Source organism: Aulonocara sp. 'chitande type north' Nkhata Bay, linkage group LG15 (genome assembly GCF_057382095.1).
Source record: "Aulonocara sp. 'chitande type north' Nkhata Bay isolate Kocher_YH1m ecotype deep benthic linkage group LG15, A_spYH_male_GT1.1, whole genome shotgun sequence".
Taxonomy (NCBI): domain Eukaryota; kingdom Metazoa; phylum Chordata; class Actinopteri; order Cichliformes; family Cichlidae; genus Aulonocara; species Aulonocara sp. 'chitande type north' Nkhata Bay.
The window spans coordinates 39,377,322-39,433,856 of record NC_141358.1 but is presented as its reverse complement, the minus strand read 5'-3'; the positions used below and the strand labels follow the sequence as shown (position 1 = coordinate 39,433,856).

The following is a 56,535-nucleotide window of genomic DNA, read 5'->3' as shown; positions in this document are numbered from 1 at the left end:
ACCATTTTGTGGTCTGAGAGTGGTGTAGGATAAATATCCGTTTTAACTTTTTCTAAATCTTTTGAGATAAGCCAAAAATCGATACGTGAGTGTCTGGTTTGAGTCTTATTACACCATGTATAAGCTATCTGAGACGAATGAGAATCCCTCCAAGAATCGACTAAGTTGAATCTTTGTGCAAACAGTCTTATGAATGAGTTAGAGTCTGAACTTCTAGAAGGCCATCTGTCCAAATAGCTGTTAAACACTGTATTAAAGTCTCCACCAAAAATAATAAAAGAATTGGGATATTTCGATAACCAGCGCAGTAGGCGCTCCTCCAACCTATCAAAATATAGTTTATTCTCCCTCTGACAGTTAAAACCATACACATTGACTAAAATATAGATAGAGTGTGCAGCCTCAACTATTAGAAAAATGTAATGACCATCTTTATCTATGTCAGAATTCAAGATTTGACCATTAAATCTTCCTTTAAGTATGCAGACACCAGCAGCATGCTCTGTACCATGGGACATCCACAGATCATCTCCCCATTGCGATCTCCAAAATGTTTTTTCTTGTTCTGTTGAGTGAGACTCTTGTATAAAACAGAAATCTGAATTGAACTGCTTGCAAAACAAAAAAATAGCCTGACGTTTAACATTGTTTCTTAAACCTCTTGCATTTAAAGAAATAACAGACAGAGACATAATGATAGTAACAAAAATTAAAAGTGACAAATAAGAAAAAGCTTAGACCAAGTAAATGAAGAACAGTTGAATTGGGAACCTGGTCACTTAAGAGAGTCCTATATAAGATGAGAACTGCAACCCCTGAGTAAGGAAATTGTGAACTTGAATAATAATAGGAATACAATAGCCTAAAACAATAAAACCAATGTGGTAAAAATAAATAAATAAATAAATAAATAAAATAAATAAACGCTTCACATATGAGCATTGAAAGGGAGCTTAATAGAAATTTTCTTGCTCCATTTAAATAACTAATTATTCAAAAAAAGAATAAAAATAAAAAAAATAAAAAGAAGCTTATCCAGCTTGCTCATAACATTTTCAGTAAAAATATTGCAGCCAAACTGAAGACCAATAAACTTATAACAAATAAACTGCATCAGTTTAACTCTGATCGTTTTATGAGTCCAACAACAAAAACAAACAAACAAAAAAAGAACGGCAGTGAAACCAAGTTAATCTTAAGATACTTCAGTTTTCACCTCAAAATACCTTGGATCAAATTATAGGGCTGGAAAAATCTCTTTTCCCTCCACGAACGCACGACCTCCTACGAAGAACGCCAGCTTGTTTTCTTTGCGCGCAGCTTCCACAGACGGCCAGAGTCTGTTTCTTCGGGCGCGGTCGTCAGGGGACAGATCCTCAGCCAGCTTTAGGTTGTTACGTTTCAGGTAGGTGGACTTCTTAGCAGCGCGCCAGACAGCATCGCGGTAGATCCTGGATGTAAACTGAATGATGATTCCCCTGGGTTGGTTGTTGTTGGACCTCTTGGGACCGATGCGGTGGACGGTGTCGACGACGTCGGGGAATTTATCTTGCATCTCCGGTATGACTGATCTACAGACTTTGATTACCTCCTGCCGCACGTCCTGCTTGTCCCTCTCGGTCAGACCGTAGAGCTTCAGATTCCAACGCCGTGAATAGCTCTCCAGGTGAGAGATGCGCTTTTCCTGTGCTTCAGCGATTGCTTTATATTTTTCGAGCTGTGCCTCAACACTGACAACTCTGCTCTTCATATCATTTAACTCAGCACAGACAGCATCAAATGACTCCTTAACAGCTGTGATATGTTCAGTGTTCTCTTGGACAGCTTTTTTCATCTCGGAGATGGCTATGGAGTTGTCACTCACCATTTTTTCAAGTGTCTGACCTCGAGTTAATCAACATGGTAAGTGATGAGAGCTGGGAGAGAACCGTAGATGTCTCCGTATCCGCAACTTTTCTTAGCTTACCAGCGGGAGAGGCACATGGAGTGATAGGGAGAGGGGGAAACTCTTCTTCCATCCGTGAATACTGAAGCGGTTCGGAAACTGCCTCCAAATAGTCGTGCATGGAGTCGATGAGAGTATTTTTAGTGTCGGCGGGCATCTCAGTAGCGAGAGAAGACTGAGCAGCTTGGCTAACATTAGCAAGCTTGCTAACGGAGCCGCTGTTAGCATGCAACTTCTTAGATTCGGTCTTTCTCTTCTCGGGTTTGCTCATTTTGGTTCACAAATAGATACCAAAATGAGAAGTAAAAGATGACTATTGCGTAGGCGTAAATAAAGTCTCTGTTCACTGTGTGTAATATATATTTTAAAAAAGGCCAGGTTCGCAGAGCTCAGCGATATGTGACTGCTCAGAGCGCCATCTTGGGCTTCCCCCCCCCCCTCGAAGAGTCACGATTGCGTTGACTATCAAAAGTCGACGCGTCGTTTGAAGCTTTGTAAGATCCCAAAAGACGCAGGAATAAGTAGCAGGATTTAAGAGTGTAATAACGGACTGAAACAGAAGATGGCAGCACTGCATGTACAAGGATGCCAGCTGCCGTTAAACCCCGAAGAAGAAGAAGTAGCTGTGTCCCAGAATTCATAGCGCAGCCCAGCTCAGTTTCCAACAATGGCGGCAGCTAGTTAGTTTTAGTATTACTCTTATTATTCTTTATAGGTCACAAAATAAACGTTTCACATATTTTCAGGCGAGACTGTAGCTGTGTAAACCTCAAATATCTGCTCAGTTTATCAAGACCACATATTTTCAAAAGCGCTCCGACGTTTTCAGAGACGTCTGTTACCCACTAGCTCGATAGCGAGCCGGGGGCTAGGCTAACTAGAGCTGTGAGAACACCGGACTCCTGGCAAATCGTTTTCAAACCCACCGCAGTCTTTCGCTACTCAGGTTAAACATATATAGGTCACTTAGATAACTTAAAAATGTTATCGTTTGGCTTTTTTTTAGTATTTTATTTGTTCCTGAGTAAATCGGTTTGGCTGAGATTAAAGTTATAGTTTCTGTAAGCAAAGCAAAACTGTTTATGTGAAAAACTGTAAAATATAATTTCAGTGTTCTTTTTACATTTCATAAGAGTAAAATCCTTGTAGGAGTAAATGTATCCAAGCTTCTGACAGGGTGTGACAGATGTTTAACTTATTGTTGTTTACTTGTAGTGTACAATAAATAATCAAAAACACAGGATTATTCTGCAATGCTTCATTACTCACTAATGTTACAAATGTTGAAAGGTAAAAGTGTTCAATAAAATCCTAAATATTGCAAAATGCTGTAAGAACTCTTCTTTTGCTGCTTTAGGACACATCCCATTATATTGACTACTGTACACACACTACTTAATATTTAAGATACAAAAAATACTGGTTTCTGTGCATGCATCTGCAGTGAAGGTGTGTGTTTTGCCATGCAGCTTTTACTTACTTAGCACTCTTCTTCATTTTGACTACCATGAAGTTAAGCCAAAAAAACAAGAAAAGAAAAACGATTTTTCTGGTATCTGAAGTATAACAGTTCCCTGAACTACCTCTGATAGTGTCCTCATCATGATAATATTCCCTTTATTTATGATTAGTTATCTTTATCTTCAGAGGTCTGGGTGACAGTTTTAGTGTTTGCTTTAAAAAACAAAAAACAACAAAAACTCAAAACAAAAACTTGAAATATATATATTCTATATACATATATAGAGATGCTCACTCCTGATTGGACACTGAGCTGCACCACCTTCTCCTTCACTCCTCCACCTTGCTGTCCTCTGTGCTCTCTCTCCTCCATCTCCAGGGAACAAATCAGAGTCTGAGCACCAAACCTGTGGACTGTTAATCTGCAGATAAGAAGGAAAACACACAGAATTCTCATGTTTGCCATTTTTCATACCGTATTACTATAGTATATTAGTTTACCAGTCCAACAGATTTATTTTCCCAAATGGATCATTACAGCTTTTGCCACACTGGTCCACTTGATTGTCAAAGTGTATTAGCTCTTTATTATTTCTTTCTTTTCTTTACCTTGAAATTATTACAATCAGAACGGACAGGACTGGGGATGGGAAAGAGAAAGATGAAGAAAAGAGAAGTTGGGAAGATGCTCAACAGAAGGAGATGGAAAGCAAAAAGATAGGAGAAGAGAGACACAGAGAGAGAAGACACTAAAAATCTGTTTGATCACCTGCTGGAAAAATAAAAACAAGCAAAAAGAGAAAAACACAGTAGCGAAACCACAGCAAAAACCAACATAAGCACAAGTTATAGTAAATAATAAATATCTCCACATCCCGGAAGGGCCTGATCGAGCCACAGGGGCCATAAACTGACAGTTTATTTATAACTAGAAATAATAAAGCAGTTGACGTGTTTCAGGCTGTGACTTTTAGTATCTGTTGGTACTTCATCACTTTGAATAAGTGTAAGTCAACACCAGGCCGCACTTTCAGTCTTTCCATTAAACAAATGACCAACAATCCATTGTTTTCACCATTAAACAATAAAATATGCTTCTTGACTCCTTGATGCAGGTGCCCACCTACGACCTGGTTTATTAATACTAAGCTAAAGAGGAAAGCAACTCACTGTAGTTCTCACAGCTCAGGACAAGCAGACACCTGATGTTGAGTGACTGAATGGAACTAAAACAAGAATTCATAATTATGTTTGTCTGCCATGAACACGTGATGATAAAACTCTGCATATGCAGTCAGGAGACTGATGACCTGTGAAATGAGCTGTTAGAAATGTGCAGATATGTGTAAACATTGATCAGCATTTAACATCCAGGATGGAGCAAAACTTCTGACCTGCATGTATGAGAACCTTTAATCACATCATCTTTGTAGTGAAATAGCTGATGACTCATTAAACGTTTCCATGTAATTTATCCACAGTGAAAAATATTCACTTTGCTGGATCTGAAAATCACGTGTTCATTTCATTAGACACTAGCAATACCATTAAACTGGACCTTATCATTATCATATAGCACTAAATGTGAGACTGTGTCATATAACAATCATATATATGTAATATGTGTTTGCCTGAATCTTCCAGCACAAACAGAAAGACGAGCTGTTGTCTGAGTATCAACACAAGTACACACCAGAAATCGTTCAGTAAAGACAAATTTAATAAATGAAAGCTGGTGAGAGGGCCTTTGATGTTTCTCTTTGGATCATCCTGTTGTTTGTCTCCCAGTGTCGTTACTGCTCCTCTCCTTTCAAAGACAAACACCAAATAACACCAAATGAGAGTGAATCACTTCAGAAACACTCCTGGTTATTGTGAGCAAACGTCATAACATGATGAATGTATTTACCATTTTACTGAGGGAAAATCTTCTGTGTGGAGTTTCTTCTCATCTTGGCTCTTTTTCCTGACATTTAGAAACAAGAGGCAGAAAAGAAAGAATAAAAGTTAAAACCTCAACAATTTTTTAAATGTTTGGGATGTTTTACAAACAACCTTAAACACTATTTACTACTTACCACTTTGTTCATTCTTGCTGACGTTCACTCTCCTCATCTTCTCTCTAAAGGACAAATGACAGAAAAGAGGGAATCATTTTAGTAACTTTATCAACCAGGTGAGCAGAATTTTAGATATTTATCAATATTCTGATTAAAAGCAGAGTGAATACTTATCTTTTTACGAGAAAGGGTTCAATCCGTCCTGTCTTAGGTCTTAATGTCACCTTGGCTCCTCTGTTTTCTCTGAAAAACAAAAGACAAATGGGAAGAAAAAAATTAGTAAATGATTTCAGCAACTAGAGGAAGTGTTCACTGAGGAGGAGCTGTCATAATAATATAAAATCAATATATACTTATCTTTTTTTTAATGACAGTTTACAGAGCACGCTGGCTTCGCTCCTCCCTCCGCTCCTCTCTGAAAGTTAACTGGATAAAGGATAATAACAATTAATAACATCATCAAAACAGACAAACCTGAAAGAATTGCTGATCAGAGCTGTGACAGAGTCACAGATTAGTTGGATGTATACTTATCTTTCACAATGAGAGCGTTTGCATAGACGTCTCTTCAGGTCTTTTTATTGTTTTCTCTCTGGAGAGGAAAGTGATGAGACTGATGAGGAAATACCAAATACAAAGACTGACAAAGGGAACTGAAAAAGTCTAACCAAAACCTATACTGGGGGAAAACTGTAGGAAACAGAACTACTGAGGCAAGGAAACACGAGGGGACGGAGACTAACACTCTGACAAGGGACAAAGGGAGACTGACACAATATTTACACACAGGAGGCTGATTATGGGAACTAAGGACACATAGAAACACAGCTGAACCGAATAAGAAATGAACAACAAGTCGAAACAAACTCTAATGACAGTTCAACCAGTTTCTAAACACAACAAATAACTTTCAGGATGTTTCAACAATGTGTAAAATGAGTTCTTATCTTTTTTTGTGAGAGGGCCTTCAATGTTTCTCTTTGGATCATCCTTCCATCCATTTCTTCTGCTTAACCATTGGAGCCATCCCAGCTGTTATGGGGCCAGAGGCGGGGGTATAACCTGGACAGGTCAGTCTAACACAGAGAAACAGACAACCATTCACACTCACATTCAACCTAACTGCATCTCTCTGGACTGTGGGATGAAGCTGGAGTACCTGGAGGGAACCACAAAGGCGCCAGGACTGTCTTGCTCTCAGATGACGCCCGTTCACGCTGCTCTGAAGACCCTCAGTTGTCTTTGGATCAAATAACACCAAATGAGAGTGAATCACTTCAGAAACACTCCTGGTTATTGTGAGCAAACGTCATAACAAGATGAATATATTCACCATTTTACTGAGGGAAAATCTTCTGTGTGGTGTTTCTTTGCAGCGTGACTCTTTTGCCTGACTTTTAGAAACAAGAGGCAGAAAAGAAAGAATAAAAGTTAAAACCTCGACGATTTTCAAATATTTTAGGACATTCTTTTAGAAACAACCTTAAGCACTGTTTACTACTTACCACTTTGTTCAGGCTTGCTGACGTTCGACATGCTTCACTGTATATTATAATCTCAAGCGCTTCCTTGCTTGAGTCGGGCTCCGGATGCTGCTCTCTTCCTCCGCCTTCCTCTTAGCACGCTTTGCCGACATATTTAGAAAACGGCAGAGCACCGAAGTGAGAACTCTGCCGTCCGCGCTGTAGTCTGTTACTCTCCAGCGGTTCTTCATCTCAGTGTCCTCTGTTTGGTAAACAGTGGAGATGACTCTGGTGACGGGGAGGCCGTCGACAGTCAGGGTGCGGACACAGTTCCTCCGATCTGCCTTCAGCACAGCAAGATCTGCTTTCTCTGGAAGAACTGGAGTCAGGAAGCGTGGATGAGAGCTGGAGCCCGCAGGCGGCAGCATCATGCCAGCTGGTGAGTCCGTAGGAGGAGAAGGAGTGGTGTTCTCTCTCTGGCTCTGCCTCACATTGACAAATGGTGTCGTCACCAGGTCCCGGTGGAACCATCCTTTAAAAGGTATGCAAGGAAAGTCCTTGGACCCAGTCACCAGGTTATGGTAAAGAGTGAGGACCAGGTGAGGCATGGAGTTCAGATGCCTCCTGCTCAGTTCACGGTTCCTCAAGTTAGTGACGACCATCTGAGGTGCAGTGACTGGACTCACCAGATCAGCTACGAGAAAGCAAAGCGTGCGTCTACGTTAATCATGTGATCACACAAATTAAAGCCTGAATTTAAATTGTCCAGACATGGCTTTACATCATCATAAGCTCTTCCACACACAAACAGTAAGAAGCTCCCAGCAGAACTCATTGTTTATGAAAGCCTTCACATTTTTCACCTGGTAAAAGTTTTCATGTGTGTAAGGCTGCGTGGATTTTCACTGAGGTTTTAATACGCATTCACATTAAGGAGTAATATCTTCATATTAGTTGAGCATCGATATTTTGAGGATAAAGCAGCTACATTTAGGTGAGAAACCTCCCACCTCCTTATTGCAGGCACACACTGTTTCAATCTCAAACTCATCCTGCGACTCTGTGAACTTTTAAAACTCCAGCTTCTCCAGCTTTACACATTCACAATCTATGAAACGTTCACGTATAACTCAGCGCCAGCGGCCCAAACATGTCAACTCAAACCCTCTACATGCAAAAACGGCCGCGCGCTGACGTCAGCGTCCTCCAACGCCTTAAGTCGTTAGCAATTAAAAAAAAACATGGCGCCATCTTTATAGCGTACTGGCACATGTTAAAATTGATGTTACTCAGGTATGAAACATCTCATCCTAAATGTTAACACTCATGAAGTCCTACTTCCAAACAATAAAAGACAAAAATCGAAGTTGTATTTGTTTGCTAGCACTCTGACATATTAGCCTGCTGTACTCACCATAGCGTTGATCTAACACCTCCTCAATGAAAAGGGAGAGCAGGTGCATCTCGCGACTCAAGTTTGAAGAAGTCATTTTGCAAATCCTTCTTGAAGATTTTCAAACGTTAGCTGTAGTTTGAAAAATCCGAGTTTTCACAGCACTAGTGGGAAAAAGCTCCTGTTTGCGCTCAAACGTGAAACCCGAATTCCACTTTTTCCTCCTGCTTTTATACCTGCACTCAAACACGTCATCATCACCATGACACCCAGTGCCACCGAAAATCAATTTTATTTATTTAAAATAAAGTTCGTCTAATTATCATAGATTTTAAAAAATATATATATTTCTCATTTTATTTTACTGTTTTATTCATCCTTTTTAAAAAATATATTGCCAAACTTTGTCGTTTTAATTCTTTAAAAAATCATTAATTCACCAGTTTACAAAAATGAAGATCGATATCTGAAATTTAAATTAATAAATAAATAATTACAATTGATAATGGGTTTTTAGCATTAAAGAATAGTTTTTCAATGCGCTTTAAATGTTATCAGAGCCGATGTTGTGCCAAAAAGTGATCGCAGTCCAAAAAGTGATTTACGGTATTGAAACGTTTGTTTGTGTCATGACATTTGTAAACAGTTGATGTTTAAGGTGCAGTTCATGTGGAAGCCAGAGGAGGGTGGTGTTGTGCGCATAATACAAAGTGATGGCGAAACCTAAAAGACGGTGTCATGTCTGCTCCCTGAAGCAATCTCATAACAGTTTCAATCTATTTCAAGCCAGTTAGCACATTTCTGTTATGAAGTGCAATCATTTTTTGGCAGTAAACTTAAATCCTTTTATTATGAATATCACATTCTCAGATTTTCAAGAGAGACCAGACCAATAGGACAGCAGAAATCACAAAAATATATAAATAAATAACAATTTTATAAAGATTAAAACAGTAAAAAAAAAAAAAAGACTGGAATGATTATGATGTATAACACAGAATATGTACAATAACAGAGTTATAAACACACCTAGAACACACGTGATACTTTTATTTCATCTATAACCTCTGTGCAAATTTTGTTGACTGCAAAGTGTTTATGAATATGTTTTTAAAAGCTGGTTATCTGACTGTCAGTTAATAGCAATTAAAAAGAAAGCTGATTTTTATTTAAAAAACCCTGAAAACATCACACATGTACAAACAACACACAATTATTGTAGATTCTTCAAAGCCTCCTTATTCAGCACTTGGGTAGGTGGTGTTATACATGCCCTCACAGCACCGGCACATCAGTCCTCCTGTTTTCACCTTGTCACCTTCATTAAGCTGCTCTCTTACTACAGAAGGCCCACCGCATGCATGGGGGGGAGAGGGGGGGGGATACCGTGGGCCAGGGCTGTGGCATCTAATGTCTGGTTGTCAGTGTCCTTTGGAAAAGCAAGTGATTGTCCTCAAATCAGATGTCCCAGCAGATTGATCTAGTTTGCCATGCTGGCAAAAGACCAATACACCAAGACAAACAGCCATTTATGCTTTTTACACAGACAGCCCATTTTTTTTTCTATTTAACTAGAAGAATTGTTGTACCACACATTAAAGTTTCAAATCAGTGAAAAAGCAATCGTGCCAAAGAAATGTCATGTGTTTGTTTAAGATGACTGCAATTATGGTATTAACAGAAAACACACATCTCTGTCTCTTTTCTTTTCTGTTTAGTGTTTCACTTACCTTCTAAACTCAACAAGTACTTGCACAATCCTGAGGTTTTTAGAAAAGAACATCTCAGATTAAATAAGGAGGAGATACAGACGTTAAAACTAACCTTTATTACTATGATACAAAACAATATTAATGAAGTTGTTAAAAGTGGTACTTCTTACACACACACACACACACACACACACACACACACACACACACACACACACACACACACACACACACACACAGCTCATTACAAGTGTTTAAAAGTTTGAGTTGTCTGAAAAACTAAAGAAAGAAAAACACAAAAATGTTACAATACAAAAGTTGGAACTTTATTAACACACAGAAATACAAACTGATGGGTTGATAAATATCAAGAAGACAGTACATTTCACATAAAGACTGTGCATCATTTTAAGATGAAAAAATGCAATATGGGGTCAGCCAGAGGATTAATAATCAAAACTAAGGGATTCTGATATTAATACTGCACCGCCTCCAATCTCACTATAAGTTACATCTGTTGAACTGACTTCTTGCTAGCATTTCCAATGAAGTCAAGATGAAAAAAATAAAACCTAAAAACAGAGGGTCCAATACATTTAACAGGAATTTGTCAAAAAGAACAACAAAAGTACTGACTGTTAATTTTTTATTTTTGACCCTGTAACTCAGTTATTAGTTTGAAAATAAACGTTTGTATGTCTTCAAAAAATACTGTAAAGCTTTTGACTCTTAGGGAGTCAGGAGCTACATGACAGATGTTATTTTGAATGACTTGGATATTTGCTGTTTACCAACCGTAAGTCTGCACAACAGAAATATTGTTCTGAAACACATTAAAATACACAAGTGAAAGATGATATCTGTAATTAGAGCTGCCACGATTAGTCGAAGACTCACGATTTGTTATTTTATTTTTTTTAAACTTTATTTATCACATTTTAAACATACAGTCAAGTAAAACAGGGATCACATAAAAGATGACATTGTGGTAGTACAATGAGGAACAGAAAGAGTGACAAGGACAGTGAGACAAAAGTGAGTACAAAAAATAAAATAAATTAAGGGGAACATAAATAAACAAAAGTTTGCAAGAGCCAAAATCAAGTTAGCAGTTTCAATCGGTTATAGATGTTAACAGTCTTGAGAGCCTTAGTGTTTTTTGATGAGGAGATTGTCCTTATATATTGTGCAAGTTCCATTTTTAATACAAGAAGTTCAGGCTTTCTGCCGAGGACTTTGCTTTTGTGTATATGAAATTTTGCCAAAAATAAAACCAAATTTATAAAGAAGAAAGCATCATTGTCCTTGTCTTTAAAATTATAATAGCCAAAGATAACATCCTTATAGTATAGTTGAAGATTAGGGAGAACAGAGTCAGTAATAAACTTGTGGAAATCCTTCCAGAATTTACACGTAAATTTACATGACCAAAACAGATGAGAAACTGTTTCAGGTTGCTCTTGACAGAAGGTACAATGTACATTTATTTCAGCCATAAATTTGGACAAATATTGTTTGGTAGGGTAAAACTTATGAATCGACTTAAAGGAAATCTCTTTAATTTTGTTTGTTAAGAAAAACCTTTGTGGTCAAGTCCAAACTTTTTTCCATTCAATATCTGTTACAAAATTGGCCCAATAAAATATGGCTGATGGAACAGAGACCATTGCATCCTGAAAGAGAGATCTTATTTTGGTATTTATAGACTTATGAGAGGAAAAGCAAACATTGCCAAGAGAAGAATGTAACACATCCGGGGGAGTGACCTGTAGTGGAGCACTGTGGGAGCATCTGTGTAACATGGACAGACCAGATGGGATGGCATCGAACACTATTGAGAATTCTTTAGGCGTTATCGGTACATCTCCTGAGGAACTCAGAGTCATTATAAAAGAGTCCATCTTCTCTATATAACTGACTAACCAAGATTATTCCATTATTAAACCAGTTATTTTAAAAAAAGAGTTTTATTTTTATAAATAATATTGCAGTTATTCCAAATAAAACAGTTTTGTGGAGAGAAATTGTGTTTGTAAATCAGCGCCCATGCCAAAAGAATCTGTTGATGAAAGTGAGAAAGTTTCAGTGGTATTTTTGGAATACTGTAATTGCAGAGCAGTAGGAAGTTAAGGCCGTCTAAATGAGAGAACACATGATGTGAGATAAAGTTCCAGATAGAAGTGGGATTTCTTAAATACTTTTTAATCCAGTTTATTTTAAAGGTGTTGTTAAGAGCACCGAAATCAATAAAATTTATACCTCCTTTATCATATGAATTTAAAGCTACTGATTTACGCACGTAGTGAGTTTTATTTTTCCATAAAAAATTGTATAATAATTTGTTAATTGACTTACAGGTTGTATTATCAACATGTAGTGACTGGGCAGCATAGGTTAGACGGGAGATACCTTCAGCCTTCGATAGCAGAACTCTACCCTTCAATGACAGGTCTCGCTGTAGCCAATGATTAAAGATTTTTTGGGATTTATCTATAATAGGAATGAAGTTTGTGGAGCATCTGGATTGCTCATTTTTTATTATTTGAATTCCAAGGTATCTTACAGAGTTTCTTACAGGTATTCCATGAATTGAAGTTGCTAAACAACTTTTAACTGGTAAAAGTTCACATTTATGCAGGTTGAGTGAAAGTCCGGAGGCTTTAGAGAATGGCTGTATATTGTTAATGGCCACTGAAACTTGCGAGGCGTCTCTGAGGAAGAGAGCTGTATCGTCTGCCAGCTGACTTATGAGTATTTCTCTGTTAGCAATGACCAGGCCTTTTAAAGAACTGAGTTTAATGTGTGAATTAAGGAGTTGCACAGAAAGAAGGAATAAATATACGGATAGGGGGCAACCCTGCCTCACTCCACGCTTTAGAGAGAATCTTGGGGAAATACCAGTGGCAAGCTTTATGGAGCTGTTACTATTGGAATACAGTGTCCGAACGGCATTACAGAAGGACTGACCAAACCCAAATTTATTTAAAGCAGTAAAAATAAACTCATGCTCTAAGGAGTCGAACGCCTTGTAGAAATCTAAAAAAAGAATAAGACTATCATCCTGTACAAGTTCTGGGTAATCTATTATGTCTAAAATTAATCTTATGTTGTTTGAGATATGACGATTCTGCATGAAACCAGACTGACTCTCATCAATAACTTGATCTAATACAGGTTTCATTCTATTAGCCAGAATTTGTGCCAATATCTTATAATCATTATTCAGTAATGAGATTGGTCGCCAATTGTCTAAGAGCAAAGGATCCTTTCCTGGTTTTGGAATGAGGGTGATCAAACCTTGACATAAAGTGGGAGGGAGTGCACCTCTATCCATACTTTCCTTAAAAACTTCTAAAAGAAACGGGGCTAAACTGTCAGCGAACTGTTTGTAAAACTCGGCAGTAAGGCCGTCAGTTCCAGGTGATTTGTTAATCTTTAGATGTTTTATAGCATCTGCAACCTCAATCAAAGAAATTGATCTGTCGCAAAGCTGACTATCCTCCTCATTCAGCTGAGTAATTTTGTCTAAAGAATTTTAAAAAAAGTCAGACAAGCTTCAGGGCAATAACTAGAAGAATAAAGTTTGCAATAAAAGTTTGAACAATATTTTGCTATGTGCTATTTGCTATGCTCATCTAACCTGTGCTGCAGGTCAACCAGTTCTATCTTATCAGATTCACTGAGGGTGTCTATTGGTTTGGAAGTAAGGCATGTGATCTTTTGTATCACTTGCGTCTCATCAGATCTTCTTTTTTTTGCTAAATCACTGCTATATTTTCTAAAGAATTTTCCAATTTCATATTTCAAAAGTTCCCAGTTACTACAAAATGTATTATTTGTGAGAGCTTTACTCCAATAAAGTTTAATGAATCTCTGAACTTCACAAATCACTTCTTTATGCTCAAGAATGGTACTATTTAACTTCCAGTAAGAGGTTTTAGTGATTAGGGAGGATGACAACGGGATCGATAAGCTAACCATTTTGTGGTCTGAGAGTGGTGTAGGATAAATATCCGTTTTAACTTTTTCTAAATCTTATAAGATAAGCCAAAAATCGATACGTGAGTGTCTGGTTTGAGTCTTATTACACCATGTATAAGCTATCTGAGACGAATGAGAATCCCTCCAAGAATCGACTAAGTTGAATCTTTGTGCAAACAGTCTTATGAATGAGTTAGAGTCTGAACTTCTAGAAGGCCATCTGTCCAAATAGCTGTTAAACACTGTATTAAAGTCTCCACCAAAAACAATAAAAGAATTGGGATATTTAGATAACCAGCGCAGTAGGCGCTCCTCCAACCTATCAAAATATAGCTTATTCTCCCTCTGACAGTTAAAACCATACACACTGACTAAAATATAGATAGAGTGTGCAGCCTCAACTATTAGAAAAATGTAATGACCATCTTTATCTATGTCAGAATTCAAGATTTGACCATTAAATCTTCCTTTAAGTATGCAGACACCAGCAGCATGCTCTGTACCATGGGACATCCACAGATCATCTCCCCATTGCGATCTCCAAAATGTTTTTTCTTGTTCTGTTGAGTGAGACTCTTGTATAAAACAGAAATCTGAATTGAACTGCTTGCAAAACAAAAAAATAGCCTTACGTTTAACATTGTTTCTTAAACCTCTTGCATTTAAAGAAATAACAGACAGAGAAATAATGATAGTAACAAAAATTAAAAGTGACAAATAAGAAAAAGCTTAAACCAAGTAAATGAAGAACAGTTGAACCTGGTCACTTAAGAGAGTCCTATATAAGATGAGAACTGCAACCCCTGAGTTATGGAACGCCAGGACTGCCATAATGAATTAATTAAATACACCATTAAATAATTAATTAAATGTGGCAATAATTAATTAAAATTGGAATTAATTAATTAAATAAATAGTTATGACACATGTAATTAATTAATTATTGACACATTTAATTAATTATTTATGTATTTCACATTTTAATTAATTATTGCCACATTTAATTAATTAATTATTGCCACATTTAATTAATTATTTAATGGTGTATTTAATTAATTCATTATGGCAGTGCTGGCGTTCCATACTGAGTAAGGAAATTGTGAACTTGAATAATACTCGGCAGCTCGTGTGCTGACGAAGACCAGAGGGCGGGCTCACATTACACCGGTTTTAGAATCGCTGCACTGGCTCCCCGTGTGTTTCAGGATCGATTTTAAAGTTCTTTTATTGGTTTTTAAATGTCTTAATGGTCTTGGGCCTTCTTATCTCTCAGATCTGCTTTTACCATACGAACCCTCGCGGACCCTGAGGTCCTCTGGCACTGGCCTTTTGATTGTCCCTAAAGTCAGGACACATACTCACGGAGAGGCAGCTTTTCAGTGGTATGGTCCTCGTCTGTGGAACAGCCTGCCGGAGGAGCTCAGGGCCGCAGAGAACGTACATGTTTTTAAGAACAGGCTCAAGACCCACCTTTTTAATTTAGCTTTCACCTAACGTTTATTTATTTTATGCTTATTTATTCTATCCTGTTATTTTATTATTAATTCAGGTTTTACCTAATATTTATTGATTTTATTCTTATCCATTTTTTAATCTTCTTACTCTATTTATATTTATATTGTAACCCGTTCTTATTTATTTTATCATTTTACCCTGTATATAGCCTATTGTGGCATATCTCCAGTGTTTCCTCGGAGGGGGCTCTCTGCACCGGGGCTGTTATTGACCGTGACTGCTGGGTCTCTGGGGTCCTCTCAGCCTGGTTGGGGGGCTCCTTTGCCTCCCTCCGGCTGTGTGCCCAGCCCGGAGGCTGCGGTCTGTGACCGGCTCCCGGTGCAGACGGCTCTCTGTTATAATGTTTCCTCACTTGGCTCATGCGAGCCCAGCCCAATTTTTACTCTTTAAGTGTGCGCGTGTGTGTATGTGTATGTGGGTGGGGGTGGGGGGATATATGTGTATTGAGAGTGTGGGGAGTGAGTTGGAGGGTGGGGTGGGCTGCTTTTAACTATGTAAAGCACTTTGTGCTACATTTTTTCTGTATGAAAAGTGCTTTATAAATAAAGATTGATTGATTGAATAATAGGAATACAATAGCCTAAAACAATAAAACCAATGTGGTAAAAATAAATAAATAAAATAAATAAACGCTTCACATATGAGCATTGAAAGGGAGCTTAATAGAAATTTTCTTGCTCCATTTAAATAACTAATTATTCAAAAAAGAATAAAAGTAAAAAATAAAAAGAAGCTTATCCAGCTTGCTCATAACATTTTCAGTAAAAAATATTGCAGCCAAACTGAAGACCAATAAACTTATAACAAATAAACTGCATCAGTTTAACTCTGATCGTTTTATGAGTCCAACAACAAAAACAAACAAACAAAAAAAGAACGGCAGTGAAACCAAGTTAATCTTAAGATACTTCAGTTTTCACCTCAAAATACCTTGGATCAAATTATAGGGCTGGAAAAATCTCTTTTCCCTCCACGAACGCACGACCTCCTACGAAGAACGCCAGCTTGTTTTCGTTGCGCGCAGCTTCCACAGACGGCCAGAGTCTGTTTCTTCGGGCGCGGTCGTCAGGGGACAGATCCTCAGCCAGCTTTAGGTTGTTACCTTTCAGTAGGGTTGCCAACTCCCTGAAAAAAAAATAAGGGACACCTAGTGGCCAGGGCCGGGCGACCCAATTGTCTTCACCCTTCCCTGTGTGGTGAATTTTTTTAGCTCTTTTTTTTGAGTGTGAATTTTTTTTTTTTTAACCATTTGACTTGAAGTTGATTTAAGTAGATGCATATTCTTTGTGATATGAACACATGGGAAACAAATGATCATTTATCCATTTATTTTTAACGCAAAATGACAACATTAACACAATAAAATAGGTCTCTTTCCTAAACGAAAGACTGGTACGCTTCACTTTTTGTGCAAAATGACAAAATTAACACAAGGAACTCTGTCCTGCTTAACCTAAAATTATATAAATTAATAGAAAACAATAGAAAGAAAAACATTCTTGTAACAGTGCACATTTAGTGCAATTAGAAAAGTGCAAAAAAAGTCTGTGGAACACCTGTAAACACAACATTTCTGCCTCAAAGGTATGGAACGCCAGGACTGCCATAATGAATTAATTAAATACACCATTAAATAATTAATTAAATGAGGCAATAATTAATTAAAATTGGAATTAATTAATTAAATAAATAAATAGTTATGACACATGTAATTAATTAATTATTGACACATTTAATTAATTATTTATGTATTTCACATTTTAATTAATTATTGACACATTTAATTAATTAATTATTGACACATTTAATTAATTATTTATGTATTTCACATTTTAATTAATTATTGACACATTTAATTAATTATTTATGTATTTCACATTTTAATTAATTATTGACACATTTAATTAATTATTGACACATTTAATTAATTATTTAATGATATATTTATTTATTTCATTTTGGCAGTCCTGACGCCTGGCTCTCATCATGAAATAATTTTATCTGTCAGCCTCACCCATCAAACTCAGGGGGCGGGGTTAACGCTGATCGAGTCAAAACCATTGCTTTGGCCTGGTGGCCATTGTTTCTAGCACACAACAACCTGCATGTGGAAGCTAACAGAACTGAGCTTTGAAAAACCCTGTTTGTGTGTCACCAAATACCGTTTTAATATTTTTTTAGCCGAGAATGTAGTGGTTTAATCTTCATGTGTCTGGTCGGTTTGTCAAGATACAGCCTCTTTGCAAAAGTGCTTCGATGATTTCGGAGATGTCTGCCCAGCCCAGTCTCACGGCAAAGCGTGGGATAGACCCGCTCGCCTCGCAAGCAATCCCACCGACAAAGCGCAGGCCCCGGTACACAGCTGTAGTAACCCCCGCTGACTTCTTTCACTGAGGTTATATTTATCGGTGTTTTATTTCCTGATGTTCTTATGTGTCCTACGTGTTTCAGTCGCCAATTCTGAATTATAACTAACATTAAAAACATGTTTAAGGAGGCGAGAGAGCAAATAAATCTGTTTAACATCTGATCTTTGGGTTTTTGTTCAGTAATCAGCGTGACCTGTGTATAAACGCATAAAAGAGATAACGTTGGTGTTTCCGTCATGTAGTAACTGCTGGCTTTAACTGTACAAAGGTTGTTCGACACTATGAAACACATACAGACTTCATGATGTTCGGCTAATATTTTTATTGTGAATATTAATCATGCTGACCTCGCTCTGTACACCACGCAGCGAGGTCAGCATATCCACGATATCCTCAGCTCCATGAGTTAACACAAAGTTTCCCAGCTGACTATCTAACTTCCAACTATTCCAGAGACGTGAAAATATACAGCATAAAGAAAAGTGTAAGAGACTCAGCAGCAGATTAGAATAACAGTTATACATTTAATAAATCACCAAATGAATCCAAGAAACGAGCAAACCTGTTCCGACAATTTGAGTTTGTATTCCCTCAGCTGCAGACTCGCTGCTGTTTAAATGTTTGAAAAGGAAGATTAGATATAAAAAACGTCAAACATAGACTCAGTCTGCCTTCACATTTGATATGAGGCCAGCACGTATAGTGGCTGTGTCCTGTTTTAAGATCATACATGTAAAATTGTTGTCTGACCTCCGTCGATCCAGCCGCTCAGAGTCCGTGGTTACCATGGTTACTGCATAAGCAGCTATAATGTAAACAGCTGGCACTGAGGAAACCTCCCGGCAGCATATGGGTGTTTATGTTTTTCACTGCAAAAGAACTGTCTGAATGGTTAACTGAAGTTAACTTGGATAAATTATAGTTAAGGAGTATCACAGATAACGCCTACGTGAGCTGTGCGACTGTTCACCACTACACTGAAATCAGCAGGCTATTACTGAAATACACGTGCTATATCATAAACTATGATATAAATAGGGAGGTCCTATTAACATGTTTAGTTTTAAAGGACACCTTCCTGCCTTTAGTCTCATTCATGAGCAGTATTAGTTTTCTTCTAACATCCAGAAGTCTGCACCATGTGTTTCATGTGTTTGTAACAAGCCTTTGATAGGTAAACATCACATGACCGAAAAAGCAAAAAAAAAAAAAAAAAAAAAAAAAGAAAGAAAGAAAAAAAGAGAGAGAGAGAGTGTTGACATAATGTTACGGCTGTGGCCATGAGGACCCTGTGTGGGCTGTTTTCTTTCTGTGTTTCTGTACTGTGCTTAAGACTCTTTCCAGGTCCCTCCCCTAATGAAGAGTAGTGAGCGGCTGATTGGACCATGGAGCGGGTGACTACCTTCAAAAAGCCGCTCTGACAGATCTACAGGGAGAGGGAGAGAGAGTGGAGCGAGCGAGCGAGTAGCTTGACAGCCGACGCGGCCCTGACCCTGACTTTCCCAGCCTGTATTTTTATTGTGTATTTGTGTGAGCGTGAATTGTGAAAGCTGCTCCTAGTGCATTAGCTGAGAGCGTAGGCACTCTTGGGCTGAAGCGGAAGGGGTGAGCCGCCTTTTCTTTTGGAACCGTTTTCTCCTGTTTTCCGGGTAGGGAGCGAGGGATAGCTCTGTCATTTGTTTGTTCTGTTTCTTTCCTAGGGTTTAGTTAGTTTTTCTCTGGTGGGACTTAGTTGGTTTTGTTTATTATTTTGGCCTGGGCTCACCCTGGAGCTATGCTTCTTTTCCTTAAATAAAATCACCTTTTTACTCACAACTGGTTTGGATGTTTGGCTTGGGAACCAGGGCGGGGATTTGTCTCTCTCTCTCCTCCAACCTTATGTGCGTCCCTACACGCCTAGACTAGGGGGCGTAACAATAAGAAGAGAAAATACTCTCAATTATGGAGACAGGCAAATGGTTCATTTATGTTTGATGTGTGTTTATTCCTCCCTAAATATCGTCGGTGAAGTTCGCCATGCACGTCAGATTTTTCTGCGCATTTTTATACCTCTGCCAACAGAGAGAGAGAAAAAAATCACATTCTAACAGACAGCTGGTGCTTAGAATACAGTTGAATAACTATTAAAAAACAGATGTGTGGAATACACCAGGCACAGACACACGCACACACAGGTAGGTACAGCCAACTTCCACATTTATTCAAGTGTTTGTTGTTTTGACAGCTGACTCAGTCACACAGTCTGACAGCTCACGAGCCCAGCTGATCTCTCTCCTGGCCGCTCCTCCTCGTCTCACTATAAACACAGCGGAGGGAGACCATCATCAGTCCATAAACAACATCAGCTGTTCTTACCGGCCTCGCAGCGCCGCCCTGATGAGCCTTCCGCTCCACTCCTCCCCTGCAGCTGCGCCCGGGGCCACGCCTCCGCCACAGATGATATTTAGATGATAGTTCAGTCTAACACATGTGCCAGTGAACCATTAAACGTCTGTGAAACTATGCAGTTATGAAACGTAACTTTAACCTCAGCCAAACCGATTTGCTCAGTTGTAAATAAAACAGCGAAGTAAACGTGACCCGACAGACAGAACCTGAGTGAATGAAGTCCAGCATTTAACCACTGAGAGTTAAAACTCAGCTGAGGTTTCAAAGCTGTGTGCCGGTGATTGGACATCAGCCGCTGATGAAGCTGTTCGCCTAGAAAGTGCTCTGTAAGGAAACAAGCTCCAGCAGCTCTGCGCTCGGGGAAAACACTATATTTACTTATCTTGTGCAGAAAAATGCGCTGACATTGCTTTATATCGAGCACCGGCTGCCCAGTTAAACTGTGACTATCACCAGGTAACGTAGGCGTGTTTCTTGAATTAGCAGCAGGTGTTAAACAGCTGACAGATGAGGAGGAGGATGCATGCAGGTAAACTGAGGGTCTGTTGAGCTGATCGCTGGTTTCGTGAGAAAAATGTCAGCTCGTTCTTTATGTTACAGAAGCACAGAGACACAAGACCAGGCGGAAAGAGACGATCGTTCGGTGAAAATGAGAATCTGCGAATGCAACATGTGGAACACAGAGAGTGGAATATGTAAACAAACCGGTTAACGTAACCCCCTCGGTGCACTCTGCATGCTAATTGTTAGCAGAGCTAGTGAAATCTCTGAAAACATCTGAGCACTTTTGCAAACATGTTCTATGTTTACAACCTGACCAGACATACGGCGCGACATTCGCGGCTAAAACACTGTTAAAAGTGTAGCTGGTGACAGAAAAACTACACCACCACCATTGCTGCCTGTGATTTGATCTGCATTCTGGGATACCTGGCTGCCCCAAGTCTACACAAGCAATCGATTATCTAGGATCGACCTGTTTTGACTTACTTTGCACGGCAACCAATCAAATGTTAGAGAAGCTGCATGGCAGCGTTAACCCCGCCCCCTGAGTTTGACGGGTGAGGCTGACAGATAAAATTATTTCATGATGAGAGCCAGGCGCCAGGACTGCCAAAATGAAATAAATAAATATATCATTAAATAATTAATTAAATGTGTCAATAATTAATTAATTAAATGTGTCAATACTTAATTAAAATGTGAAATACATAAATAATTAATTAAATGTGTCAATAATTAATTAATTACATGTGTCATAACTATTTATTTAATTAATTAATTCCAATTTTAATTAATTATTGACACATTTAATTAATTATTTAATGGTGTATTTAATTAATTCATTATGGCAGTCCTGGCGTTCCATACAAAGGCCTTGACTGTAGCTGAAAGTTGAAGTTAAAAAAAAACAACAAACTCATGAACTCAAGCTCAATGCTACATTATGTGGAAACAGACTACTTTTTCCATTTGTATTTTTTTGAGCTCTTGCTGCAGTTAGGAGTTGTTTGTCTTTCAGTACTGCAGAGTAAAACTCTGAGCAAGACATATCATAATTTAGACTGACAATGAGCTCACTTCTAATTAATTCAGTAGAACATTTGTTCCGCACATCAGTCCACTTATTCTTCATAAGAGAGAAAATCCTCTCCTCAAACCCAGTGGAAGATGGGATGCTGAGTACAAAGGATACAACAGCCTGCATATTGGGGAGGTCAGCTGCCTGAAGAATTTCCATCCACTTCTCTGCTGTTCCCTTGGACTGCCACTTTTCCTTCTCCTGATGTTCTTTGGTGAGGTGCTTCAGAAGACTGGTTGCAGTGACACACTCTTCATAACGCTCATCCATAGAGATGTTTAACCTGCCAATAGAGATGAGAAGTTGACCTAAATCCTAAGTGGTACATAGAACATTTACAGTGGTAAATAAATGGAAAAAATGTATTGTATATGTTTATAACGTTGTATAGCATTTAAACAATACAATAAGTATAGTTTATTTATTATGTATTTATCCATCCTTATATTAAGTATATGAACTCCTTCAATTTGTAAAATAGTGTATAAAAGATTGCATGCGTGTGTATATACACTCCAAACAAAGTTAATGATTATGGTTTTATTTATATATGTTATCTATCAATTGTATTTGTTTATTTTTAACCATCAATACTATTAAAACATGGTTTATCATTTCACTGCTAAATGTTTTATTCTTACCTGCCAGCCAGGTGAAGCCGTTCAATGATCTTCTCCATGTCATCAAAGGAAATCTTCCCAGATGCTAGAGAGAGGGGCTGCAGGTGGAAAAGCCAGTTTTCTTCTGAAAAGTCAAACCACTTCCAGACATAACTGATGGCAGTGTCTAGGAAGGCTGTAAACTCCTGCCTGGCACCATCAGCATCAGATGGCGAGAGATGCTGGAGCTTTTGTCTTGTTAGGTACCCGTAGAACCCATCATCTCTTCTCTGAATAAGTCTTGTCAGGAAACACTCCATGATGGAATAGAGGTCAACAGACGTGGTTACATTCTTCTCCAGTTTTTTCACCACTTCTTTAAACAGACACATGACATTATTACAGAAGAGGAGGTAGACTTCCACAATGTCTGCCTCTCCCTCAACTCCAGCAGCATCTTCTGTCAACTTCAGCAATTCCTTCAGGCGCCTTGGACATTCCTCACCAATGCTGATGAGATATGACTTCAGCGGGTCCCAGTTCTGCAGCAGGCGGGTGATTGCAGGGTTGAGTGACAGCCATCTCGTCACAACATGGCGCAGGATATCATGGAATTCAACGTCACAAAATTCACAGAACTCTTTCAGGGACTCTCTCCTTTTGGCAGAGGTGGAAAAGAAGCTGTATATCTTCAGGACAATATTTTCCACATCTACTGAGAGCTTGTCCAGGGCTTTTTTCACAGTGTTATGAACAATATGTGCATGGCAGTTGCCACGAAGGATCTCACTGTTGGTCTCTTTCAATTTTGTGAAGACTGAGTTGTGGATGCCATAATTTACATTTGCATTGTCAGCACTGAATGCAGAAACCTGATCTAAGGATAGCCCCACGTTTTCAAGAGAGCTTTGTATTATTTTTACTATTCCCTCTGCAGACTCATCTGGATTTTCAACAAAATCCAACATCTTGTTGACAACTCCAGCCTCTGGTGTAAAAAACTGCAAGGCCAAGGGAAACATCTTCCGATTTCCCTTGTTTGAAGCATCAGTGTGAAGAGAGAATGGGAGTGGAGTTGCACCACTTTTCAATTTTTTGATCACCTCTTCTATTGCCTTTGGAGACAGGACATCTGTGACAACTGCTTCAGCTTTCGTCCTCCCACAGGACATCTTTTTGGCAATACTGGAGTCATTCAGCATTCGTACAGTCAGTTTGAGTGCACAGTCACCCGAGTTATAACTTAAACCGTGCTTTACAGTGTGGTAGACATGGGTCACCTCTGCAGCAGTCACCTATAAAATAGAAATATATATATATATATATATATATATTACAGTATATCTGTATAGTTTGTGTAGTTTATCAACTGACTTTAAAGTATAAATTACGCATGCAACTTGTAAGAAATGGGTATGGTCATATATATGTATGTTTTCAATATAATGTGTATTCTTTATATATATTCAATTCAGTAATACTTTATTAATCCCAGAGGGAAATTAGGTGTTGTTGCAGCTCAGACTAATCAAGTCTTCAAAGAGTTGTTGAAGACCACAATCACTGTGGGAAGGAAGGATCTCTGCCTTGCCTTGAAACGGAAGTCTCTTCTGTGTCAATTTATTCGGGCTTTGTGGCTTCAGTTGAGGTATTATTTCAGCTTTTCTAATGCTAATCAGCTGCTCCAGTTTGTAAACCCACTTGTTCCCATGATTACGCATCATAACTCATCATCATTATTCATCTATGTATTACTTTTATGTATTAGTCATCTATTCGTTGTAATCATCTATCCTTGTTTATTACACAAAACAAATTATATTATCAAACTTCTGGCCACACAGTGCTGATATTCATTGCACATGCCCATATTAACCTTAACCAGAGGGTTTAAAAAAACAACAATGTTTACATACCATATCTGCTTCTGCCGTGGCCTGGTGGACAACAAATTGGTCAAGGGTTCCTCTTTCTTTCACGCCCCTCATATTCATCATGTGCCCACAAGTAGAAGCATGCTGCTTAACGTCAGTCAGTCCACCATGGCAAATGGAAAAAGTGCGCCGGCACAATGTGCAGTGCGCTTTATACGTGTTATCGCGCACTTTTCCCAGCCAGTTGTTTTCATTTTCCCATTCCTCCCTGTATTTTTGCAACCTTTTTTTTCTTTCTAGGAGGGGAACAAGCACTGTTGTTCAAAGGTGTACTGTCGTCCCAGAGTCGCGCCGCAGTGTCAGTGTTTGTCTCTCTGTTGGCCATGCTGATCATCTGTTGTCTTCCGGTATCTTCTCCCCACGCGACCTTTCCTCGACCAATTAGATAAGCGGTAATCTGAATTGTTATACTCGTGCTAAGTGTGCTGTCAGCTCATTGGTATCAGAGCAGGAGAGGGGCTGGGAATTATGTTTTCAAACAAAGCGTTAAATCCATTAACATTTATAGACTTTTTGTGATTCTCACTGTATTACGGGACAAAGTGCGTCCCTTATTAGCTCAATACCGGACGTGTACTTTTGTTTCTAAATACGGGACGATTCCGTATTTTAAGGGACGGTTGGCAACCCTACCTTTCAGGTAGGTGGACTTCTTAGCAGCGCGCCAGACAGCATCGCGGTAGATCCTGGATGTAAACTGAATGATGATTCCCCTGGGTTGGTTGTTGTTGGACCTCTTGGGACCGATGCGGTGGACGGTGTCAACGACGTCGGGGAATTTATCTTGCATCTCCGGTATGACTAATCTACAGACTTTGATTACCTCCTGCCGCACGTCCTGCTTGTCCCTCTCGGTCAGACCGTAGAGCTTCAGATTCCAACGCCGTGAATAGCTCTCCAGGTGAGAGATGCGCTTTTCCTGTGCTTCAGCGATTGCTTTATATTTTTCGAGCTGTGCCTCAACACTGACAACTCTGCTCTTCATATCATTTAACTCAGCACAGACAGCATCAAATGACTCCTTAACAGCTGTGATATGTTCAGTGTTCTCTTGGACAGCTTTTTTCATCTCGGAGATGGCTATGGAGTTGTCACTCACCATTTTTTCAAGTGTCTGAACTCGAGTTAATCAACATGGTAAGTGATGAGAGCTGGGAGAGAACCGTAGATGTCTCCGTATCCGCAACTTTTCTTAGCTTACCAGCGGGAGAGGCACATGGAGTGATAGGGAGAGGGGGAAACTCTTCTTCCATCCGTGAATACTGAAGCGGTTCGGAAACTGCCTCCAAATAGTCGTGCATGGAGTCGATGAGAGTATTTTTAGTGTCGGCGGGCATCTCAGTAGCGAGAGAAGACTGAGCAGCTTGGCTAACATTAGCAAGCTTGCTAACGGAGCCACTGTTAGCATGCAACTTCTTAGAATCGGTCTTTCTCTTCTCGGGTTTGCTCATTTTGGTTCACAAATAGATACCAAAATGAGACGTAAAAGATGACTATTGCGTAGGCGTAAATAAAGTCTCTGTTCACTGTGTGTAATATATATTTTAAAAAAGGCCAGGTTCGCAGAGCTCAGCGATACGTGACTGCTCAGAGCGCCATCTTGGGCTTCCCCCCCCCCCTCGAAGAGTCACGATTACATTGACTATCAAAAGTCGACGCGTCGTTTGAAGCTTTGTAAGATCCCAAAAGACGCAGGAATAAGTAGCAGGATTTAAGAGTGTAATAACGGACTGAAACAGAAGATGGCAGCACTGCATGTACAAGGATGCCAGCTGCCGTTAAACCCCGAAGAAGAAGAAGTAGCTGTGTCCCAGAATTCATAGCGCAGCCCAGCTCAGTTTCCAACAATGGCGGCAGCTAGTTAGTTTTAGTATTACTCTTATTATTCTTTATAGGTCACAAAATAAACGTTTCACATATTTTCAGGCGAGACTGTAACTGTGTAAACCTCAAATATCTGCTCAGTTTATCAAGACACCACATATTTTCAAAAGCACTCCGACGTTTTCAGAGACGTCTGTTACCCACTAGCTCGATAGCGAGCCGAGGGCTAGGCTAACTAGAGCTGTGAGAACACCGGACTCCCGGCAAATCGTTTTCAAACCCACCGCAGTCTTTCGCTACTTTCGCTATCCAAGCTTCTGACAGATGTGACAGATGTTTAACTTATTGTTGTTTACTTGTAGTGTACAATAAATAATCAAAAACACAGGATTATTCTGCAATGCTTCATTACTCACTAATCTTACAAATGTTGAAAGGTAAAAGTGTTCAATAAAATCCTAAATATTGCAAAATGCTGTAAGAACTCTTCTTTCGCTGCTTTAGGACACATCCCATTATATTGACTACTGTACACACACTACTTAATATTTAAGATACAAAAAATACTGGTTTCTGTGCATGCATCTGCAGTGAAGGTGTGTGTTTTGCCATGCAGCTTTTACTTACTTAGCACTCTTCTTCATTTTGACTACCATGAAGTTAAGCCAAAAAAACAAGAAAAGAAAAAAGATTTTTCTGGTATCTGAAGTATAACAGTTCCCTGAACTACCTCTGATAGTGTCCTCATCATGATAATATTCCCTTTATTTATGATTAGTTATCTTTATCTTCAGAGGTCTGGGTGACAGTTTTAGTGTTTGCTTTAAAAAACAAAAAACAACAAAAACTCAAAACAAAAACTTGAAATATATATATTCTATATACATATATAGAGATGCTCACTCCTGATTGGACACTGAGCTGCACCACCTTCTCCTTCACTCCTCCACCTTGCTGTCCTCTGTGCTCTCTCTCCTCCATCTCCAGGGAACAAATCAGAGTCTGAGCACCAAACCTGTGGACTGTTAATCTGCAGATAAGAAGGAAAACACGCAGAATTCTCATGTTTGCCATTTTTCATACCGTATTACTATAGTATATTAGTTTACCAGTCCAACAGATTTATTTTCCCAAATGGATCATTACAGCTTTTGCCACACTGGTCCACTTGATTGTCAAAGTGTATTAGCTCTTTATTATTTCTTTCTTTTCTTTACTTTGAAATTATTACAATCAGAACGGACAGGACTGGGGATGGGAAAGAGAAAGATGAAGAAAAGAGAAGTTGGGAAGATGCTCAACAGAAGGAGATGGAAAGCAAAAAGATAGGAGAAGAGAGACACAGAGAGAGAAGACACTAAAAATCTGTTTGATCACCTGCTGGAAAAATAAAAACAAGCAAAAAGAGAAAAACACAGCAGCGAAACCACAGCAAAAACCAACATAAGCACAAGTTATAGTAAATAATAAATATCTCCACATCCCGGAAGGGCCTGATCGAGCCACAGGGGCCATAAACTGACAGTTTATTTATAACTAGAAATAATAAAGCAGTTGACGTGTTTCAGGCTGTGACTTTTAGTATCTGTTGGTACTTCATCACTTTGAATAAGTGTAAGTCAACACCAGGCCGCACTTTCAGTCTTTCCATTAAACAAATGACCAACAATCCATTGTTTTCACCATTAAACAATAAAATATGCTTCTTGACTCCTTGATGCAGGTGCCCACCTACGACCTGGTTTATTAATACTAAGCTAAAGAGGAAAGCAACTCACTGTAGTTCTCACAGCTCAGGACAAGCAGACACCTGATGTTGAGTGACTGAATGGAACTAAAACAAGAATTCATAATTATGTTTGTCTGCCATGAACACGTGATGATAAAACTCTGCATATGCAGTCAGGAGACTGATGACCTGTGAAATGAGCTGTTAGAAATGTGCAGATATGTGTAAACATTGATCAGCATTTAACATCCAGGATGGAGCAAAACTTCTGACCTGCATGTATGAGAACCTTTAATCACATCATCTTTGTAGTGAAATAGCTGATGACTCATTAAACGTTTCCATGTAATTTATCCACAGTGAAAAATATTCACTTTGCTGGATCTGAAAATCACGTGTTCATTTCATTAGACACTAGCAATACCATTAAACTGGACCTTATCATTATCATATAGCACTAAATGTGAAACTGTGTCATATAACAATCTATATATGTAATATGTGTTTGCCTGAATCTTCCAGCACAAACAGAAAGACGAGCTGTTGTCTGAGTATCAACACAAGTACACACCAGAAATCGTTCAGTAAAGACAAATTTAATAAATGAAAGCTGGTGAGAGGGCCTTTGATGTTTCTCTTTGGATCATCCTGTTGTTTGTCTCCCAGTGTCGTTACTGCTCCTCTCCTTTCAAAGACAAACACCAAATAACACCAAATGAGAGTGAATCACTTCAGAAACACTCCTGGTTATTGTGAGCAAACGTCATAACATGATGAATGTATTTACCATTTTACTGAGGGAAAATCTTCTGTGTGGAGTTTCTTCTCATCTTGGCTCTTTTTCCTGACTTTTAGAAACAAGAGGCAGAAAAGAAAGAATAAAAGTTAAAACCTCAACAAGTTTTTTAATGTTTGGGATGTTTTAGAAACAACCTTAAACACTATTTACTACTTACCACTTTGTTCATTCTTGCTGACGTTCACTCTCCTCATCTTCTCTCTAAAGGACAAATGACAGAAAAGAGGGAATCATTTTAGTAACTTTATCAACCAGGTGAGCAGAATTTTAGATATTTATCAATATTCTGATTAAAAGCAGAGTGAATACTTATCTTTTTACGAGAAAGGGTTCAATCCGTCCTGTCTTAGGTCTTAATGTCACCTTGGCTCCTCTGTTTTCTCTGAAAAACAAAAGACAAATGGGAAGAAAAAAATTAGTAAATGATTTCAGCAACTAGAGGAAGTGTTCACTGAGGAGGAGCTGTCATAATAATATAAAATCAATATATACTTATCTTTTTTTTAATGACAGTTTACAGAGCACGCTGGCTTCGCTCCTCCCTCCGCTCCTCTCTGAAAGTTAACTGGATAAAGGATAATAACAATTAATAACATCATCAAAACAGACAAACCTGAAAGAATTGCTGATCAGAGCTGTGACAGAGTCACAGATTAGTTGGATGTATACTTATCTTTCACAATGAGAGCGTTTGCATAGACGTCTCTTCAGGTCTTTTTATTGTTTTCTTTCTGGAGAGGAAAGTGATGAGACTGATGAGGAAATACCAAATACAAAGACTGACAAAGGGAACTGAAAAAGTCTAACCAAAACCTATACTGGGGGAAAACTGTAGGAAACAGAACTACTGAGGCAAGGAAACACGAGGGGACGGAGACTAACACTCTGACAAGGGACAAAGGGAGACTGACACAATATTTACACACAGGAGGCTGATTATGGGAACTAAGGACACATAGAAACACAGCTGAACCGAATAAGAAATGAACAACAAGTCGAAACAAACTCTAATGACAGTTCAACCAGTTTCTAAACACAACAAATAACTTTCAGGATGTTTCAACAATGTGTAAAATGAGTTCTTATCTTTTTTTGTGAGAGGGCCTTCAATGTTTCTCTTTGGATCATCCTTCCATCCATTTCTTCTGCTTAACCATTGGAGCCATCCCAGCTGTTATGGGGCCAGAGGCGGGGGTATAACCTGGACAGGTCAGTCTAACACAGAGAAACAGACAACCATTCACACTCACATTCAACCTAACTGCATCTCTCTGGACTGTGGGATGAAGCTGGAGTACCTGGAGGGAACCACAAAGGCGCCAGGACTGTCTTGCTCTCAGATGACGCCCGTTCACGCTGCTCTGAAGACCCTCAGTTGTCTTTGGATCAAATAACACCAAATGAGAGTGAATCACTTAAGAAACACTCCTGGTTATTGTGAGCAAACGTCATAACAAGATGAATATATTCACCATTTTACTGAGGGAAAATCTTCTGTGTGGTGTTTCTTCGCAGCGTGACTCTTTTGCCTGACTTTTAGAAACAAGAGGCAGAAAAGAAAGAATAAAAGTTAAAACCTCGACGATTTTCAAATATTTTAGGACATTCTTTTAGAAACAACCTTAAGCACTATTTACTACTTACCACTTTGTTCAGGCTTGCTGACGTTCGACATGCTTCACTGTATATTATAATCTCAAGCGCTTCCTTGCTTGAGTCGGGCTCCGGATGCTGCTCTCTTCCTCCGCCTTCCTCTTAGCACGCTTTGCCGACATATTTAGAAAACGGCAGAGCACCGAAGTGAGAACTCTGCCGTCCGCGCTGTAGTCTGTTACTCTCCAGCGGTTCTTCATCTCAGTGTCCTCTGTTTGGTAAACAGTGGAGATGACTCTGGTGACGGGGAGGCCGTCGACAGTCAGGGTGCGGACACAGTTCCTCCGATCTGCCTTCAGCACAGCAAGATCTGCTTTCTCTGGAAGAACTGGAGTCAGGAAGCGTGGATGAGAGCTGGAGCCCGCAGGCGGCAGCATCATGCCAGCTGGTGAGTCCGTAGGAGGAGAAGGAGTGGTGTTCTCTCTCTGGCTCTGCCTCACATTGACAAATGGTGTCGTCACCAGGTCCCGGTGGAACCATCCTTTAAAAGGTATGCAAGGAAAGTCCTTGGACCCAGTCACCAGGTTATGGTAAAGAGTGAGGACCAGGTGAGGCATGGAGTTCAGATGGCTCCTGCTCAGTTCACGGTTCCTCAAGTTAGTGACGACCATCTGAGGTGCAGTGACTGGACTCACCAGATCAGCTACGAGAAAGCAAAGCGTGCGTCTACGTTAATCATGTGATCACACAAATTAAAGCCTGAATTTAAATTGTCCAGACATGGCTTTACATCATCATAAGCTCTTCCACACACAAACAGTAAGAAGCTCCCAGCAGAACTCATTGTTTATGAAAGCCTTCACATTTTTCACCTGGTAAAAGTTTTCATGTGTGTAAGGCTGCGTGGATTTTCACTGAGGTTTTAATACGCATTCACATTAAGGAGTAATATCTTCATATTAGTTGAGCATCGATATTTTGAGGATAAAGCAGCTACATTTAGGTGAGAAACCTCCCACCTCCTTATTGCAGGCACACACTGTTTCAATCTCAAACTCATCCTGCGACTCTGTGAACTTTTAAAACTCCAGCTTCTCCAGCTTTACACATTCACAATCTATGAAACGTTCACGTATAACTCAGCGCCAGCGGCCCAAACATGTCAACTCAAACCCTCTACATGCAAAAACGGCCGCGCGCTGACGTCAGCGTCCTCCAACGCCTTAAGTCGTTAGCAATTAAAAAAAAACATGGCGCCATCTTTATAGCGTACTGGCACATGTTAAAATTGATGTTACTCAAGTATGAAACATCTCATCCTAAATGTTAACACTCATGAAGTCCTACTTCCAAACAATAAAAGACAAAAATCGAAGTTGTATTTGTTTGCTAGCACTCTGACATATTAGCCTGCTGTACTCACCATAGCGTTGATCTAACACCTCCTCAATGAAAAGGGAGAGCAGGTGCATCTCGCGACTCAAGTTTGAAGAAGTCATTTTGCAAATCCTTCTTGAAGATTTTCAAACGTTAGCTGTAGTTTGAAAAATCCGAGTTTTCACAGCACTAGTGGGAAAAAGCTCCTGTTTGCGCTCAAACGTGAAACCCGAATTCCACTTTTGCCTCCTGCTTTTATACCTGCACTCAAACACGTCATCATCACCATGACACCCAGGGTCACCGAAAATCAATTTTATTTATTTAAAATAAAGTTCGTCTAATTATCATAGTTTTTAAAAAATATATATATTTCTCATTTTATTTTACTGCTTTATTCATCCTTTTTAAAAAATATATTGCCAAACTTTGTCGTTTTAATTCTTTAAAAAATCATTAATTCACCAGTTTACAAAAATGAAGATCGATATCTGAAATTTAAATTAATAAATAAATAATTACAATTGATAATGGGTTTTTAGCATTAAAGAATAGTTTTTCAGTGCGCTTTAAATGTTATCAGAGCCGATGTTGTGCCAAAAAGTGATCGCAGTCCAAAAAGTGATTTACGGTATTGAAACGTTTGTTTGTGTCATGACATTTGTAAACAGTTGATGTTTAAGGTGCAGTTCATGTGGAAGCCAGAGGAGGGTGGTGTTGTGCGCATAATACAAAGTGATGGCGAAACCTAAAAGACGGTGTCATGTCTGCTCCCTGAAGCAATCTCATAACAGTTTCAATCTATTTCAAGCCAGTTAGCACATTTCTGTTATGAAGTGCAATCATTTTTTGGCAGTAAACTTAAATCCTTTTATTATGAATATCACATTCTCAGATTTTCAAGAGAGACCAGACCAATAGGACAGCAGAAATCACAAAAATATATAAATAACAGTTTTATAAAGATTAAAACAGTAAAAAAAAAAAGACTGGAATGATTATGATGTATAACACAGAATATGTACAATAACAGAGTTATAAACACACCTAGAACACACGTGATACTTTTATTTCATCTATAACCTCTGTGCAAATTTTGTTGACTGCAAAGTGTTTATGAATATGTTTTTAAAAGCTGGTTATCTGACTGTCAGTTAATAGCAATTAAAAAGAAAGCTGATTTTTATTTAAAAAACCCTGAAAACATCACACATGTACAAACAACACACAATTATTGTAGATTCTTCAAAGCCTCCTTATATTCATCACTTGGGTAGGTGGTGTTATACATGCCCTCACAGCACCGGCACATCAATCCTCCTGTTTTCACCTTGTCACCTTCATTAAGCTGCTCTCTTACTACAGAAGGCCCACCGCATGCATGGGGGGGAGAGGGGGGGAGAGAGGGGGGGGATACCGTGGGCCAGGGCTGTGGCATCTAATGTCTGGTTGTCAGTGTCCTTTGGAAAAGCAAGTGATTGTCCTCAAATCAGATGTCCCAGCAGATTGATCTAGTTTGCCATGCTGGCAAAAGACCAATACACCAAGACAAACAGCCATTTATGCTTTTTACACAGACAGCCCATTTTTTTTCTATTTAACTAGAAGAATTGTTGTACCACACATTAAAGTTTCAAATCAGTGAAAAAGCAATCGTGCCAAAGAAATGTCATGTGTTTGTTTAAGATGACTGCAATTATGGTATTAACAGAAAACACACATCTCTGTCTCTTTTCTTTTCTGTTTAGTGTTTCACTTACCTTCTAAACTCAACAAGTACTTGCACAATCCTGAGGTTTTTAGAAAAGAACATCTCAGATTAAATAAGGAGGAGATACAGACGTTAAAACTAACCTTTATTACTATGATACAAAACAATATTAATGAAGTTGTTAAAAGTGGTACTTCTTACACACACACACACACACACACACACACACACACACACACTCGGCTCATTACAAGTGTTTAAAAGTTTGAGTTGTCTGAAAAACTAAAGAAAGAAAAAGACAAAAATGTTACAATACAAAAGTTGGAACTTTATTAACACACAGAAATACAAACTGATGGGTTGATAAATATCAAGAAGACAGTACATTTCACATAAAGACTGTGCATCATTTTAAGATGAAAAAATGCAATATGGGGTCAGCCAGAGGATTAATAATCAAAACTAAGGGATTCTGATATTAATACTGCACCGCCTCCAATCTCACTATAAGTTACATCTGTTGAACTGACTTCTTGCTAGCATTTCCAAGGAAGTCAAGATGAAAAAAATAAAACCTAAAAACAGAGGGTCCAATACATTTAACAGGAATTTGTCAAAAAGAACAACAAAAGTACTGACGGTTAATTTTTTATTTTTGACCCTGTAACTCAGTTATTAGTTTGAAAATAAACGTTTGTATGTCTTCAAAAAATACTGTAAAGCTGTTGACTCTTAGGGAGTCAGGAGCTACATGACAGATGTTATTTTGAATGACTTGGATATTTGCTGTTTACCAACCGTAAGTCTGCACAACAGAAATATTGTTCTGAAACACATTAAAATACACAAGTGAAAGATGATATCTGTAATTAGAGCTGCCACGATTAGTCGAAGAGTCACGATTACGTTGACTATCAAAATCGTCGACGACTGATTTAATAGTCGACGTGTCGTTTGAAGCTTTGTAAGATCCAAAAGACGCAGGAATAAGTAGTAGGATTTAAGAGTGTAATAACGGACTGAAACAGAAGATGGCAGCACTGCATGTACAAGGATGCCAGCTGCCGTTAAACCCCGAAGAAGAAGAAGTAGCTGTGTCCCAGAATTCATAGCGCAGCCCAGCTCAGTTTCCAACAATGGCGGCAGCTAGTTAGTTTTAGTATTACTCTTATTATTCTTTATGGGTCACAAAATAAACGTTTCACATATTTTCAGGCGAGACTGTAACTGTGTAAACCTCAAATATCTGCTCAGTTTATCAAGACCACATATTTTCAAAAGCGCTCTGACGTTTTCGGAGACGTCTGTTACCCACTAGCTCGATAGCGAGCCGGGGGCTAGGCTCACTAGAGCTGTGAGAACACCGGACTCCCGGCAAATCGTTTTCAAACCCACCGCAGTCTTTCGCTACTCAGGTTAAACATATATAGGTCACTTAGATAACTTAAAAATGTTATCGTTTGGCTTTTTTTTAGTATTTTATTTGTTCCTGAGTAAATCGGTTTGGCTGAGATTAAAGTTATAGTTTCTGTAAGCAAAGCAAAACTGTTTATGTGAAAAACTGTAAAATATAATTTCCGTGTTCTGTAAAATATAATTTCAGTGTTCTTTTTACATTTCATAAGAGTAAAATCCTTGTAGGAGTAAATGTATCCAAGCTTCTGACAGATGTCACAGATGTTTAACTTATTGTTGTTTACTTGTAGTGTACAATAAATAATCAAAAACACAGGATTATTGTGCAATGCTTCATTACTCATTAATCTTACAAATGTTGAAAGGTAAAAGTGTTCAATAAAATCCTAAATATTGCAAAATGCTGTAAGAACTCTTCTTTTGCTGCTTTAGGTCACATCCCATTATATTGACTACTGTACACACACTACTTAATATTTAAGATACAAAAAATACTGGTTTCTGTGCATGCATCTGCAGTGAAGGTGTGTGTTGTTTTGCCATGCAGCTTTTACTTGCTTAGGCGCAGTCAAGCACTCTTCTTCATTTTGCCTACCATGAAGTCAAGCCAAAAAAACAAGAAAAGAAAAACGATTTTTCTGGTATCTGAACTATAACAGTTCCCTGAACTACCTCTGATAGTGTCCTCATCATGATAATATTCCCTTTATTTATGATTAGTTATCTTCATCTTCAGAGGTCTGGGTGACAGTTTTAGTGTTTGCTTTAAATAACAAAAAACAACAAAAACTCAAAACAAAAACTTGAAATATATATATATTCTATATACATATATAGAGATGCTCACTCCTGATTGGACACTGAGCTGCACCACCTTCTCCTTCACTCCTCCACCTTGCTGTCCTCTGTGCTCTCTCTCCTCCATCTCCAGGGAACAAATCAGAGTCTGAGCACCAAACCTGTGGACTGTTAATCTGCAGATAAGAAGGAAAACACGCAGAATTCTCATGTTTGCCATTTTTCATACCGTATTATTATAGTATATTAGTTTACCAGTCCAACAGATTTATTTTCCCAAATGGATCATTTCAGCTTTTGCCACACTGGTCCACTTGATTGTCAAAGTGTATTAGCTCTTTATTATTTCTTTCTTTTCTTTACTTTGAAATTATTACAATCAGAACGGACAGGACTGGGGATGGGAAAGAGAAAGATGAAGAAAAGAGAAGTTGGGAAGATGCTCAACAGAAGGAGATGGAAAGCAAAAAGATAGGAGAAGAGAGACACAGAGAGAGGAGACACTAAAAATCTGTTTGATCACCTGCTGGAAAAATAAAAACAAGCAAAAAGAGAAAAACACAGTAGCGAAACCACAGCAAAAACCAACATAAGCACAAGTTATAGTAAATAATAAATATCTCCACATCCCGGAAGGGCCTGATCGAGCCACAGGGGCCATAAACTGACAGTTTATTTATAACTAGAAATAATAAAGCAGTTGACGTGTTTCAGGCTGTGACTTTTAGTATCTGTTGGTACTTCATCACTTTGAATAAGTGTAAGTCAACACCAGGCCGCACTTTCAGTCTTTCCATTAAACAAATGACCAACAATCCATTGTTTTCACCATTAAACAATAAAATATGCTTCTTGACTCCTTGATGCAGGTGCCCACCTACGACCTGGTTTATTAATACTAAGCTAAAGAGGAAAGCAACTCACTGTAGTTCTCACAGCTCAGGACAAGCAGACACCTGATGTTGAGTGACTGAATGGAACTAAAACAAGAATTCATAATTATGTTTGTCTGCCATGAACACGTGATGATAAAACTCTGCATATGCAGTCAGGAGACTGATGACCTGTGAAATGAGCTGTTAGAAATGTGCAGATATGTGTAAACATTGATCAGCATTTAACATCCAGGATGGAGCAAAACTTCTGACCTGCATGTATGAGAACCTTTAATCACATCATCTTTGTAGTGAAATAGCTGATGACTCATTAAACGTTTCCATGTAATTTATCCACAGTGAAAAATATTCACTTTGCTGGATCTGAAAATCACGTGTTCATTTCATTAGACACTAGCAATACCATTAAACTGGACCTTATCATTATCATATAGCACTAAATGTGAAACTGTGTCATATAACAATCTATATATGTAATATGTGTTTGCCTGAATCTTCCAGCACAAACAGAAAGACGAGCTGTTGTCTGAGTATCAACGCAAGTACACACCAGAAATCGTTCAGTAAAGACAAATTTAATAAATGAAAGCTGGTGAGAGGGCCTTTGATGTTTCTCTTTGGATCATCCTGTTGTTTGTCTCCCAGTGTCGTTACTGCTCCTCTCCTTTCAAAGACAAACACCAAATAACACCAAATGAGAGTGAATCACTTCAGAAACACTCCTGGTTATTGTGAGCAAACGTCATAACATGATGAATGTATTTACCATTTTACTGAGGGAAAATCTTCTGTGTGGAGTTTCTTCTCATCTTGGCTCTTTTTCCTGACTTTTAGAAACAAGAGGCAGAAAAGAAAGAATAAAAGTTAAAACCTCAACAAGTTTTTTAATGTTTGGGATGTTTTAGAAACAACCTTAAACACTATTTACTACTTACCACTTTGTTCATTCTTGCTGACGTTCACTCTCCTCATCTTCTCTCTAAAGGACAAATGACAGAAAAGAGGGAATCATTTTAGTAACTTTATCAACCAGGTGAGCAGAATTTTAGATATTTATCAATATTCTGATTAAAAGCAGAGTGAATACTTATCTTTTTACGAGAAAGGGTTCAATCCGTCCTGTCTTAGGTCTTAATGTCACCTTGGCTCCTCTGTTTTCTCTGAAAAACAAAAGACAAATGGGAAGAAAAAAATTAGTAAATGATTTCAGCAACTAGAGGAAGTGTTCACTGAGGAGGAGCTGTCATAATAATATAAAATCAATATATACTTATCTTTTTTTTAATGACAGTTTACAGAGCACGCTGGCTTCGCTCCTCCCTCCGCTCCTCTCTGAAAGTTAACTGGATAAAGGATAATAACAATTAATAACATCATCAAAACAGACAAACCTGAAAGAATTGCTGATCAGAGCTGTGACAGAGTCACAGATTAGTTGGATGTATACTTATCTTTCACAATGAGAGCGTTTGCATAGACGTCTCTTCAGGTCTTTTTATTGTTTTCTCTCTGGAGAGGAAAGTGATGAGACTGATGAGGAAATACCAAATACAAAGACTGACAAAGGGAACTGAAAAAGTCTAACCAAAACCTATACTGGGGGAAAACTGTAGGAAACAGAACTACTGAGGCAAGGAAACACGAGGGGACGGAGACTAACACTCTGACAAGGGACAAAGGGAGACTGACACAATATTTACACACAGGAGGCTGATTATGGGAACTAAGGACACATAGAAACACAGCTGAACCGAATAAGAAATGAACAACAAGTCGAAACAAACTCTAATGACAGTTCAACCAGTTTCTAAACACAACAAATAACTTTCAGGATGTTTCAACAATGTGTAAAATGAGTTCTTATCTTTTTTTGTGAGAGGGCCTTCAATGTTTCTCTTTGGATCATCCTTCCATCCATTTCTTCTGCTTAACCATTGGAGCCATCCCAGCTGTTATGGGGCCAGAGGCGGGGGTATAACCTGGACAGGTCAGTCTAACACAGAGAAACAGACAACCATTCACACTCACATTCAACCTAACTGCATCTCTCTGGACTGTGGGATGAAGCTGGAGTACCTGGAGGGAACCACAAAGGCGCCAGGACTGTCTTGCTCTCAGATGACGCCCGTTCACGCTGCTCTGAAGACCCTCAGTTGTCTTTGGATCAAATAACACCAAATGAGAGTGAATCACTTCAGAAACACTCCTGGTTATTGTGAGCAAACGTCATAACAAGATGAATATATTCACCATTTTACTGAGGGAAAATCTTCTGTGTGGTGTTTCTTCGCAGCGTGACTCTTTTGCCTGACTTTTAGAAACAAGAGGCAGAAAAGAAAGAATAAAAGTTAAAACCTCGACGATTTTCAAATATTTTAGGACATTCTTTTAGAAACAACCTTAAGCACTGTTTACTACTTACCACTTTGTTCAGGCTTGCTGACGTTCGACATGCTTCACTGTATATTATAATCTCAAGCGCTTCCTTGCTTGAGTCGGGCTCCGGATGCTGCTCTCTTCCTCCGCCTTCCTCTTAGCACGCTTTGCCGACATATTTAGAAAACGGCAGAGCACCGAAGTGAGAACTCTGCCGTCCGCGCTGTAGTCTGTTACTCTCCAGCGGTTCTTCATCTCAGTGTCCTCTGTTTGGTAAACAGTGGAGATGACTCTGGTGACGGGGAGGCCGTCGACAGTCAGGGTGCGGACACAGTTCCTCCGATCTGCCTTCAGCACAGCAAGATCTGCTTTCTCTGGAAGAACTGGAGTCAGGAAGCGTGGATGAGAGCTGGAGCCCGCAGGCGGCAGCATCATGCCAGCTGGTGAGTCCGTAGGAGGAGAAGGAGTGGTGTTCTCTCTCTGGCTCTGCCTCACATTGACAAATGGTGTCGTCACCAGGTCCCGGTGGAACCATCCTTTAAAAGGTATGCAAGGAAAGTCCTTGGACCCAGTCACCAGGTTATGGTAAAGAGTGAGGACCAGGTGAGGCATGGAGTTCAGATGCCTCCTGCTCAGTTCACGGTTCCTCAAGTTAGTGACGACCATCTGAGGTGCAGTGACTGGACTCACCAGATCAGCTACGAGAAAGCAAAGCGTGCGTCTACGTTAATCATGTGATCACACAAATTAAAGCCTGAATTTAAATTGTCCAGACATGGCTTTACATCATCATAAGCTCTTCCACACACAAACAGTAAGAAGCGCCCAGCAGAACTCATTGTTTATGAAAGCCTTCACATTTTTCACCTGGTAAAAGTTTTCATGTGTGTAAGGCTGCGTGGATTTTCACTGAGGTTTTAATACGCATTCACATTAAGGAGTAATATCTTCATATTAGTTGAGCATCGATATTTTGAGGATAAAGCAGCTACATTTAGGTGAGAAACCTCCCACCTCCTTATTGCAGGCACACACTGTTTCAATCTCAAACTCATCCTGCGACTCTGTGAACTTTTAAAACTCCAGCTTCTCCAGCTTTACACATTCACAATCTATGAAACGTTCACGTATAACTCAGCGCCAGCAGCCCAAACATGTCAACTCAAACCCTCTACATGCAAAAACGGCCGCGCGCTGACGTCAGCGTCCTCCAACGCCTTAAGTCGTTAGCAATTAAAAAAAAACATGGCGCCATCTTTATAGCGTACTGGCACATGTTAAAATTGATGTTACTCAAGTATGAAACATCTCATCCTAAATGTTAACACTCGTGAAGTCCTACTTCCAAACAATAAAAGACAAAAATCTAAGTTGTATTTGTTTGCTAGCACTCTGACATATTAGCCTGCTGTACTCACCATAGCGTTGATCTAACACCTCCTCAATGAAAAGGGAGAGCAGGTGCATCTCGCGACTCAAGTCTGAAGAAGTCATTTTGCAAATCCTTCTTGAAGATTTTCAAACGTTAGCTGTAGCTTGAAAAATCCGAGTTTTCACAGCACTAGTGGGAAAAAGCTCCTGTTTGCGCTCAAACGTGAAACCCGAATTCCACTTTTGCCTCCTGCTTTTATACCTGCACTCAAACACGTCATCATCACCATGACACCCAGGGTCACCGAAAATCAATTTTATTTATTTAAAATAAAGTTCGTCTAATTATCATAGTTTTTAAAATATATATATATTTCTCATTTTATTTTACTGCTTTATTCATCCTTTTTAAAAAAAATATATTGCCAAACTTTGTCGTTTTAATTCTTTAAAAAATCATTAATTCACCAGTTTACAAAAATGAAGATCGATATCTGAAATTTAAATTAATAAATAAATAATTACAATTGATAATGGGTTTTTAGCATTAAAGAATGGTTTTTCAGTGCGCTTTAAATGTTATCAGAGCCGATGTTGTGCCAAAAAGTGATCGCAGTCCAAAAAGTGATTTACGGTATTGAAACGTTTGTTTGTGTCATGACATTTGTAAACAGTTGATGTTTAAGGTGCAGTTCATGTGGAAGCCAGAGGAGGGTGGTGTTGTGCGCATAATACAAAGTGATGGCGAAACCTAAAAGACGGTGTCATGTCTGCTCCCTGAAGCAATCTCATAACAGTTTCAATCTATTTCAAGCCAGTTAGCACATTTCTGTTATGAAGTGCAATCATTTTTTGGCAGTAAACTTAAATCCTTTTATTATGAATATCACATTCTCAGATTTTCAAGAGAGACCAGACCAATAGGACAGCAGAAATCACAAAAATAAATAAATAAATAACAGTTTTATAAAGATTAAAACAGTTAAAAAATGACTGGAATGATTATGATGTATAACACAGAATATGTACAATAACAGAGTTATAAACACACCTAGAACACACGTGATACTTTTATTTCATCTAATCTCTGTGCAAATTTTGTTGACTGCAAAGTGTTTATGAATATGTTTTTAAAAGCTGGTTATCTGACTGTCAGTTAATAGCAATTAAAAAGAAAGCTGATTTTTATTTAAAAAACCCTGAAAACATCACACATGTACAAACAACACACAATTATTGTAGATTCTTCAAAGCCTCCTTATATTCAACACTTGGGTAGGTGGTGTTATACATGCCCTCACAGCACCGGCACATCAATCCTCCTGTTTTCACCTTGTCACCTTCATTAAGCTGCTCTCTTACTACAGAAGGCCCACCGCATGCATGGGGGGGAGAGGGGGGGAGAGAGGGGGGGGGGGATACCGTGGGCCAGGGCTGTGGCATCTAATGTCTGGTTGTCAGTGTCCTTTGGAAAAGCAAGTGATTGTCCTCAAATCAGATGTCCCAGCAGATTGATCTAGTTTGCCATGCCGGCAAAAGACCAATACACCAAGACAAACAGCCATTTATGCTTTTTACACAGACAGCCCATTTAACCAGGGAACTTGACACAATGTATTTTTTTTTCTATTTAACTAGAAGAATTGTTGTACCACACATTAAAGTTTCAAATCAGTGAAAAAGCAATCGTGCCAAAGAAATGTCATGTGTTTGTTTAAGATGACTGCAATTATGGTATTAACAGAAAACACACATCTCTGTCTCTTTTCTTTTCTGTTTAGTGTTTCACTTACCTTCTAAACTCACCAAGTACTTGCACAATCCTGAGGTTTTTAGAAAAGAACATCTCAGATTAAATAAGGAGGAGATACAGACATTAAAACTAATCTTTATTACTATGATACAAAACAATATTAATGAAGTTGTTAAAAGTGGTACTTCTTACACACACACACACACACACACACACACACACACACACACACACACACACACACACACACACACACACACACACAGCTCATTACAAGTGTTTAAAAGTTTGAGTTGTCTGAAAAACTAAAGAAAGAAAAACACAAAAATGTTACAATACAAAAGTTGGAACTTTATTAACACACAGAAATACAAACTGATGGGTTGATAAATATCAAGAAGACAGTACATTTCACATAAAGACTGTGCATCATTTTAAGATGAAAAAATGCAATATGGGGTCAGCCAGAGGATTAATAATCAAAACTAAGGGATTCTGATATTAATACTGCACCGCCTCCAATCTCACTATAAGTTACATCTGTTGAACTGACTTCTTGCTAGCATTTCCAATGAAGTCAAGATGAAAAAAATAAAACCTAAAAACAGAGGGTCCAATACATTTAACAGGAATTTGTCAAAAAGAACAACAAAAGTACTGACGGTTAATTTTTTATTTTTGACCCTGTAACTCAGTTATTAGTTTGAAAATAAACGTTTGTATGTCTTCAAAAAATACTGTAAAGCTTTTGACTCTTAGGGAGTCAGGAGCTACATGACAGATGTTATTTTGAATGACTTGGATATTTGCTGTTTACCAACCGTAAGTCTGCACAACAGAAATATTGTTCTGAAACACATTAAAATACACAAGTGAAAGATGATATCTGTAATTAGAGCTGCCACGATTAGTTGAAGAGTCACGATTTTTTTTTTTAAACTTTATTTATCACATTTGAAACATACAGTCAAGTAAAACAGGGATCACATAAAAGATGACATTGTGGTAGTACAATGAGGAACAGAAAGAGTGACAAGGACAGTGAGACAAAAGTGAGTACAAAAAATAAAATAAATTAAGGGGAACATAAATAAACAAAAGTTTGCAAGAGCCAAAATCAAGTTAGCAGTTTCAATCGGTTATAGATGTTAACAGTCTTGAGAGCCTTAGTGTTTTTTGATGAAGAGATTGTCCTTATATATTGTGCAAGTTCCATTTTTAATCCAAGAAGTTCAGGCTTTCTGCCGAGGACTTTGCTTTTGTGTATATGAAATTTTGCCAAAAATAAAACCAAATTTATAAAGAAGAAAGCATCATTGTCCTTGTCTTTAAAATTATAATAGCCAAAGATAACATCCTTGTAGTATAGTTGAAGATTAGGGAGAACAGAGTCAGTAATAAACTTGTGGAAATCCTTCCAGAATTTACACGTAAATTTACATGACCAAAACAGATGAGAAACTGTTTCAGGTTGCTCTTGACAGAAGGTACAATGTACATTTATTTCAGCCATAAATTTGGACAAATATTGTTTGGTAGGGTAAAACTTATGAATCGACTTAAAGGAAATCTCTTTAATTTTGTTTGTTAAGAAAAACCTTTGTGGTAAAGTCCAAACTTTTTTCCATTCAATATCTGTTACAAAATTGGCCCAATAAAATATGGCTGATGGAACAGAGACCATTGCATCCTGAAAGAGAGATCTTATTTTGGTATTTATAGACTTATGAGAGGAAGAGCAAACATTGCCAAGAGAAGAATGTAACACATCCGGGGGAGTGACCTGTAGTGGAGCACTGTGGGAGCATCTGTGTAACATGGACAGACCAGATGGGATGGCATCGAACACTATTGAGAATTCTTTAGGCGTTATCGGTACATCTCCTGAGGAACTCAGAGTCATTATAAAAGAGTCCATCTTCTCTATATAACTGACTAACCAAGATTATTCCATTATTAAACCAGTTATTTAAAAAAAAAGTTTTATTTTTATAAATAATATTGCAGTTATTCCAAATAAAACAGTTTTGTGGAGAGAAATTGTGTTTGTAAATCAGCGCCCATGCCAAAAGAATTTGTTGATGAAAGTGAGAAAGTTTCAGTGGTATTTTTGGAATACTGTAATTGCAGAGCAGTAGGAAGTTAAGGCCGTCTAAATGAGAGAACACATGATGTGAGATAAAGTTCCAGATAGAAGTGGGATTTCTTAAATACTTTTTAATCCAGTTTATTTTAAAGGTGTTGTTAAGAGCACCGAAATCAATAAAATTTATACCTCCTTTATCATATGAATTTAAAGCTACTGATTTACGCAAGTAGTGAGTTTTATTTTTCCATAAAAAATTGTATAATAATTTGTTAATTGACTTACAGGTTGTATTATCAACATGTAGTGACTGGGCAGCATAGGTTAGACGGGAGATACCTTCAGCCTTCGATAGCAGAACTCTACCCTTCAATGACAGGTCTCGCTGTAGCCAATGATTAAAGATTTTTTGGGATTTATCTATAATAGGAATGAAGTTTGTGGAGCATCTGGATTGCTCATTTTTTATTATTTGAATTCCAAGGTATCTTACAGAGTTTCTTACAGGTATTCCATGAATTGAAGTTGCTAAACAACTTTTAACTGGTAAAAGTTCACATTTATGCAGGTTGAGTGAAAGTCCGGAGGCTTTAGAGAATGGCTGTATATTGTTAATGGCCACTGAAACTTGCGAGGCGTCTCTGAGGAAGAGAGCCGTATCGTCTGCCAGCTGACTTATGAGTATTTCTCTGTTAGCAATGACCAGGCCTTTTAAAGAACTGAGTTTAATGTGTGAATTAAGGAGTTGCACAGAAAGAAGGAATAAATATACGGATAGGGGGCAACCCTGCCTCACTCCACGCTTTAGAGAGAATCTTGGGGAAATACCAGTGGCAAGCTTTATGGAGCTGTTACTATTGGAATACAGTGTCCGAACGGCATTACAGAAGGACTGACCAAACCCAAATTTATTTAAAGCAGTAAAAATAAACTCATGCTCTAAGGAGTCGAACGCCTTGTAGAAATCTAAAAAAAGAATAAGACTATCATCCTGTACAAGTTCTGGGTAATCTATTATGTCTAAAATTAATCTTATGTTGTTTGAGATATGACGATTCTGCATGAAACCAGACTGACTCTCATCAATAACTTGATCTAATACAGGTTTCATTCTATTAGCCAGAATTTGTGCCAATATCTTATAATCATTATTCAGTAATGAGATTGGTCGCCAATTGTCTAAGAGCAAAGGATCCTTTCCTGGTTTTGGAATGAGGGTGATCAAACCTTGACATAAAGTGGGAGGGAGTGCACCTCTATCCATACTTTCCTTAAAAACTTCTAAAAGAAACGGGGCTAAACTGTCAGCGAACTGTTTGTAAAACTCGGCAGTAAGGCCGTCAGTTCCAGGTGATTTGTTAATCTTTAGATGTTTTATAGCATCTGCAACCTCAATCAAAGAAATTGATCTGTCGCAAAGCTGACTATCCTCCTCGTTCAGCTGAGTAATTTTGTCTAAAGAATTTTAAAAAGTCAGACAACCTTCAGGGCAATAACTAGAAGAATAAAGTTTGCAATAAAAGTTTGAACAATATTTTGCTATGTGCTATTTGCTATGCTCATCTAACCTGTGCTGCAGGTCAACCAGTTCTATCTTATCAGATTCACTGAGGGTGTCTATTGGTTTGGAAGTAAGGCATGTGATCTTTTGTATCACTTGCGTCTCATCAGATCTTCTTTTTTTTGCTAAATCACTGCTATATTTTCTAAAGAATTTTCCAATTTCATATTTCAAAAGTTCCCAGTTACTACAAAATGTATTATTTGTGAGAGCTTTACTCCAATAAAGTTTAATGAATCTCTGAACTTCACAAATCACTTCTTTATGCTCAAGAATGGTACTATTTAACTTCCAGTAAGAGGTTTTAGTGATTAGGGAGGATGACAACGGGATCGATAAGCTAACCATTTTGTGGTCTGAGAGTGGTGTAGGATAAATATCCGTTTTAACTTTTTCTAAATCTTTTGAGATAAGCCAAAAATCGATACGTGAGTGTCTGGTTTGAGTCTTATTACACCATGTATAAGCTATCTGAGACGAATGAGAATCCCTCCAAGAATCGACTAAGTTGAATCTTTGTGCAAACAGTCTTATGAATGAGTTAGTCTGAACTTCTAGAAGGCCATCTGTCCAAATAGCTGTTAAACACTGTATTAAAGTCTCCACCAAAAACAATAAAAGAATTGGGATATTTAGATAACCAGCGCAGTAGGCGCTCCTCCAACCTATCAAAATATAGCTTATTCTCCCTCTGACAGTTAAAACCATACACACTGACTAAAATATAGATAGAGTGTGCAGCCTCAACTATTAGAAAAATGTAATGACCATCTTTATCTATGTCAGAATTCAAGATTTGACCATTAAATCTTCCTTTAAGTATGCAGACACCAGCAGCATGCTCTGTACCATGGGACATCCACAGATCATCTCCCCATTGCGATCTCCAAAATGTTTTTTTCTTGTTCTGTTGAGTGAGACTCTTGTATAAAACAGAAATCTGAATTGAACTGCTTGCAAAACAAAAAAATAGCCTTACGTTTAACATTGTTTCTTAAACCTCTTGCATTTAAAGAAATAACAGACAGAGAAATAATGATAGTAACAAAAATTAAAAGTGACAAATAAGAAAAAGCTTAAACCAAGTAAATGAAGAACAGTTGAACCTGGTCACTTAAGAGAGTCCTATATAAGATGAGAACTGCAACCCCTGAGGTATGGAACGCCAGGACTGCCATAATGAATTAATTAAATACACCATTAAATAATTAATTAAATGTGGCAATAATTAATTAAAATTGGAATTAATTAATTAAATAAATAGTTATGACACATGTAATTAATTAATTATTGACACATTTAATTAATTATTTATGTATTTCACATTTTAATTAATTATTGACATATTTAATTAATTATTTATGTATTTCACATTTTAATTAATTATTGCCACATTTAATTAATTAATTATTGCCACATTTACTTAATTATTTAATGGTGTATTTAATTAATTCATTATGGCAGTGCTGGCGTTCCATACTGAGTAAGGAAATTGTGAACTTGAATAATACTCGGCAGCTCGTGTGCTGACGAAGACCAGAGGGCGGGCTCACATTACACCGGTTTTAGAATCGCTGCACTGGCTCCCCGTGTGTTTCAGGATCGATTTTAAAGTTCTTTTATTGGTTTTTAAATGTCTTAATGGTCTTGGGCCTTCTTATCTCTCAGATCTGCTTTTACCATACGAACCCTCGCGGACCCTGAGGTTCCTCTGGCACTGGCCTTTTGATTGTCCCTAAAGTCAGGACACATACTCACGGAGAGGCAGCTTTTCAGTGGTATGGTCCTCGTCTGTGGAACAGCCTGCCGGAGGAGCTCAGGGCCGCAGAGAACGTACATGTTTTTAAGAACAGGCTCAAGACCCACCTTTTTAATTTAGCTTTCACCTAACGTTTATTTATTTTATGCTTATTTATTCTATCCTGTTATTTTATTATTAATTCAGGTTTTACCTAATATTTATTGATTTTATTCTTATCCATTTTTTAATCTTCTTACTCTATTTATATTTATATTGTAACCCGTTCTTATTTATTTTATCATTTTACCCTGTATATAGCCTATTGTGGCATATCTCCAGTGTTTCCTCGGAGGGGGCTCTCTGCACCGGGGCTGTTATTGACCGTGACTGCTGGGTCTCTGGGGTCCTCTCAGCCTGGTTGGGGGGCTCCTTTGCCTCCCTCCGGCTGTGTGCCCAGCCCGGAGGCTGCGGTCTGTGACCGGCTCCCGGTGCAGACGGCTCTCTGTTATAATGTTTCCTCACTTGGCTCATGCGAGCCCAGCCCAATTTTTACTCTTTAAGTGTGCACGTGTGTGTATGTGTATGTGGGTGGGGGGATATATGTGTATTGAGAGTGTGGGGAGTGAGTTGGAGGGTGGGTGGGCTGCTTTTAACTATGTAAAGCACTTTGTGCTACATTTTTTCTGTATGAAAAGTGCTTTATAAATAAAGATTGATTGATTGAATAATAGGAATACAATAGCCTAAAACAATAAAACCAATGTGGTAAAAATAAATAAATAAAATAAATAAACGCTTCACATATGAGCATTGAAAGGGAGCTTAATAGAAATTTTCTTGCTCCATTTAAATAACTAATTATTCAAAAAAGAATAAAAGTAAAAAATAAAAAGAAGCTTATCCAGCTTGCTCATAACATTTTCAGTAAAAAATATTGCAGCCAAACTGAAGACCAATAAACTTATAACAAATAAACTGCATCAGTTTAACTCTGATCGTTTTATGAGTCCAACAACAAAAACAAACAAACAAAAAAAGAACGGCAGTGAAACCAAGTTAATCTTAAGATACTTCAGTTTTCACCTCAAAATACCTTGGATCAAATTATAGGGCTGGAAAAATCTCTTTTCCCTCCACGAACGCACGACCTCCTACGAAGAACGCCAGCTTGTTTTCGTTGCGCGCAGCTTCCACAGACGGCCAGAGTCTGTTTCTTCGGGCGCGGTCGTCAGGGGACAGATCCTCAGCCAGCTTTAGGTTGTTACCTTTCAGTAGGGTTGCCAACTCCCTGAAAAAAAAATAAGGGACACCTAGTGGCCAGGGCCGGGCGACCCAATTGTCTTCACCCTTCCCTGTGTGGTGAATTTTTTTAGCTCTTTTTTTTGAGTGTGAATTTTTTTTTTTTTAACCATTTGACTTGAAGTTGATTTAAGTAGATGCATATTCTTTGTGATATGAACACATGGGAAACAAATGATCATTTATCCATTTATTTTTAACGCAAAATGACAACATTAACACAATAAAATAGGTCTCTTTCCTAAACGAAAGACTGGTACGCTTCACTTTTTGTGCAAAATGACAAAATTAACACAAGGAACTCTGTCCTGCTTAACCTAAAATTATATAAATTAATAGAAAACAATAGAAAGAAAAACATTCTTGTAACAGTGCACATTTAGTGCAATTAGAAAAGTGCAAAAAAAGTCTGTGGAACACCTGTAAACACAACATTTCTGCCTCAAAGGTATGGAACGCCAGGACTGCCATAATGAATTAATTAAATACACCATTAAATAATTAATTAAATGAGGCAATAATTAATTAAAATTGGAATTAATTAATTAAATAAATAGTTATGACACATGTACTTAATTAATTATTGACACATTTAATTAATTATTTATGTATTTCACATTTTAATTAATTATTGACACATTTAATTAATTAATTATTGACACATTTAATTAATTATTGACACATTTAATTAATTATTTAATGATATATTTATTTATTTAATTTTGGCAGTCCTGACGCCTGGCTCTCATCATGAAATAATTTTATCTGTCAGCCTCACCCATCAAACTCAGGGGGCGGGGTTAACGCTGATCGAGTCAAAACCATTGCTTTGGCCTGGTGGCCATTGTTTCTAGCACACAACAACCTGCATGTGGAAGCTAACAGAACTGAACTTTGAAAAACCCTGTTTGTGTGTCACCAAATACCGTTTTAATATTTTTTTAGCCGAGAATGTAGTGGTTTAATCTTCATGTGTCTGGTCGGTTTGTCAAGATACAGCCTCTTTGCAAAAGTGCTTCGATGATTTCGGAGATGTCTGCCCAGCCCAGTCTCACGGCAAAGCGTGGGATAGACCCGCTCGCCTCGCAAGCAATCCCACCGACAAAGCGCAGGCCCCGGTACACAGCTGTAGTAACCCCCGCTGACTTCTTTCACTGAGGTTATATTTATCGGTGTTTTATTTCCTGATGTTCTTATGTGTCCTACGTGTTTCAGTCGCCAATTCTGAATTATAACTAACATTAAAAACATGTTTAAGGAGGCGAGAGAGCAAATAAATCTGTTTAACATCTGATCTTTGGGTTTTTGTTCAGTAATCAGCGTGACCTGTGTATAAACACATAAAAGAGATAACGTTGGTGTTTCCGTCATGTAGTAACTGCTGGCTTTAACTGTACAAAGGTTGTTCGACACTATGAAACACATACAGACTTCATGATGTTCGGCTAATATTTTTATTGTGAATATTAATCATGCTGACCTCGCTCTGTACACCACGCAGCGAGGTCAGCATATCCACGATATCCTCAGCTCCATGAGTTAACACAAAGTTTCCCAGCTGACTATCTAACTTCCAACTATTCCAGAGACGTGAAAATATACAGCATAAAGAAAAGTGTAAGAGACTCGGCAGCAGATTAGAATAACAGTTATACATTTAATAAATCACCAAATGAATCCAAGAAACGAGCAAACCTGTTCCGACAATTTGAGTTTGTATTCCCTCAGCTGCAGACTCGCTGCTGTTTAAATGTTTGAAAAGGAAGATTAGATATAAAAAACGTCAAACATAGACTCAGTCTGCCTTCACATTTGATATGAGGCCAGCACGTATAGTGGCTGTGTCCTGTTTTAAGATCATACATGTAAAATTGTTGTCTGACCTCCGTCGATCCAGCCGCTCAGAGTCCGTGGTTACCATGGTTACTGCATAAGCAGCTATAATGTAAACAGCTGGCACTGAGGAAACCTCCCGGCAGCATATGGGTGTTTATGTTTTTCACTGCAAAAGAACTGTCTGAATGGTTAACTGAAGTTAACTTGGATAAATTATAGTTAAGGAGTATCACAGATAACGCCTACGTGAGCTGTGCGACTGTTCACCACTACACTGAAATCAGCAGGCTATTACTGAAATACACGTGCTATATCATAAGCTATGATATAAATAGGGAGGTCCTATTAACATGTTTAGTTTTAAAGGACACCTTCCTGCCTTTAGTCTCATTCATGAGCAGTATTAGTTTTCTTCTAACATCCAGAAGTCTGCACAATGTGTTTCATAGTTTGTAACAAGCCTTTGACAGGTAAACATAACATGACCGAAAAAGCAAAAAAAAAGAAAAAAAAAAGAGAGAGAGTGTTGACATAAGAAGAGAAAATTCTCTCAATTATGGAGACAGACAAATGGTTCATTTATGTTTGATGTGTGTTTATTCCTCCCTAAATATCGTCGGTGAAGTTCGCCATGCATGTCAGATTTTCCTGCGCATTTTTATACCTCTGCCAACAGAGAGAGAGAAAAAAAATCACATTCTAACAGACAGCTGGTGCTTAGAATACAGTTGAATAACTATTAAAAAACAGATGATATTTAGATGATAGTTCAGTCTAACACATGTGCCAGTGAACCATTAAACGTCTGTGAAACTATGCAGTTATGAAACGTAACTTTAACCTCAGCCAAACCGATTTCCTCAGTTGTAAATAAAACAGCGAAGTAAACGTGACCCGACAGACAGAACCTGAGTGAATGAAGTCCAGCGTTTAACCACTGAGAGTTAAAACTCAGCTGAGGTTTCAAAGCTGTGTGCCGGTGATTGGACATCAGCCGCTGATAAAGCTGTTCGCCTATAAAGTGCTCTGTAAGGAAACGAGCTCCAGCAGCTCTGCGCTCGGGGAAAACACTATATTTACTTATCTTGTGCAGAAAAATGCGCTGACATTGCGTTATATCGAGCACCAGCTGCCCAGTTAAACTGTGACTATCACCAGGTAACGTAGGCGTGTTTCTTGAATTAGCAGCAGGTGTTAAACAGCTGACAGATGAGGAGGAGGATGCATGCAGGTAAACTGAGGGTCTGTTGAGCTGATCGCTGGTTTCGTGAGAAAAATGTCAGCTCGTTCTTTATGTTACAGAAGCACAGAGACACAAGACCAGGCGGAAAGAGACGATCGTTCGGTGAAAATGAGAATCTGCGAATGCAACATGTGGAACACGGAGAGTGGAATATGTAAACAAACCGGTTAACGTAACCCCCTCGGTGCGCTCTGCATGCTAACTGTTAGCAGAGCTAGTGAAATCTCTGAAAACATCTGAGCACTTTTGCAAACATGTTCTATGTTGACAACCTGACCAGACATACGTCGCGACATTCGCGGCTAAAACACTGTTAAAAGTGTAGCTGGTGACAGAAAAACTACACCACCACCATTGCTGCCTGTGATTTGATCTGCATTCTGGGATAACTGGCTGCCCCAAGTCTACACAAGCAATCGATTATCTAGGATCGACCTGTTTTGACTTACTTTGCACGGCAACCAATCAAATGTTAGAGAAGCTGCATGGGCAGCGTTAACCCCGCCCCCTGAGTTTGATGGGTGAGGCTGACAGATAAAATTATTTCATGACGAGAGCCAGGCGCCAGGACTGCCAAAATTAAATAAATAAATATATCATTAAATAATTAATTAAATGTGTCAATAATTAATTAAATGTGTCAATAATTAATTAAAATGTGAAATACATAAATAATTAATTAAATGTGTCAATAATTAATTAATTACATGTGTCAATAATTAATTAAAATGTGAAATACATAAATAATTAATTAAATGTGTCAATAATTAATTAATTACATGTGTCATAACTATTTATTTAATTAATTAATTCCAATTTTAATTAATTATTGCCACATTTAATTAATTATTTAATGGTGTATTTAATTAATTCATTATGGCAGTCCTGGCGTTCCATACACAAATAGATACCAAAATGAGAAGTAAAAGATGACTATTGCGTAGGCGTAAATAAAGTCTCTGTTCACTGTGTGTAATATATATTTTAAAAAAGGCCAGGTTCGCAGAGCTCAGCGATACGTGACTGCTCAGAGCGCCATCTTGGGCTTCCCCCCCCTCGAAGAGTCACGATTACGTTGACTATCAAAAGTCGACGCGTTGTTTGAAGCTTTGTAAGATCCCAAAAGACGCAGGAATAAGTAGCAGGATTTAAGAGTGTAATAACGGACTGAAACAGAAGATGGCAGCACTGCATGTACAAGGATGCCAGCTGCCGTTAAACCCCGAAGAAGAAGAAGTAGCTGTGTCCCAGAATTCATAGCGCAGCCCAGCTCAGTTTCCAACAATGGCGGCAGCTAGTTGTGTGGATGCTTTAAGCATCCACACTATTGAGTTCCTGTTTCTCTTTATTCTTTATTATTATTATTGTGTGGATGCTTTAAGCATCCACACTATTGAGTTCCTGTTTCTCTTTATTCTTTATTATTATTGTGTGGATGCTTTAAGCATCCACACTATTGAGTTCCTGTTTCTCTTTATTCTTTATTGTGTGGATGCTTTAAGCATCCACACTATTGAGTTCCTGTTTCTCTTTATTCTTTATTATTATTATTATTGTGTGGATGCTTTAAGCATCCACACTATAGAGTTCCTGTTTCTCTTTATTCTTTATTATTATTATTGTGTGGATGCTTTAAGCATCCACACTATTGAGTTCCTGTTTCTCTTTATTCTTTATTATTATTATTATTATTATTATTATTATTCTTAGGACTTCCGTACACTTTTCGCCGTTAAACTACTTCCACAATTTTCAGCCGATTTTCACCGTTCAAATTTTAAACTATTCAGCTATTTTTGCTCTTTCCGGCTATGACTTTTGCTATTTTTAACTATTATACTTTTTAAAATATTCCACTTTTTTCCTTTAATTTGTCCCATTGAAATGAATGGGAAACTTCAGCAATTCTGCTAAAATTTGCTTGTTTTTGAAACTTAACTACTTCCTCATACTTTCACCTAGAACAACCATTCAAATTTTAAAATGTTCACAAATTATTGGGCTATTCAGGTATGATTCAGCTTTTTCAAATCTTTTACTGTTTTACTTTTATGCCTCTTAAAGTTTTGAGTTGCAAAATTGTGATTTTTCACAAAATACATGCGTTGTTATGGTTGCTATGCTCTTGGCTTCCAGTGTGCCACTGAAGCTTTTGCAGTCTTCTCTTCATGTCCGAACAACTGTTTGCTACTTGCTCAATTTTCACTCAACTTCCACAAATTATACATCAAAACGTAGGTATTTTTTCTGGCTTTCAGAAAATGTCACTATCATTGTTGTGGTATTCATAGAACTTTCGCAAATCTCCTCAGACTAACACAAGGTCAGAAAACTCTCCATATAAAGTCAATGGAGAGTTTGTTCAAAATCACCGCTGCATTTCTGTAATGAGAGGCATATTCGAATCGTCATATCTCCTTAACGAAGCAAAGTTAAGACATGAGGCTTGTCCCGGCATATCTTCAGACACTCCTGACGCTCACAATTCAAGAATTTCTTTCTCAACTATTACCGTTCTGAAATGAGTTGGACTTGTTTGAGGGTAGGAAATTCGTCCTTCGCTCAGATTTCTTCAGATTTCAAAGTCTGGAAATGAACCACTTTTTTCTCTCGTCATAACTTTTTGTTGGATTTCCACAGAGACCTGAAAATTTCCATGATTGTTCACCAAAGCCTGCTGTCTCTTACGGTGAAAGAATGATATCGATACTCCAAATAGATTTCAAGTTACAAAGCGTTGTTTGAGGGCAAGTCAAGGCAGTTTTTGCTTCGCTCTACTCAGTTATGGTGCATTAGAAGTCAAATATCTTTAATAATTCATATTTTAATGATAAATTGTAAACACTGGAAGATTCCCCCATGTCTTCTGAACAAAACGGTGTAAGAATGACCGTTCTAGCCCCTACGGTTAGGAAATTATGGTCATTTGTTTGAGGGGAGTCGTCACTATCAGAAATAGACTGCAATAATCCTGTGCCTCTCTCTGCTGCGTGTGTAAAAAGATGCACCTTTTTTGGCGGGAAAACGTAAACAGCCACTCTGATTGGTGGATTTAAATTCGGCAGCTCTCTCCCTCTGTGTCTGTCTGTGTGTGTGTGTGTGTGTGTGTATGTGTGTGTGTGTGTGTGTGTGTGTGTGTGTGTGTGTGTTTAGTGGGAGAGAGAGGACCCTGCCCTTATTTGGCAGCATGTCATTGTAGGATTTAAATTGAATATAGTTAGACTGATTGACTGGATTAGAGCCTGTGTTTGTGTGTCCCTCTCTGCATTTCTGTTTCAATATGCCTCCATATTTGTAATTTTGTAAGTTATTGCTATTCTGCTAAATCATAGTATTTCTGGTACTTTTCGGTACTTGTGCTAAATACAGTATTTCTGCTAAATTATAGTGTTTCTGCTTTATTATACTATTTGTGCTAAAACATAGTATTTCTACTAAATGTAGTATTTCTGCTTTTTATACTATTTGTGCTAAATTATAATATTTCTGCTTTTTATACTATTTGTGCTAAATTATAATATTTCTGCTTTTTATACTATTTGTGCTAAAACATAGTATTTCTACTAAATGTAGTATTTCTGCTTTTTATACTATTTGTGCTAAATTATAATATTTCTGCTTTTTATACTATTTGTGCTAAATTATAATATTTCTGCTTTTTATACTATTTGTGCTAAATTATAATATTTCTGCTTTTTATACTATTTGTGCTAAAACATAGTATTTCTACTAAATGTAGTATTTATGCTTAATCATACTATTTCTGCTTTTTATAGGATTTGTGCCTAATATAGTATTTCTGCTTTTTATAGGATTTGTGCTTAATAATATAGTATTTCTGCTAAATTATAGTATTTCTGCTTTTTATAGTATTTGTGCTAAAACATAGTATTTCTACTAAATGTAGTATTTATGCTTAATCATAGTATTTCTATATATTTCTGCCATGTCCCCAGGCAGCCAATCCTCTGTGAGGACTTAGACATTCAAATTTTCAAATCAGGGCCTGCACGGTTTCCCAGCCAATCATATATGTGTCCTGAGGCATTCAAATTTGCATATTGGGGCCTTCATGGCTTCTAAGCCAGCCAATCATATCTGAGGGCTGAGGAATTCAAATCCACAAATCAGGGCCTGCACGGCTTCCCAGGCAGCCAATCATATATGTGGCCTCAGGCATTCAAATTTGCATATTGGGGGAATTCGTGGCTTCTAAGTCAACAAGTCATCCATGTCGTATATCTCTAAAAATTCACATTTTAATGATAAATTGTTAACACTGGAAGATTCCCCCATCTCTTCTGAACAAAACGGTGTAAGAATGACCGCTCTAGCCCCTACGGTTTGGAAATTATGGTCATTTGTTTGAGGGGAGTCCTCACTATGAGAAATAGGCTGCAATAATCCTGTGCCTCTCTCTGCTGCGTGTGTAAAAAGATGCACCTGTTTTGGCGGGAAAAAGTACACAGGCTCTCTGATTGGTGGATTCAAATTCAGCAGCTCCCAGGCTGACCTAGAAACTTACTTCTCTCTCCCTGTGCATTTTTTTGCTGATTTTTTCATTTAACAAGTATATTTGAGGGACCCTCAGCATGTTCAGCATTTTTTCAGCTGTCCATTTTGCTTTTCCAATTTTTCTGTTTAACTTATTACTATTGTGCTAAATCATACTGTTTCTGCTATTTCATAAGATTTGTGCTTAATATAGTATTTCTGCTTTTAAT

General features: G+C 38.2%; 4 protein-coding genes and 2 long non-coding RNA genes across 10 annotated transcripts; all 6 read right to left on the bottom strand.

The window, feature by feature from the left end:
* Window positions 1–5,108: 5,108 nt before the first annotated feature.
* LOC147313657 (uncharacterized) lies at window positions 5,109–8,514 on the bottom strand. 2 transcript variants are annotated; one of them, XM_086263369.1, is made up of 6 exons: window positions 8,344–8,514; window positions 6,972–7,623; window positions 6,626–6,860; window positions 5,485–6,542; window positions 5,316–5,372; window positions 5,109–5,213 (listed from the first exon to the last, which is right to left on the bottom strand). In XM_086263369.1, exons 1-2 carry the CDS (start codon window positions 8,417–8,419, stop codon window positions 7,016–7,018), a joined length of 684 nt encoding a protein of 227 aa, XP_086119495.1. In that variant the 5' UTR covers window positions 8,420–8,514; the 3' UTR covers window positions 5,109–5,213; window positions 5,316–5,372; window positions 5,485–6,542; window positions 6,626–6,860; window positions 6,972–7,015. The 2 variants fall into 2 exon arrangements, with proteins under 2 accessions (XP_086119495.1, XP_086119496.1); XM_086263370.1 differs by lacking the exon at window positions 5,109–5,213 and having other exon boundaries at window positions 5,340–5,372; window positions 5,485–5,524; window positions 5,637–6,542.
* Window positions 8,515–21,607: 13,093 nt separating this feature from the next.
* LOC147313656 (uncharacterized) lies at window positions 21,608–26,289 on the bottom strand. 2 transcript variants are annotated; one of them, XM_086263341.1, is made up of 3 exons: window positions 24,385–26,289; window positions 22,511–23,763; window positions 21,608–22,152 (listed from the first exon to the last, which is right to left on the bottom strand). In XM_086263341.1, the coding sequence occupies exons 1-3, from the start codon at window positions 24,463–24,465 to the stop codon at window positions 21,708–21,710; spliced, it is 1,779 nt and encodes a 592-aa protein (XP_086119467.1). In that variant the 5' UTR covers window positions 24,466–26,289; the 3' UTR covers window positions 21,608–21,707. The 2 variants fall into 2 exon arrangements, with proteins under 2 accessions (XP_086119467.1, XP_086119468.1); XM_086263342.1 differs by having other exon boundaries at window positions 25,036–26,289.
* A 638-nt stretch (window positions 26,290–26,927) lies between these two features.
* Window positions 26,928–30,143, bottom strand: LOC147313655 (uncharacterized). 2 transcript variants are annotated; one of them, XR_015124969.1, is made up of 5 exons: window positions 30,053–30,143; window positions 28,912–29,969; window positions 28,743–28,803; window positions 28,527–28,640; window positions 26,928–27,256 (listed from the first exon to the last, which is right to left on the bottom strand). It is a non-coding gene; the product is annotated as an uncharacterized LOC147313655 (long non-coding RNA). The 2 variants fall into 2 exon arrangements; XR_015124970.1 differs by having other exon boundaries at window positions 28,743–28,799.
* Window positions 30,144–30,237: 94 nt separating this feature from the next.
* On the bottom strand, window positions 30,238–31,950 carry LOC147313654 (uncharacterized). The gene is made up of 3 exons (XM_086264654.1): window positions 31,771–31,950; window positions 30,399–31,050; window positions 30,238–30,287 (listed from the first exon to the last, which is right to left on the bottom strand). The coding sequence occupies exons 1-2, from the start codon at window positions 31,844–31,846 to the stop codon at window positions 30,443–30,445; spliced, it is 684 nt and encodes a 227-aa protein (XP_086120780.1). The 5' UTR covers window positions 31,847–31,950; the 3' UTR covers window positions 30,238–30,287; window positions 30,399–30,442.
* Window positions 31,951–33,733: 1,783 nt separating this feature from the next.
* Window positions 33,734–38,728, bottom strand: LOC147313653 (uncharacterized). 2 transcript variants are annotated; one of them, XR_015124967.1, is made up of 5 exons: window positions 38,622–38,728; window positions 37,481–38,538; window positions 37,312–37,372; window positions 37,096–37,209; window positions 33,734–35,825 (listed from the first exon to the last, which is right to left on the bottom strand). It is a non-coding gene; the product is annotated as an uncharacterized LOC147313653 (long non-coding RNA). The 2 variants fall into 2 exon arrangements; XR_015124968.1 differs by having other exon boundaries at window positions 37,312–37,368.
* Window positions 38,729–38,806: 78 nt separating this feature from the next.
* LOC147313652 (uncharacterized) lies at window positions 38,807–40,494 on the bottom strand. Its single transcript, XM_086263340.1, has 3 exons — window positions 40,340–40,494; window positions 38,968–39,619; window positions 38,807–38,856 (listed from the first exon to the last, which is right to left on the bottom strand). The coding sequence occupies exons 1-2, from the start codon at window positions 40,413–40,415 to the stop codon at window positions 39,012–39,014; spliced, it is 684 nt and encodes a 227-aa protein (XP_086119466.1). The 5' UTR covers window positions 40,416–40,494; the 3' UTR covers window positions 38,807–38,856; window positions 38,968–39,011.
* Window positions 40,495–56,535: the final 16,041 nt, after the last annotated feature.

What these genes read in the sequence shown, in the direction of transcription:
- LOC147313657 (XM_086263369.1), bottom strand. Translation starts at nt 8,419, where the DNA reads ATGACTTCTTCAAACTTGAGTCGCGAGATGCACCTGCTCTCCCTTTTC. An exon ending in GGTGTTAGATCAACGCTATG is followed by an intron (nt 7,624 to 8,343) that starts GTGAGTACAGCA and finishes GCTTTCTCGTAG; the next exon opens with CTGATCTGGTGAGTCCAGTC.
- LOC147313656 (XM_086263341.1), bottom strand. Translation starts at nt 24,465, where the DNA reads ATGATGAATATGAGGGGCGTGAAAGAAAGAGGAACCCTTGACCAATTT. An exon ending in CCACGGCAGAAGCAGATATG is followed by an intron (nt 23,764 to 24,384) that starts GTATGTAAACAT and finishes TCTATTTTATAG; the next exon opens with GTGACTGCTGCAGAGGTGAC. An exon ending in CGGCTTCACCTGGCTGGCAG is followed by an intron (nt 22,153 to 22,510) that starts GTAAGAATAAAA and finishes CTCTATTGGCAG; the next exon opens with GTTAAACATCTCTATGGATG.
- LOC147313654 (XM_086264654.1), bottom strand. Translation starts at nt 31,846, where the DNA reads ATGACTTCTTCAAACTTGAGTCGCGAGATGCACCTGCTCTCCCTTTTC. An exon ending in GGTGTTAGATCAACGCTATG is followed by an intron (nt 31,051 to 31,770) that starts GTGAGTACAGCA and finishes GCTTTCTCGTAG; the next exon opens with CTGATCTGGTGAGTCCAGTC.
- LOC147313652 (XM_086263340.1), bottom strand. Translation starts at nt 40,415, where the DNA reads ATGACTTCTTCAGACTTGAGTCGCGAGATGCACCTGCTCTCCCTTTTC. An exon ending in GGTGTTAGATCAACGCTATG is followed by an intron (nt 39,620 to 40,339) that starts GTGAGTACAGCA and finishes GCTTTCTCGTAG; the next exon opens with CTGATCTGGTGAGTCCAGTC.